The sequence below is a fragment of the Dermacentor silvarum genome, chromosome 8 (assembly GCF_013339745.2).
Source record: "Dermacentor silvarum isolate Dsil-2018 chromosome 8, BIME_Dsil_1.4, whole genome shotgun sequence".
In the NCBI taxonomy this organism is placed as follows: Eukaryota; Metazoa; Arthropoda; class Arachnida; order Ixodida; family Ixodidae; genus Dermacentor; species Dermacentor silvarum.
The window spans coordinates 2,032,629-2,104,717 of NC_051161.1; the positions used below are offsets into that span (position 1 = coordinate 2,032,629).

The window sequence follows — 72,089 nt, forward strand, 5'->3', positions numbered from 1 at the left end:
CCCGTGCAGTGCTCTAGTTTGTACACATGTACATATAACCTGCAGTCTCCATGAGAGGGGGCATCTATTCCTGTGCTAAAACCTAAAAACACTTCGATATCGTTTCCTCAGCATCACACTCGACAAGGTAAACAGCCGTCCTCTTACGGAAGCCACAATTCTTGGTCCCTGGTCCCAGCCGACGTCGGAACGAACTGCTTTAAAAGCACTATTACGCTTTTTAAAAGAAACAGGACTTAGTGAAAAACTATAGAATTGTGCGGACAGATGTGTTTTTTTTTTCTTTTCTTCTTTTTAATCTTGTTTTCTAATCTTTTCTGCCCTTACCCCATCCCCCTGTGCAGAGTAGCCAATCGGACACTTAACCTGGTAAACCTCTCTGTCTTTCACCTCTTATTATTTCGATAGCAATTATATGGACACTCAAAAGCAGATTTCTGCCGTCGGCGTCGCCGTCGCCGTGAGGTTCCGTATGACGTCAATGGAGATTAAATCGTCGCCGCGCGCCGAACGCTGTATGTGCGAGTGAAAGGGCGCGAGGGGGGCGCGCTTTCACGGGGAGTGAACGCACGGCGGAGAACAAACGCGAGTTCTGCGCCGTGCTCCCTTAAGGGCTGCAGAAGTAGGCGTCTCTTTCCAATCACCATATATGTAGAGCAAACGCGCCTTCTTCCGACGCGCGAGAGGCCGTGGAGGAGGGGGGGGGGAGGGGGAGGGAAGGGAGGCGACGTTTAGCTGCGGCACCAAGTGCCTATTTATATCAGAGGCTCCGGCAACAGTCAACAACGCCACACGCATTTTGAGCGAACGCGGGCAAAACGCCGACGGCGTCGACAACAGTTCTGCGTGTTGCCGGTGCTGCTGCATGTCCAAATTTATACAGCTGATAAAGCTACTATCATTACTCCGTATAGCTCTCTACAAATTTGCTATCGCAATTGATGCTTCGCCTTTCAGTTCTTCTTTCTGGGGTTTTACGTGCCAAAACCAGTTCTGATTATGAGGCACGCCGTAGTGGAGGGCTCCGGAATAATTTCGACCACCTGGGGTTCTTTAACGTGCACTACAACGCAAGCACACGGGCGTTTTTGCATTTCGCCTCCATCGAAAATGCGGCCGCCGCGGCCGGGATTCGATCCCGCGATCTCGAGCTCAGCAGCGCAACGCCTTAGCTGACTGAGCTACCCCGGCGGGTCTTCGCCTTTCAGGTGAAACTGCGACAACTTCTTTTCCTTCCTTCCTTCCTTCCTTCCTTCCTTCCTTCCTTCCTTCCTTCCTTCCTTCCTTCCTTCCTTCCTCCCTTCCTTCCTTCCTTCGATATCGTTGCCATCCTTGTTTACGTACGTACCTTGCACAAACAGTAAGCTGTTCGATTCCAGCAATATCCGTCGTTTCGTCAACAAGTAAGGAGAAGCAGCCTGCAGCGTTCACTTTTGCATCTAGGCTTTCTTTGATAATTTCACCACAAATTTCTATAATTTGGTTTTGTTCGTCTGGTTTAAATACGAGGCATTACTGGGGCAACTTTCCAAATGGTTCTTCAGATGTGTATCTCCACAATCAGCTCACATGCGAAGAAGCGCTCTGGAAATAGCTGTATTTTCAGCGGGGGCTTTGCTTAAATCCATAGGACCAGTGTCCCTATCGCCACGGAGAGCAAGACCTTGCCGCCCGCAAAAAAGAACTGTCTCAAATTAAATAGGCCGTTGAGTTCCTTCTGTTTTCTCTTATTTTACTTTGCCGGCGCTGGTCCAGCTTATCGATCACATGTGGGCGCGCTTCCTGAAAATGTTTGGAGAAAATTATCAGATGCCAGCTGACAGTCACGGTGATATTTAATATTTTCGTGTGTGTGGAAGATTGCGAGCGCGTGCTTCCATTTCTGGAACGGCTTGGACACGCGCGTTCAAGTGCGTGCATGTTGGCCCAATTTTATAAAAACATTAAACCCAGAAAGTTCCAGAATTAAAAATCAGAAGCACGCCTTTGGAAATGTCAGCGTACTTTTCGCGTCAAAAGTGTATGAGAACTTTATACCCATCAAGTTTCGGAATTGAAATCCATGCGCTCCGTAGATTCCGGTGCCGCTGCGAGATGCCGCGACGCGCCCGCTCGCTATCGAAAATCCCTTGAAAATTTGTGTTCGGCTGGGGCTCCTTACGTTATGTGACTCCAGGTGCCTGGGCGTTTCCACGAAATCCAGCCCGAGTTCACAATTTTCGCGCCGAAATGTCTTTTCGAGTGTCAAAAAGACATTGTAGAGAAAATCCACAATGATTCCCGGCGCCGGTGGTTGTTTTGGCCGGCGGTGCATGACAGCACGAAAAAATTTCGGGGGGGGGCTGAAGCCCCATCAGCCCCCCCCCTGGCTACGCGCCTGCCCAGTGGGGGATTGGCCATGAATCGGGTGGTTATTTAGGTGTTTTTTGTCAGAAAATGTACGACATGCTTGGGAGTGCGCCGTGAAAGTGAAAGAGATTTAAAATGCGCGTGCCCGACGCGCAGCGTTACATTCCGTGCGACTTTAACAAGCCATATGCAATCCATTAACGTCGCATCCTATAGCCTTTCGCTCCTTTCCCCCTTTGGGTAAATATAAGCAGAAAAATCCTGTGGGGTTATTTTCTTTGATTCCTTTCCGATCGCCGCGTCGACAACGTGTTTGCCGCGCGGCCAGCAAAACTCACCCGTGCCACGGCGCCATGCATGATACGGGTGAGTCTGTCACACGGTGTAAGATATATCTTACACCGTGGTCTGTCACGACAGTCAAAGTTTAGAAAAAATGTCACAGTTTCGCCCTAAGGGCGAAGCAATGAATGCGATATCAACACAGCAATGTCATACGAAGTAAGGTGAGCGGCTTTGGTAGCAATATGAATTGTAGTAAACATGAGCTGATTAAGTAAGTATACCGACATGAAGAGAGACTCGATGACCACGAGAAGGCGCGTGTGACACGGTGGTGTTGATGAGAAGCGCTTCCCGTGGGCAGCGCGTGCGAAGGGACACACCTGTAGCGCGGCACTGCCGATCCAGGCAGCATTGCATGTGTAGCGTGCGTTGGAAAATGTGGCCCGACTGTTACTAACTGTGGTGTGAGCGCGCACAAACAAACATGAATAGATCACACTGAATGACTGCAGACAACGACTGTCAAAACGCTGGCAGCAAGCGCATACGCCGCAGCGGGCGAAGGTACGTGCGGTCTATCGCTTCAACGGAAACTGAGCGGCGAATGCACGGCGCATAAAGGTGAGAGCCGTGTGGAGATAAGAGACGGTGCGGGCGAGAGACGAGCGCGGTTGTTGGCAGTTGGCAAGTGCGCCCCCCCCCCCCCCCCCCCGCTCCCTCTGGCGCTGGCTTCCCGCTTCCTTGCTTGCGCGTGGGAGATTGAGTGCGTTCGCTCTCCGTGATAGCGCGCGGCGCAGATTTTATCTATACGGAACCTCACGGCGACGGCGACGACGACCGCAGAAATCCGGTTCAAGTGTCCATATAATTGCTATCGCAATAAAAAAAAAAGAAAACGGCCGTGCGCACACGTGCGCGCCCGTTCACCGTCCTTATCAGAGCCGTGCCTCCCTTTCTTTCCCTTTGCGTAAACAAGCGGTGAAGCCGGATTTGCGATACCAGCTATCGTCGCCGACATCTCTGGTCGCGCGCGACAGATCTGACCGCACCAGGAGGCGCACTGAAGTTACCAGCGCTTCCATGTAGGCTCCCTAGCCGCGAGTAGAGCTTCCAGGGGCTTTAACCACGAGCGATTCAAAGGGCCGTGCTAATGGCTCGCAAGCGTTCGCTCGCCGGTGCTCATGGTTCTCTTCCCAAGTTCTATCGAGTGTACATAGCGTGTGCACCGCTCGTGGCTCTTTTTGTTACGTTCAAGCCTTGACCAGCGCCTGCAGATACGGTGCAGTTCCTTAGGGTACGTATACGTTTACCTGCTACAACTTGCAACTTGCACGCCACTTTTGTTTTTGCGGGCCCGTGTATCTTTTGTGTGTCCAGGGCAGATATATTTTCAATAGTGTTATGAAGATTTTGTGCAATTAAAATTAATCCGCATAATTACACGTAAAATAAACATCAGGGCTGCAACTTTACAGACTGCTGAGCATCTTTTGAAGTGTGAAGCAGGTCATGAATTGTAATTTTCTTACATTCTTGTCACTCATATGTCGATGTCAAGGTTTGTATGCTGTTATAAATTTGTTTTTGTTTTTTTTATCTTGCTGTAGGGCACATGTTGGAACGGAAATAAAGAGTTCAACGGTGGCTAAGCAGCCATATTTTTCAACAGTTGTGTGCTCATCAATCAAACTTAAGGTAAACATATAGAAGCATGCTAGGCTTGACTGTTTTGTTGACTGTCTCTTTTTATTTTCTATGTAGTTATTTTCCTCTCAGGGAACCACAAGGCCGGCTGGCTTCCATTGTTTTTGTCTAGTCAAGGTAAGTCGCATGGTTGCAAGCCAGACGTTGACTGTTTTGTTGACTGTCTCCTTTTATTTCCTATGCAGCAATTTTACTCTTTCACGGAACCACAGGGCCTGCTGGCTTCCATTGTTTTTGTCTAGTCAAGACTGTCAAGGTAAGTCGCATAGTTGCAAGCCAGAGCCTGAATGTATGTGTGATGAGGAAACAACGACAAACTCGCCGGTTTCCAGTTGGGCCCAGGATCCTTTAATAATGACGCGGCAGACGGGAGCTTGCTACACGAAACACAGACTTTAAACTGACACGCTAACACGATACAGACGATTTACATACACATGTACGTGGGCTATAGTTCGGAAGTTGTCCTTCCATATAAAACACGTGCCTAACACTCGCCCGTATGCATCGTCGTTGCGGTGGAGCGCTGTTGTCGCGCCGCACCTTGTCGCGACGCAGGAGAAAACAGCAGGCCGGTAGAGCACCAGGCCACTGCTGTAGCTGGCCAGTAATGCCTGACCTGCTAGAACGGCAGGCTCGGTCGGCGGACAGGTAGCTCAGCAGGAAGCACCAGGCCGCTGGTGCATAGGAGAGTAGAGCCACGAGCCGGATCTACGACCAGGTCCGCACGGTAGCAGGACACCCGGTCGCCAGTCCTCGGGCTCGCTCAGCAGGCTGGTAGCTCAGGCGTCCCAGCAGGAAGCACTGCACCAGGCCGCTATCACAGCAGGTCGCTGGTGCGCAGGAGAGCCCAGCCACGAACTGGATCCCCGACCAGGTCCGCACGGTAGCAGGATACCCGGTCGCCGGTACCCGAGCCTGGAGCCGCCGTTTTGCGAGCTTGCGTTCGAGGCTGCCGCTCGCTCTCACGCTCTGCGTGCTCTCGTGTCGCTTCTTCGTTCGTGGCACGTGTCGTCATCTTCCATCATCACGAATCCTCTTCTTGTAGCCACAACACAATCATCATTCCAAGCAGGTCTTCTCGCCACCACACGCCACTATCCACATCATCACAGTATGCTTATTCGGTCGCTTTGTGCGTGCACAATCTCTGCATTGTTTCCATACTTTTGGCATTTGACCATTTGTATATGCTGCTACAAATTTGTTGATCGTGCTGTAGGGCATATGTTCTGCAAACAGATGAACAGGGGCTAAACGGTGTTTGCTTCGCACAGTTTCATGCACACCTAATTAATCTTAAGGGAAACCTGTCGGAGCATGCAAGGCTTGACTGTTAAGTGGCTTCTTTTGATTTCTATGCACCTCTTTTGTGTATTGTTATTTCTTATTTGGCACCATGTGGCTGCCATTTCTGTTAGTCTTGGTAAGCCAGAGCTTAACTATAATTGTATTGCTGTTGAAAATGCTTGCTGTTTACTGATAACTGTGGTGTTGATATATAGTTTACGTGCTTTTTGTTCACTTTTTTCTTCACTGTTGTATTACAGAGCAAACTTCTGTGGGCAGCCAGTGGTATCCAAAAGCGAAGGGACCTGGATTGCTGTGGTTACTGCAGCTGCGTCTTATTTTATGTGGTCACCTTTTCTACTGTATTTAAAAATTTTGTAAAATCATTCTGCATGTCCTTTAATTTATTAGACAATAAAGCCGCTTTCTCACGAGGTCAGGTTGTATTTTTTTCTGCGTGTTGTTATGCACATTTTATATATGTTAAAACATTTTATGCAAGTTATTATAAATAATATAATGTAATGCTTCAATTTAATTTTCAGTTCTATATAGTAACATGTGTGCTACGAACCTAGCATACGGATGCATGGTATGCTGAAGTGGCCATTAATTTTGCTTACCACGTCACTGTAGGATGACAATATATAAATGCTGCTTTAAAGATAGCTTTAAAAGCCTGCATATTGTTTCTGAAGCCATTATGCTTTATGACTTAAGAAATACGCAGGCTTTTATAGCTTAATTAAGAGTTTCGCTAGACGTCCCCAGAATTCTGCTATAATTTATAACAGAATTCTCGGAACGTCTAATAAAGTTCTTAACTTGTTCTTGTCAATATGTTTTATAAAAGCCTGCATAATGCTTCCGGAGCCATGATTACAGAATTCTGAGAACGTCTAATACAATTCTTGAAGTTGTTGTTGTCGAGATGTTTATTAGCCAACTTTTAGCGTAACGTTAGCAGGGCTTACTGAAGTACCTGTAGACATCCGCGGCTAGAAAATGTCTTGACCAGGACAGCTATTAGACTTTTGAATTATCCGTTCAAGACATCTTTTAGACATCAAATAGCTTCTTGTGTGTTTCGTGGGTTCCATGAACGAAATGCAACTACGGAGAGTGCATTTTTATGCTGCCAGATTTAGTAGTTACCGAAAACACAGTTTGCCTGTTATGCTAAACAGGCAACAAGTGATGGCCGTAAGCAACAACACCGCTCGTTGAGTACGGCGGGCATCGGCATTTTCGCGTGCCAGTGCTGCTAGGTGGTCGGTCTCGCCGTTTTCGATGTGCCCGGTATGCCTTCTCGTCTCGGTGTGATCACTTCTGATATGTGCATGAGAAATGTTCATATATGCTTCGAACACTTCCTCATTATTTGGTACGAGCGGTGCACCGTTTCTACTGTACTTGAAGCGAACAGCGAGCGGTGGCCGTACGCGTGCCGATGGAAACAAATGCGCCGTTCTTGCGTTGCATAAGTACTCTGGGCGCAGTGTCGCCCCTTCAAAGAGGTATGGCCACTGTGGTCGAGACTCGGCTATAAAAGCGTCTTTTATCATCCTCTTAGCGTACGTTCAGTACAGGTCTAACAGTGGCAAATGCATGAACTCTGCTGATATATACAATACGGCTAACCTCCGCTGAGCGGAATCGACCCCAGCTTAAACTTGATGTGGGCGGCTGGCGAGTGCTCACGTTCGTGCATTTCAACTTCAGAAGCATGTTTGGACTCATATTCGGTACGAATAAATCTGAATAACAGGAATACAGGCGTAGGCGGTGTGTCAATCGTGTTACGGTGCGATGTATTCGTTCAGAGGCACATCGCACGGTGACTGGTTTTGTCGGCGTAGCTGCGCGAAATCCCGTCGTCATATTTCGACGACTTGAGGGTGTAAGTCGCACCAGACTCATTGCCGGCCTCGGCATCCTGTCCAACAAGCGGCCACTCACACAAAACGAAAATTACGACTGACGCACAAACGCATTTCAGGCTCGCTTCTTGCAGCGTGCGTCCCGCGGGGGCCCCGACGAAGTACATATTGTTTCTCGCGGAGCCCGCTAAGGTGGCGCCACAGCGCAATGCAAAAGGCGGATTTCTACGTAGCTTGCTGCGAATAAAGTTCTGAGCATAGCGCAGTCTAATACGCGTCTCGAAGCGCAAGCTGTCACAAGGAAAGAAGACGAGGAAGTGCACTGGCGTTTTAAAGAGCTGGGGCCGTATTCTGTAACGCTTTGGTTTTCGAAGAATTCGGTTTGCGTGCATCGATTGGTCGCCGCCTGGATGACGCCATCGCCTCAGGGCGCGAACGCATTTTTTGATGACGTCACGCACATGTCAATCACGCGGAAACCGAATTTGTCGTCTGCTACAAAACGAAGCCGCGCGCGCTGCTTCGGTCTGATCCGAAGCGCAGTGTGCCGTGTGCAGAGCCTGTGCGTGCCGTGTGCACGGGCGAGATCGCGGCACTCGGAACAAAATGACGGCGTGTGCAGTGCATGTGGCGCCTGTTATCGTGCTTTTAGCGAGCCTCCGTGATGGACAGCGACGACCTCGACAAGACGCCTTTGAGATGACAGACGAGGAATTCAGGAGACAATTCAGATTCTCAAAAGAGACAGCGCTCCGACTGTGCGAGGAACTTGAGTGTTTATTGGGGCCGCAACGCGAAGTTAGCGTACGACGTCCCACCTAGCGGCATAAACGGGTCAACCGAAGTACAACTCACCGCCAGTACAACTCACACACGTTTCATATTGAAAAATATAAACCTCATCAATACCATGAACAAATTATTTTTATTTACCAAGAAGCGCTCGTAAATTGCTATATTTTTGCTCGGTTTGTGACGTTCACTGCCACAAAAAAACCTTCGCACCGATTGGCCTCTGTCCTTCCACTTGTTTTCATTACGTCAACGGACCGCCCCAATGTGACGCCACCGCCAAACCGAATCCTTCGAAAACCGAAGCGTTACAGAATACGGCCCTTGGATGGCTTTGACGCGAGCGTATAGTATATATATGGGCGTGCGGTCTGAACGAGTTAAGAAGATTCAGTCTATGCGTAAGAACCTTCTTCGTTAAACTCCTTTCTGGCACAAAGCGAGTACGGACATTTTTGAAAGCGCGAGCAAGGAAGAAGGAAGCCTCCGGCGCTGGCTTCCTTCCTTGCTTGCGCGTGGGAGATGAGTGCGTTCGCTCTCCGTGACAGCGCGCGTCCCCGCTCGGGCATACGGCGCGCGGCGAAGATTTTATCTATACGGAACCTCACGGCGACGACGACGGCGACGCCGACGGCAGAAATCCGGTGGAAGTGTCCATATAATTGCTATCGCAATAAAACCATCAGCCTTTAGCAATGGCTGGACCTCGGAGAGCGCGCGCGCAACCACGAAATTCGTCGTTCTCGCCTCAAGGGGCCAGTGTCGCCACGTGCCAACTTATTGCTCTCCTCTCAAAAGCGACCGACCCGGTCGCTTCAAGGGCAGCGGGCGAGCACTATAGGCACCGTGCATTGCAGCTTGCGCGCGGTCTATGCGCCACTACAAGCGAAGCTTTGGGACGGCCAGTGTCAAAACCAGCAAAACTGGAGAGACGCTGTATACATTCGCCGTGATACTTTCGATCGCTTATCACGAAAGAAGACTATCCGAGTTGTGAAAATATCAAAGTGCGCATGCTCTGCATATGATAGCACGCGTTCGCAATAGATATGAGCAGCGGGAACAATTGTGAGCTTGATATCGTCAAAGCGCAGGGCATACCTCTCAGACGAGCGACAATAAGGAAGCCGTTGTCGTTTAGAATGCCGCATCATTTTCATCGCCTCTCTAGCGGCCGGCGTTGGCAATACTGGAGCGAAACATGAAATGTCGTAGCGCCATCTGAACAGTGAACGGTGCCCATAGGCAAGAGTGCGAACATGAAAAAAAAAAAAAAAAAAACAACACGCACAGGAATTTACACAATGCTGAAGCGGTTTGTGAGAGTTACTTATCCCTCGCGTGCGTAGAACGGCTTCATCCGTACTACGTGGACGACTTCAGCACGGGGACGGCGCCGGTTCGAACTAGGATCAGAGCTTTGAGGCACCCCCTCGTAGTTCACATCACTGAGGCGGCGTACAACTTCGTAGGGGCCGAAATAGCGGCGCAGCAATTTCTCCGAGAGCCCACGGTGTCGGATAGGTGTCCACACCCACACGTGGTCGCTTGGTGAGTACTGGACGTTCCGTCGGGTCCGGTTGTAGCGGCAGGCGTCGGTATTCTGCAGGGTGCGGATGCGATTCCGAGCAAGCTGGCGAGCTTCCTCTGCTTTCTCGACGAACTTTTCAGTGGTGTCATTCCTTGTGGTTCCGTGGTCTACCGGGAGCATGGCGTCTAAGGGGGTTGTAACGCGACGTCCGTAAACTAGCTCGAATGGTGTAAACTCGGTGGTCTCCTGCACAGCGGTATTGTAAGCAAACGTCACGTATGGCAAAATTTCATCCCATGTTTTGTGTTCCACATCAATGTACATGGATAGCATGTCGGCCAATGTTCTGTTCAGGCGCTCTGTTAAGCCGTTAGTCTGGGGATGATAGGCTGTGGTCCTTCGGTGGTCGGTGTGAGTCAGCGCGTGACGACTTGTTGCAACAACTCCGCTGTAAACGCTGCGCCGTGGTCAGTAATGAGCACAGCGGGTGCACCTAGACGAAGCACGATGTTGTGGAAGAAGAAGCTGGCGACTTCAGCAGCAGTTCCCCGCGGCACAGCTTTTGTCTCCGCATAGCGAGTTAAATAATTGGTTGCCACGATTATCCACTTGTTTTGCAAGGAAGACGTGGGGAACGGTTCAAGAAGGTCCATTCCCACTTGCTGGAACGGCGCCGGAGGCGGATCCAAAGGCTGAAGGAGGCCGGCAGGCTTGACGGGTGGGACTTTACACTTCTGACAGTCACGGAACGTTCGTACATAGCGCTGAACCGACGAAAATAGGTGTGGCCAATAGTATTTCTGCCGTATGTGCGCTAATGTTCTCGCGAAGCCTAAGTGGCTGGCACAGGGATCGTCGTGACACGCTTGTAAAACTTCCTCGCGCAGCGCCGTCGGAACCACGCGAAGAAACGTTTCTTCGCTGTTCTCGAAATTTTTCTTGTACAGGACATCGTTCCGCAGGCAGTACGATGTCAATCCTCGTGAACAACAACGTGCGCTTCCTCGAGATATCGGATGACTGGAAGCAGTTCAGAGTCTGCACGTTGATAGTCAGCCATGCGCACCACGTCGACGACACCATGAAACGGCAAATCTAGCTCCAAGTCGGAGGATGTCAAGGGAATAGGAGAACGTGACAAGCAGTCAGCGTCGCTATGCTTATGGCCCGATCTGTAGACAACAGTTATGTCGTATTCCTGGAGGCGGACGCTCCAACGAGCGAGGCGACCTGACGGGTCTCGTAGATTGACAAGCCAGCAGAGCGAATGGTGGTCACTGATCGCTCGAAATGGCCGGCCGTATAAGTAAGGTCGGAACTTGCTGATTGCCCACACGACTGCTAAACATTCTTTTTCGGTGGTTGAATAATTAGCTTCTGCTTTTGTAAGACTACGGCTCGCGTACGCAATTACACGTTCTGCGCCGTCTTGCCATTGAACCAGAATGGCCCCGAGTCCTACTTTGCTTGCGTCTGTGTGAATTTGAGTTGCCGCGGTGTCATCAAAATGCGCCAGCACTGGAGCGGATTGAAGACGTTTGCGCAATTCGGTGAAGGCCTGCTCTTGGTCTTCCGTCCACGCAAACCGCACATCTTGTCGCGTCAGTCTCGTGAGAGGTTCAGCAATCCTTGAGAAGCCTTCAACGAAACGACGTTAGTAAGTGCAGAGGCCCAGGAACCGCTGAACAGCCTTCTTGTCTTTAGGGCGAGGAAACTCAGCAACGGCAGCGAGCTTTTCTGGGTCTGGTCGTACTCCTTGGGAGCTGACCACGTGGCCTAAAGACTTGAGTTCCTGGAAGCCAAAGTAACATTTTTCAGGCTTGATGGTGAGGTTTGCCTTGCGTGTTGCGGTAAGGACACTTCGTAGCCGGGTGAGAGGTTCATCGAACGTGCTGGAAAACACAACAACGTCGTCTAGGTACACTAGACACGTCTGCTACTTTTGTCCGACGAGTACAGTGTCCATCATTCGTTGAAACGTAGCAGGAGCGGAACAGAGACCGAAAGGCAGGACTTTAAATTCGTATAGCCCGTCGGGAGTCACGAAGGCGGTTTTTCCACGGTCACGCTCATCCACTTGGATTTGCCAGTACCCTGACTCTAGGTCTAACGAAGTAAGGAACTCAGCATGACGCAGACGGTCCAAAGCGTCATCGATCCGTGGCAGGGGGTAAACGTCGCGTTTGGTGACTCGGTTAAGCCGTCTGCAGTCAACGAAGAAGCGGAGTGTGTTGTCTTTCTTTTTTACTAGTACGACAGGCGACGCCCACGGACTTGTCGACGGCAGGATGATGTCATCATTTAGCATTTCTTGAACTTGACGCTTAATCGCCTCCCGCTCCATAGGTGACACGCGGTACGGATGCTGACGAACAGGCAGCGCCGACTCCTCTGTAACTAACCGGTGTTGCGTAATGGAGGTGCGCTGAACTTTAGATTCTGTGGAAAAACAGCCAGAGAAATCTGTCACTAGGCCCAGCAGCTGATCCTATTGTACATCTGCTAAGTCCGCACGTATGTCACGTGTGGACTCGGGTACTCAGGCTGGGGTGAGTTGTTGCATCCGGTGAAGTCACTTGTAACGTGCCGACGTCGGAGAAGTCAGCAATGTCGTTCAGAAAGGCTACAGCTGTACCTTGAGGGACGTGCTGATACTCATGGCTGAAGTTTGTCAACAAAACTTGCGAGCACTTATTCTGTATTCGAACAAGGCCCCGGGAGACGCGGATGTGTCTTTCGAGCAACAGCGGGATATTTGCCTCGGCAATACCCTCATAGTCGTCGAAAGCGTTGCAGGTTACGAGGGTCAATACGCTGCTCCTTGGCGGCACCGTGATGTTCTCGTCGACAATCCTCAAGGCGTTGACATACGTGTCGTCAGTGCTGCTCCCTGCTAAGGCCTGCGCCGTCGAAAACGTTACCAGCGACTTTCGTAAGTCAATCATGGCTCCATTAGCCTGCAGAAAGTCCATTCCCAGAATTAGGTCCCTCGAACAGCTTGGGAGGATAACGAAATCTCCGAGGTACGTAAACCCACGAATGCTAAACTCGCGCTGTGCATCTTCCTACCGGGGTTAGCAGATGGCCTCCAGCAGTGCGAATCTGCGACCCAGTCTATTCGTTAGAAACTTTCTTCGGCTTGCAGGCAAGGTCCATGCTCATAACTTAGGTGTCCGCTCCAGTGTCGATTAACGCTGTTATTTCTTCGTCGTCTACGGTGACGGGAATGTTCGACGTTTCTACCTCTCGTACGGTGTTTGACTGCGTCTGTACGTCTGCGTCGTTCTGTTTTCGTCGTTGTCGTCGTAGTGGAGGATCTTGCACACAGTCGACGTCAGCGGCCTCACCTCCGGAGGTCGCTGAACTCAGTTATCCCGACCCGCCGAGCTAGGCGAGCGGCGTCTCAGAGCGCTGCGAGAGAAGGCTTGGCTTGGTGATGGTGACCTGTAACGAGCAGGAGACGACGAACGGGGCTCGTGCCATCGTTGATCACCATTGCGACGATTCGCGACGCAACTCTCTATTTCCGGAGGCCGCTCACCAGGTCGTGGACGAGGTGCATTCGGCGAGAATCCACAGAGCCCCACATGACGCTAAGGACACATTCTGTAGATGGGCCCGGCTTCGCCACAATGATAACAAAAGGGGCTTGTAGCCTGCGGTGCGCCAGACGTCGCTCTTCCTATTTCTTGCCTCGGCGATGTGCGGTGGACTGCGCGGCCTGAAGCTCACGTCCATTTGTTGAGCGGGGTGTACCATGCTATACGCACTTGAGGGTGGTGGACGGCGTACTGCTTCAGCGTAACTCATTTCAGCACGCGGTCCCTGCTGGCGTGCCTCGTACTGTCCAGGAACATGGACGGCCTGTCGGACCTCGGCGCGCACCATTTCCGCAATGGAAAGTTGTCCCACAGAGGCAGCGGTTGTCTGCATCTTCTGCAGTTCCTCCTTGATGACAGCCCTAATGAGTTCTCGCAAGGCGCCAATGTCGTTGCCGATGGTTACGGCAGAGAACTCCCTCGAAATCACGGCGTCGCGGTTGTATTGCCTGGCCCGCTGTTGAAGGGCCTTTTCCATGGCAGTGGCTTCATCGTGGGACTCTGCAAGTGTCGTCAGCGCATTTCGAATGAGGCCAGCAAAGATTGCCTCTTTGACGCCGCGCATTAGGTGGCGCACCTTCTTTGCTTCAGTAATAGAGGGATCCGCACGTCTGAACAGCAGCCGATTCATGTCTTCTAGGTACGCCGTCACTCGCTCATTCGGGCCTTGAATGCTCGCCTCCATTGCTAACTCCGCCCTCTCCTTCCTGTCCGCCCTGACGAAGGCATTGAGGAACAACTACCGACGAAATTCTTCCCATGACGTCAGTGTCGCCTCGTGGTTCTCAAACCATGTTTTGGCGGAATCTTCAAGAGCGAAGTACACGTAGCGTAGCTTACGCTCGTGGGTCCACTCGTTGAGGTTGGCGACCCGGTCAAAATGGTCAAGCCAGTCGTCGGCGTCCTCTGAAGCACTCCCGTGGAACGGATTTGGCGTCCGGGTCTGATTGACGACCACGCGCGATGCTGCAGTAGCGGCAGGAGGTGGTTGGTTCGTCATTCTACTTCGTTCAGGTAGCAGACCGTGCTGTGGCTGGAGTCCCTGGAGACGTCGGCTGGTACGTACGTGCACAGGAGTAAGCTCGGTCGAACTACTCGCCGGGCTTAGGTCTGGGGTACGCTCCGGAGATCTTAACATCGACCGTACCCAGCACTTCCACCAGAAATGTCACCCAGCTAGTACAGCTAGAATAGTTTACCAGCAACAGATAGGCAAAAAAAAAAACACGTCAGCCTTTAGCAATGGCTGGACCTCGGAGAGCGCGCGCGCAACCACGAACTTTGTCGTGCTCGCCTCAAGGGGCCAGTGTCACCACGTGCCAACTTATTTCGCGTCAATATTAACACTCATAAACCACTGAAATGGGTTTGGACGTGGGTACTAAGTGAAGAAAACACTAAAGGGTAATATTAGAAGCCATAGTCATGAGCATGACTCAACAAAAATGAAAATGACTCAGCGAAAAAAGATTGACACTCAGAAACCACTGAAATGGATTCGGGCGTGGGTACCTAATGAAGAAAACACTAAAGGAAAGTGGTAGAAGTAAGTCATGAGCATGACTCAGCAAAAAGGACAATGACTCAGCGAAAAAGGACTAACACTTAGAAACCACTGAGATGGGTTCGGACGTGGGTACTAAGTAAAGGAAAAGGCTAAAGGGCAATAGTTGAAGTCAGTCATGTTTGTAGTCATAGTTGAATGGTAGAAGAGTTGGTTGACTAGTCATAGTTGAATAGTTAAATCATAGTTGCCATGGTTGAAGTCATAGTTACGTCTTCTAGGCGTTTCTAAAGTAGCCTGCAGGACCTTACAATAAAGTTATCCCATCCATCTAAGGGGACTCCTGAGGACTCATGACGTGAATGTCACGACATGCGTGTCATGTAGGTATCGTTTGCAGCTCGATCGTCATATGCAAATGACATCTAGGACGGAAGAACGTGAACAAGCTGTGCTAGTATCGTAAACTTCGCGCTAGGCCAGGTGCACACCACCCCCGCTGCACACAAACCACGCATTTCGCATTGAACAGCGCGTGGTCGACGCAATCACCGACTTGTAGGATGATCCCTCAAACTCCGTCAAGCCAGTGCACATAGTTACGTAAAGCTGTGGTTCGCTAACTCCATTGCCGAGGCGCTATGCCCCATCAATATTTCGACCGTCAGCACCACCGAATCGTTCAGAAATACGCGTGTTACACGGCTTTCCGCCAAGAAACACTGAACCCACTGCCATTGCGCGGTCGTAGAATATAAAGCCCGGTCGGCGTGGGCAGTGCCTCAAAAGGCCCTCAAAAGCTTGTATACAACGCCTGTGTGAAATGTGAAGCCTGCATAAATGTTGAGAGAGAAGCGGAACGGCGCGATAGAGCATACTTATCAGAGTAAATGATTCAAGGCTGCAAAGCATATGATTAGTTTTTTTGTTTCTTTTTTTTCAGGGGTGGGGCTGCAAAACCAAGTTTTCAAAAGCAGTTATGTCTCGTATGGCTTAGTCTTTCTTCTTTGGCATATTTGCTTCGGTCGCTGAAATGTGCTGGATATCATTGCAGGCTTGGAAAATCACCCTTTGCAAAGCGATGCATCATTGCAATAGTAATGTATCTCGTCGCCATAAGGAGCGGTCGTAATTCCCTACTTTCCTAGAGTAACCAAGTACAGACGCCACAAACAAGCACGGCAGAAATAATGCCAAAATAATTTTTATAAAAAGGCTATATCGTAGCGAGCGTGGTATTTTGCAAAGTTGCTAGGCGAGGTGTACATACCTTGCCTTAATAACGTGAGTTTCAGTATAATAAAGAAACATTTCGCTATTGAGCAATTTTATTAGAACTTTGGAAGCAGTATATATGTTTATATGGCAAATTTGGAGGTAATCACACGTTAATGCACCCATACTTTTTTATGTCTTGAAAATTGCACTAAATTTGAGATAATCGAATGTCAATGCTCAATGCAGGCAATATCAAAACACAGCGTGCCCCGCTGCTACGCCAGACGGGAAAGCTCCGTGATAAAATGTGTGACGAAGTTTGAATTATGGCATGTCGCGGGAAATATTAATACGGCGAGTCGCAGCAGATGCTTACCTCGCTAAACTTGCCGCATCTGTCACGACTGGATGCTATTGCTACGTGGCGCTTTTCCTCACGGTCTGGTTTCCGGCGGTTTCAGCGGTTTAGATATTTCCTGAATTGAGCGCTGCAATTAATTGATGAGTACCTCGAATTCGGGTTTCATTTTCAAGAAACGTGGGGTGCGTTAAAGTGCGTCTCTCTTCAACTTTCCTATATTAGCAACTGTCACCGAGGCTCTAATGAAAAAGTGAACCCCTTTTTCTTAACTATTCTTCCGAAACTCGCCTTATTAGTGGCAAGTATGAATGAATGAATGAATGAATGAATGAATGAATGAATGAATGAATGAATGAATGAATGAATGAATGAATGAATGAATGAACTTTATTTTCTCGTTCAAACGAGGGGAGACTGGGACTACAGGCACAGAGGCCTGACAGAGGTCCCAGCCCCCACAGTTACAACAGCGGTGATAACATACATTTCTTCATTGTATTGAGTAAACAAAACAAAAAAAAGCATTAGCACAAATGGTACCTATATGAACTTTTTATGTCATACATGCATACGTACAGATGTGAAAGAAACCAAATATCAATAACTAGTGAAAGCAATGTCTTCGGCGAGTAATAATGCACTAAGCTCTTTTTTGAACGAGCTTTCACAAGCGCTAAAATTTAACAGTTCTACTACCTTGTTCAATATTTCTGTCGATTGATATAGGAATGTTTGTTTTCCATAATTTGTTCTTGTTTTTGGAATGTGCCTGGTTTTCCGGCGTAGAGGGTAACGAGATATTTCATCATTGTCCGTTTTGGTGAATAATTTTTGTTTATGTACGGTGACCAGAAGCTTCTTATAGTATATTCTGTCTGCTCGAAGAAGGGAGTAGCGCTGAAATAATGGAGCTGTTTCAAGGTCTACGAAACGGCCATGGTGATTGCAGTACATACGAAGGATTAGTTTCTGTAAAAGAATTAATTTGTTGTAGTTTGTTTTTGAAGTTGTACCCCATACCAAGACCCCGTAGCAGAGTTTAGAGTAAAAAAGAGCATTGTATAACTGTTGTTTGAGCCAAAGCGGAATTAGATGTTTTATTCTATTAATGATACCGGCAGATTTAGACAGGTCATTGCAAAACATCCTTATATGTGAACCCCAGCATAAATGTTCATCAAACCATACGCCTAAGAATTTTTGTTCCTGGACATGGTTAATAGCCGTTTCATTGAAATAAATGTTAATCTCATTGGGTATGTTCTTGTTACGAGCTCTGAATAATATGTATGCTGTCTTTGCAGTATTTAATTCCAGACTATTCTCTCTCAGCCAAACTGACAAGCGATTTAGATACGCGTTAACAATATTAGTAAGTTCGGAAGTGTCATTGGATGTAAAAAATACGTTGGTATCATCGGCATACATTGCCAAGCCGGGTGAGTCAGGTATTCGTACAATATCGTTTACATAAATTAAGAACAATAGTGGGCCCAGTTTCGAGTCCTGAGGTACACCCTGCTTTATGGGTAAAATGTCAGAGGCAACAGAATTTATCTGAACAAATTGGTTTCGATTCGTTAAATAACTTCTTATTAAATCATTACCGACGCCACGTACCCCGTAGATTTCTAATTTATGTAAAATTTTATGATCAGTCGAGTCGAAAGCCTTCCAAAAATCTAAAAAAAGACCAAGTGTAACCTTCTGTTTTTCAATGTTCTCAATTATTTTATCTTTGATATCTAGAAGGGCTTGCTCTGCTGACCTATTTTTTGGAAACCATATTGGTACTTAGAGATTACGTTATGTTTCGTCAAGAAAGACCGCAACCTGTCAACCACGACACTTTCAAAAAGTTTTGAAAATATATTTAAGACCGATATTGGCCGGTAATTTGAGACTTGATCTTTCGCACCACCTTTATGGATTGGTGTTATTCGAGCGGTTTTTAGCGCATCAGGAAAAATTCCTGAAGATATTGACAATGTAAGCTAGAACGACACTTATTTCGCCCGAAACATATTTAATCGGCTCCGGCCGAATTCCGTCAGGTCCTGCCGACACTTCATTTTGTCTATCAGATTTTGCATCTCAACACTATCTGTGCGTTGCAGAAAGATGGAGCTTTGCTTCTTTCGCCTCCTCTCGAGGCACGTGAACCAGCTTGTAGAAAATGTTCGTTCATTTGACTTTTGTTCAGCAGTTGTATCTGTGACGTGCAACTTGACTTTCTACTCGTTATTTTATTCACAGCGTTCCATATCCGTTTTGGTTCGTTGCGTATGCCAGAAAACAATTGTTGGCAGTAATCTTGTTTGGCTTTCTTCAGTTTGCTTTGTAGGTGATTCCTGAACTTCTTGAATGCCGCGAACTGTTCTTGATCACGTGTTTTTATAAAAAGGTGGTACATCGCATTTTTCGTTTTTATGTCGTTATATAAACGACGGTTTATCCAAGGTACTTTCTTATTTCTGCTTCGTTCATATCGTAGCGGGAAAGCCGATTCATAAGAGCTTTGTATGTTTGAAAGAAAGATGTTAAAAGAAAGAAAGAAAGAAAAATTGTTTATTATTCGGCGATAACAAGGCGCATGGGTAGAGCGATTGTTGTTAGTGAAATTGGTAAAGGAAAATAGGGGTAAATGGTCACTTATGTCACTTGCAAGAATGCCGGCAAATACTTCATCTTCATTTACGTTTGTAACACAGATGTCAATTAAAGTGGCACTATTCGCTGTAACTCTGGTTGGTAACTTAATATGATTTGTGGAGGCGTGGCAAGCAAGAAGTGATTTCAGTTCCCATGCCCACGTGTCATGTGAGCTCATATCTATATCTCCCATGATTATCACAGGCTCATTGCTAGAACAGTCATGTGATAGCAACATGTCTAAAAAATTGCAAAACTTTTCTTTGTCGCCAGTAGGAGGCCTATATATTACCGATGCCGAGGTCTTTCCTAAATGTGCAGTAAGGCATTCTACGTCTTCGGTAACTACAGAGAATTTTTCCACTAGTGTAAAACGTATCGTTTCATTTATGTACATAGCTACACCACCTCCCCTTTGATTGATTCTAGTTATGTGCTGCGAGCGATACCCTCCAAAGAAAGGTATGTGGTCGTTTGGTGATAACCAAGTTTCGGTAAAACATAAAACATCAAACTTATTTTCTATTGATGACATCAGATTGTCAATTTCGTCTACTTTGTTCCTTATCTATGGTGTTGGGCTGCTAAGCACGAGGTCGCGGGATCGAATCCCGGCCACGGTGGCCGCATTTCGATGGGGGCGAAATGCGAAAACACCCGTGTACTTAGATTTAGGTGCACGTTCAAGAACCCCAGGTGGTCAAAATTTCCGTTGTCCCCCACTACGGCGTGCCTCATAATCAGAACTGGTTTTGGCACGTAAAACCCCATAATTTTTTTTTTACTTTGTTCCTTATACTCCTGGCATTAATATGTATAGTTGAAAAATATTTTAAACCTGTGGCTTCTCTGTTGAGACGAAGGACGTCATAATAAGTCTCACTGATCGATCCAAATCCCATCTTAAAAGAATTTTCGAGGTAATGTAGGTGGGCCTGACGATCTATTCGCCCTCTGACGTCATTTTTTCGAGGTCATTTTAGGAGGCTATGCGGATGACCCTTGAAGTATGCTCGCTTCGCCCACTAACTCCCATGGAAAAACTCGAATTTCGCTGCGCTTATAGCCCGTCTATACATATATAAAGAAATCTGTATAGTTTAAAGAAGACACCCTGGAAAAGGCACTGGAGGCGAAGCACCCACCTGTTCCAATATGGCCGCCACCAAAGTTTATATATTGTCGTCGCTTGCTGCAACGGGCGCTTTATTGGCGCGCGTCCCGCCGCGAGAGAAATCAAGGATCGAGAGAGATGAGCACTTTATACGTTAGTGGAGACCCTCAGTCCAAGGCGGTGCAAACCTTGAACGCAGCGTTGTTCAACTCTTGGGCCGGCAAGGAGGTGTCAGCCGACGGAGTGGAGGGGCAGTTGTCAAAAATGGTTCCCGCCGGGAAGAGCCCGAATCGTGCTTGACCAGCCCCGTGGGCCGGAGCACGAACCGGGCAGGAACCGGCGGTTCGGCCGACCGCCCCGCAGCAGGCATGGGAGGAGGACCGGCGCGCGATCCCCTGCCACGAGAGGAGGTCGGCCGCGCCGCCGTTCCGTAAACTGGAAAAACTGGTCGGCGCCGCCGGTGGAGCAGCCGCTCGGACAAAGAGTGGCCGCCCCTTCGACGCCCGATGTTATCGGCGCGGTTCCCGGAACGAAGACGCGCAGCTGGACCTTCGTCGGTGAAAGCAGGGACGCCACGGAACAGTGAAACCACGGCCAAATGGATGCTTGGCGTGGGGGAATGCGCGTTGACAACGCTCCCTGAAGCTGACTTTGTATGACAGACGGCTTGGGCGAAGGAGTCCCTGCAGTGTCAATTCTCGACGGACGTGTTGGTGCGGAGGGATCGTAATTTCCCCATTGGTTGGATAACAGTTGATCAACGGTGGGAGCAGCGGCACTGCTTAGTGATTGCATCACCAACATGGTAAGGGTCTAACCTGTGAAATTTCCAAAGTGCCCTTGATTCTTTATTTTCTTGTCTGTCGAATTACCTTTCGAGTGTGTTTACGTTGTTTTATTAAGCAAGACATTTTAGTGTTGTGCTTTTTGGTCTTCTTTGAAAATGCTGACCGTTTTTAAACATCCTTCCTTATGAGGAGTGGTTTTTTCACAGTGCTTTTTAACATGCAGAGTGATATATTTCGGGGCTAGCGAACTGGCGTTTCTTCTTACTTTCCCTTCGATTCAGATCGCTAGGTTTCGCATTGTGAAGTCTGGGACACAACCACGCATGTCTTGACCGTCCGACGGGATTTTCTTATAAACAGCAACCGCTTTATTTGATCCGTACATTTTTTTATCAACTATACGTAAACAGAGTGTCCGATGCCGAGGCTACTTGAAAAATGACATTCGTGTGTTACACGTAGCGGTTTCATTGACCTGCACACGATTAACGCGGGTGCATACGGGTCGCTTCTACTGGTTCGGTTTTTTTTTTCTCTTGTTTACATTTATTTTTGTAGACTTAGTATGTTTGTTTGTGGCATGTGTGTGATTATTTAGAGGGAAATGGGTAGTCACCATTTCACTGGTGTGCATTGCAATAGCCGGCGCTAATGTAGGCAACCTTCCCAACTGTGTACAGTTATTAAACAACCACAAATAGTCCCATCTTACGAAACCAGCGTCACAGTCTTGACGACTTGTCTAAGAAAGAAAAGTCTACCTTGTCCTTTTGCCTGTCGAATGACCCTCAAAATGTTCTAAATTTCTTCAAGTTCAAGTTTATTCACATTTTTTTTTTTGCATACATGATAGCATGATTGGTCACTTTTTTACATTAGGTGGTCCCATAGTTATGAAACTGTCAGGGGGACCACTTAATACTTTACATATCAAGTATACATTGCAGCATGACATAAAAGGAATACATAAGCAATAAATATTAACCGAAAAGCTATAGGGGAAATGCAGTAGTACAAAAGGAAAAGCAAACAAATGAAATAAAAACATGATATAAATTTATGACAGTATACAACAATAAGTGTAAGCTGGAAAACATATGCACCTGACAAAATAGCGCAGGCTGGGCCCGTCCGAACATAACCTGTAAGTTCGGTTTCACTACATGTGCTCTTGCAATGTTGCACATTCACAGAGCAGTACGTTTTTTCTAAGAGCAATCCAAAATGACTTGGTCGTCTTGTAGAGGCGCCTATTGACGACAACTCCCAACCTCGCAAAAACGATGCAAATCCTCAGCTTGTTGCTCGCCACTTCCTGAAAGGTCATTTCGCCAAATGCTAAAAGTCAAAAGCCAGGACTCGTGAAAACGAAGTGGTCGCACTCGAACCTGGTGCGACGATGTGCAGTATTCCTTGCTTTCAAATGTCGCGCACAGTTAGAACGGTCGAATCGAAGTTATAACGGGCGTTCATAAAAAGTTTATTTTACTGCGAAAGGACCTATTCAGCTAACCTTCGAATTTAGAAGCTCCACAGAGGGGTTTTTGTTAGTACTACGGTTACGCAAACTATTTCTTTTTTTCATGCTTTTTGCTTCGAAGCCATCTTCTGAATTTAGGGTATTGAGCATATCTGTAGCTCTTTCCTTGCATGCGTGTTCGGTAGCGAGAGTGTAATTTGCAGTTTCGGCCGAGTGGAGCGGGACGGCACCTCGACTGTGCGCGAGGTCCACCATAGAAAAGCCTGGCGTTTACTTGTTGCGCGGCCTCGGTGTTTTACTGCTCGGACGCGCCCACAGTGCGGTGCATCCGGTGCGAGAGACGCTCTCCGGCAGTGCACCCCTTGCCTTTGCAACCAAACGCGTTTTGGAGATATTCAGCCCATGGGCTGCCACAGTCGCTTTCGCTTGTTGCGGCTTCCACAGTCGCCGAAACATACAAAGAAGGCCTCCAATTTCACGGTCCGTGGTCACGTGAGTGAACGCTTCCCGACGGCAGACATTGAAGCGCGGGGCCCAACGAGCGTTTCCTACCCCAGCTGTTCTTGCCAGGGCCGGATGAGATCGGGCACCTTGCGATACTTGTGCGACTACGTTTAGAGCTATACAGGTTTGAGCTTTTCTCAGCTAAATAATGTATCATTTAAGATACGCAACTATTTTTACAGAAATTTCCACGACAAAGCTTACGTTTTTCCGCGTAGCAGTAAATCGGGAATATCGCCAGCCTTTGAAAGACGTTATCTGTATTACGACTCCACGTACTATATTCCATACGGCGTAATAGAACTCAATGTTGTTGTTATTATTATTATTATTATTATTATTATTATTATTATTATTATTATTATTATTATTATTATTATTATTATTATCTTATTCACAGTTAATGCAGGCGAAACGAGACAAGAGAAGCGTTTGATGGGGGGCTAGTTGGTAAGACATTTTGGAAAATTATAACTGCGCGAAAACGAGACACGAGAACGAAGTGGACAGGCTGCGATCGTTCTCGTGTCTCGTTTTCGCGCAGTTATAATTTTCCAGAAACGAGACAAATATTATTTCATATCAGAATGCACACAGAGAGAGGAAAATAGGGAAGGACCAGGCTTGGCAATCGGCATCGAGAGGGGCGCGATGCCTGCCCGCTCTTTAGGAAGGAGGGGATAGAAAAGGAGGAGAAGCAGCGAACATGTTGAGTGTATACGAACCGCGCTCGTGCGATTGCAACCAACTTGTTTATTCAGGTGTCCCGACAGCCCTGTTTACATAGGGGGTAGCAATACAACATCAGAATAATTATGACCTTAATAGAAACAGCTTAACGAAAAAAAAAAAACAACAGATTTGACTTGTGTGAAAGGTAAACACCGTGGTATAAAGGAAGTTTAACGACACAATCAGAATGTTATTCGTAGTTAATTCAAGCGCCACAACAGAAACATTACACAATTCTAAATGCGCATAACTAACAAGCAAAAAAAAAAAAAAACCACTTATATGAATCCCAGAAATGGTAAGTGCAGTATTATATTAGGAAGGTTGAGTGGCACTTTCAAATGTACACGAATGAGAACAGCAGGAAATAAATGAAACGTGATACAATTCTAAGAAACGCATCAACATGAAAACAGCCGTTTTTATTCATTGAGAAGATGCTGCAGAAGTTCCCTTTGAAAAATAACCGCTTCTGTGCAAGTGACAATATATGCTGTTCACGCGTTCCAATCCAATTTATGGATTGCACTAAATGTGAACATTAATAATTAAGCGGTCGAGAAAGTATGGGTCCCGCCTGGATGCAATGGGATGTGCACTGGCGTAATGCGATTGGTTGTCTCGCCGTAATATCAAGAATGGAAGAATGTTAAATGCCGTCCGTTGTTAAGGTCAGAAATGTCGATGCTGCGTTTAACAATTATACGCTCATATAGGGTGAATATGAGGGAAATCTTACCGCCTTATTCTGTACTGAGTCGATTCGGTTCGGCAAAGTAGGAAGCCATGTTATCGAAGCATACTCCAACAAAGACCCGATGAATGATGTGTAAGCGTGTAGCTTCGTTTATGAGTTGACAAGATACAGACGATGTTTGATTAATCTTAATTTATTAAACGACTTCTTTGTCATGTATTTTATGTGTGTATGCCAAGTTAGATCTTCAGGTAAATAGACGCCCGTGTATTTGAAACTTTGCACTCTCTCTATAACTGTGTTCTTTATTGTGTAAGCGTTTAGAGGAGTACTAGTAAGTATAGAAAATGCCGCAAGCTTTTTTTTTTCTACGTTAATCTCCATGATGTATCAGACCTTACATCACTGGATGAGTTGCACTAGGTCAGCTTGTAAGCTAGTGACGTCATCGGGAGTCAATATCTGCCTGTAAATGACGCGGTCCTTCGCAAAAAGTCTCGTCTTAGAACCTGTGTTATTCGTTATATCATTATTAAATGAGGAAAAGTCCTAGAACTGACCCCTGTGGTACTGCTGAGATCACGTACGTGGTTCCAGATGTATGTTGCTTAATGGCAACTCGTTGATATCGATTATTTAATAGTTCGGCAATACAACGGGTTGTGCTATAGAATCTAATTCTAGGTTATCGACTTTGTCGACTAGTCGGTTATGTGCAACGCGGTCAAAAGCTTTTCTAAAATCAATAATTATTGTGTCCGGGTATTTTTGCTCATGAATGTAGTTATGAAGGTCAAACTAGTTGGAACAATTGTGTTTGGCAAGATTGTTTGTGCCTGAAGCCATGCTGGCTGTCTAAAAGTAAGTTATTCGCATTTAAATGAGGGATAATGTGTGAGAAAACAATGTGTTCTAACAGTTTGCTGCAGATGCAGGTTAGTGACAGCGGTCGCATAGGCGCCGACTACGGGGCTCGAGTTCCCTCCGCAATATTCCCGGGGTGGCTAAGCGCCCCCCCCCCCCCCCCCCCCCCGGGAGATCCGTAGCCCCCCCGCCTCTAAAGTGTCATTACCGGAGTTCCGTTATCTACATAATTTGAGGATTCTCTCGCGTTGCCTCCACATTTTCACTTTTTTTGTGGCTGAAAGCTTACGGCACCATTGTTGGCGCGGACGTGCACGGCTTTTGATTTATACTTTCGCTTTATTTCGGCAAATCCTGACAATAGGAGGACAAGCACATTAGAAGCACCAGCGGCGGCTACCTCATCCGTGTTTCCTCACTTTAAAATTTATTTAACATTTCCGCTGAAAACACCACGCACAGACTCAATATATTTAAATATATACAAAGGACAAAGTTTGTTATATATTTTAAAGAGAAGGAGGTAGCCAACTAAATGAATAACCTATACCTAAAGAATGAATATGTCGATGTAGGTTCACCTGACTTCAAATTACTTTGCGTGCTTTTTTACCCTAAAAAAACATGCAGACTTCAGTGACCCCTTCGGCAGAGTCTTCTATCAACGGCGTGTCAAAAGCACATGAGTGATATGTGTCTCAATATTGATTCTCTTTCCAGTAGGCAATGCTAACGACTGGCGACAAAATAAAAGAAAAAAAAGCTCTTCTAATTATTTACAACATTTACGCATTAGGGATGGAAACATCGCCTCTAGCATGCAGAGGCCATAAATACGAGGTGTTTCAGCAAACACTTTCAAAAAATTTTTAAAGGTTGCCTGTGGCAGATAGCACAATTCTAGTTCATGAGCTGGTCTACTCGAAGAGGTGGACATCACTTGCACAAAACATTGAAATGCATAATCGACTAACTTAAAAAATCACCAATGAGGTTTTTAACATATTAACTTATGGCCCGTGTTGCAATTTACGAATTCTAGCCGTGGAATTCACAAGGCGGATGCACTAGGAACTAATTCTCAGGATGGCACCAGATTCGAGATAATTCCCGAACATTGTGGAGAAATGCATTGGCGTTCCAGTTACTTTTGTGCTTACCCGCCGTGGTTGTTTAGTGGCTAGTTGGACTGCTAAGCATGAGGTGGCGGGATTAAATCACGGCCATGGCGGCTGCATTTCGATGGGGCGAAATGCTAGAACGCCCGTATACTTAGATTTAGGTGCACGTTAAAGAACCCCAGGTGGTCTAAATTATTCCATAGTCTTCCACTACGGCGTGCCTCATAATCAGATCTTCGTTGTGGCACGTAAAACCCCATAATTTGTTCTTTTTCATACTTTTCTGCTTTGATGCATAAAACGACGTTTTGTTGAGAAAGTGACTGGCACACCAATGTATTTCTCCGCAAAGTTAGAGAATTAATATCTCGACACTGTTGTCAGCCTGAGGTTTAGTTCAAAGTGGATCCGCACTCCACGGCTAGAATTTGTAAATTGCAACATGGGCCATAAGGTAATTAGCTAAAAATTTAATTGGTTAATTTTGTTAATAAGTAGATTATGCATTTCAATTTTTTGTGCAAGTAATGCCCGCCTCTTCGAGTAGACGACCTCATGAACTAGAATTGTACTATCTGCCACAGGCCACCTTTAAAAATTTTGGAAACTGTTCGCTGAAACACCTTGTATATAGAATTCACTCAGTAACCGAAATGATGCCAAGCCGGATTCACTCAAAATCAGAATAAATAGAAGTCTAGAAGTCATGCGCAGCAGCTCCTTATACTCGGACTCAAAGTGCTAAAAAAATAAAAAAAGAGTGCGGTTGGGCCGGGAAGACGAAGCAGTATTAGTGATAGCGAAGTAGAAGACAATTACACGAAGGAAGCTTCTTACCGCGTAAATCCGTGTAAAGATCGCACCCGTGTAAGGGCCGCACCCATAACTTGACACCCAATATTAAAAAAAAAAACGACATCCAACCGAGAAGCAATCGCGTTCCGTGGGCTGATTCTGATCGCGCTCAACAGCGAATTGTCTCGCGCAGCGTACTTTTGCGCGTCGCTACTGGATGTCGAGAGGAGGCGATCGCGGAGGTTTACGGCGGATTTCATACTCGTAGTTGGAAGAATGAGGTCAAATGGCCCTGTCCCACGACAGGCTCGTCAAAATCGCGACAGAAAAGTGTGGCCCTTACACACGTCTATACGTTAGTTATAGTGGCCATGTAAATTGTAGCAAACATACAAAATAGTAAGCATAGTGGACATAGTAAGCACGGACCATGTAAACCTGTAAATCACTCACTGGATGACCTCAAGCACTCGCATTCACAACGCAAGCATTGTGAAGAACGCCGGCAGCGGAGGCGAACGGTTCGTACAGCCGCGCGATTCACCGCAACTCTGAAAATTAGATTCATCATCATTATCTGCCTATTTTTATGTCCACTACTGACGGCCTCTGTGAGTGATCTGCGATGACCTCTGTCTCTTAACTCTGCAACATAGGGGCGCAGAAAGACAGCCCGGCAAGGAAGACAGCGCGCATGAAGTTAGCAGCCATTCAAAGTACCCACTCATCCCACTCCAAGTACTAAAAAATAAAAAAAGAGTGCAGTTTGGCCGGGAAGGCGAAGCAGTATTAGTGATAGCGAAGTAGAAGACGCCCTTTATCATTTCACCCATCAATGATTACCAACAATTAGATAGGGCACACGCGGGCCCAATAAGCGTCAGCCGCGCACAGTCATTCACAGCTACGGGTGGGCTAGAGGAGAAGACGCGTGCTCTCCTTCCCATTCGCGTTTGATTACCTGACCTACAACTAACCCGAATATTGAGCGCGTAGGAAATAATGCCCATCAAGCCGCCATCCTTTTCGACTATTGTTACGTGCTTTTTCCCGCACCCACAGTGTATTGGTCGCTCACTTATATGACTTTTGGATTTAATGCGGAACAGTACGGCGGCGACAACCGCGACAATTTGCCTGAAATGTCGATATAATTGCTTTCGCCATAAAGCTAGAAATAGACAATTGTTAGCAGAGGGTATATATATATATATATATATATATATATATATATATATATATATATATATGGGTAGGTTTCGGAAAGCTGGTCGGGCCCCCCCCCCCCCCCCCCACGGAAAAATGAAAACTTTCCGCCTATGATCGGTCGATAACTGTTAGGGCTTGTGCCGGATTTGAATATGGAATGACACGTGCGTGCCATTTTCCATTCATCTTGAATGTCTAAGGACTGCTGCAAGATGAGCGCAAGTGATTTTCAGAAGTTCAGGTCTTCCATTAAGTGGCAGCCGCTCAACGGCTACACGCTTATGGTTACCTGTAGACCACAGTGTAAGAAGAGATGAAATAATTCTGTCATCCTGAAAAGGTGTTTCATTAGTATTTATTAAAAGACATCGGCTACCGCGGGGACAGCATTACCGCTTTCGTCGTTTATTGCAGGAACGGCGTGTTCTTCTTTAGGATTAATCACTCATCAAATTTTTGTAGGATTAGATTTTACATGATAGATAACGTTTAAACAAAGAAATTTTCTTTCACCTCATTAATTGCTGTCTCAGCAATGACGTATGCCTCTTTGTATTTTTGCCAATCACTGTCAGCGTTTGTTTTGTTCGCTCTTCGGTATACGCTCTCTTTTTCATAGTTAGACATTTTTGTGACATCTCTCACGGCGCACTTATTCTTGTTTGAATGGCTATTTTAGGCATACTTCTTCTTCTTTCTGCAGCTGCCGGTTTGAGCCCAAACCGGCAGAGCCGGTCTGCACCGTGCGAGTGCAGAGCCGCTCGCACCGTGCGAGCGGCTCTGCACTCCGTGCGAGCGGCTCTGCACTCGCACGGTGCGCTCTCTCGTGTGTTGCAAAGCGTTCGAGAGCGCGTGTTGGTAGTGCATGCTGACGTCACAGGTAAGCACTGAACGTGACTATCGTCTAGGCGAACTATCGCCGAAGTGAATACGGCCCCTGGCCTCCTTGAAGCCCCTGGGTTCAGGGATAGCAGGGGGAAAGTAGACATATGTCCTCAATAGAGATTTATTTCTAGTACCCTCATGGCCCATGACAAGGCACTAGAGTGGGCGACTACAAAGAGGAACACAAGAACAATACGAAATATTATTTGAAATAATATCTAACGCCTGTAGAAAATTTTTGCAGCATGGTTGTTCAGGATTTCTAGGTGAAAGAATTTCTGATTACACAATATCAGAAAAAGTAGGCAGTGCGCAATAACGATTCCAAGGTAAAAAAACAATACTGTACAACCACTGTATTACAAGTATAAAATTATATAGAAACACTCACAACATCTGTAGTACAAACCAATCACAATACAGTTAGGAAGAACAATATGTAAATGTTATTAAGAATAAGAATAACGCATATACGTGCAAAATCAGCATCATTGGCATGCAGGATTACACCGTGAAGGAACAAAACAAAAACAAAAAAAAAACGGCAAAGCTTGCACTAGGCCGCGCAAAGCCCATGACACAGCGAAGCTGGCCGATCGATTGCGTCACAACCTAAGAGATACCTGGCATAACCAAGCTCAACTCAGGCACAGCCAAGGCCGAACCTAGCTGCTACCAAGTTCAACCTAGATGCAACCACGTTCCCAACCTCGACATAGCCAAGTTCAACCTAGCTACTACCAGGAGACGCAATCGATCGGCCAGCTTCGCTGTGTCTCGTGCATGCTTCTGTTCCCCATTACGACGACAGAAGTGAAATTGCACGCTGGAATGGTTAGCGGCCACGCAGCCAGCTGTGGAAGAAGACGACGACGAACGCGTTTCATACCGTTCCCGTACGGTAAACTAAATGTCTTGAAAGAACGTGCGGCGCCATCGGCTGAGGCGCGAGCATGCATGACTTCCAGTGCAATAGAATCCAGCACGCCGTTCGCGATTTGAGTCCGAATTATAATTTTAAGTTAGCAAAATAAAGTATCAAAAACCAGTAAGTGGCGCGGCTTCGCGGTGAAGTCTTCGTACTTGGGACTTGGTATATATGATGTTATTGTGACTTATATGAATCATATTACTATATGATTGCTGGACCGTAGTATACGAGATCGGCTCCTAAGTACAGCATACTTATTGCTTAAAATTGCTGTTGGTATATTATTAGGCTCTCGCGCTTTATTCTATGCGTATTGCGAAGAAAGGTGCACGGAACGAGCGGGGCAACGATTGGAGCGGCGGGCAGCAGAGCGGCTCTTGTGCCGTGAATGGGTGCCAACCCTCTGGCATACCTCTTAGCGTGGCTCAAGAAAAAAGCCGAGCGTGGCAGGCCTATACGCTTGGCTGCGGCGTATGTTTGGACATAATATTGTAAATATAATTCAACGCTTCATAAAACATTAACCGCAGGAACATCGGCTCGATAAGCGAACATCCACACTTGTCATGTGTCAATGCCGGCCGGGTACAATCGCTCATCTATCACGGTTTTCAGCCTATTTCTTGAGCATGACTCATCTGCGGATTGGAAAATTCTGGTAATGTTCCACGGCGTTTTCTCTGTTACCACTGCATCACTCAGACCAGTAAGCTTTCCGTTGCACTAAAGAAAAAGGATATTACAAACATTTCTTGTTCGTCCCTTTAACGTTCGGCAGTGGACATCGCTTTTCATAAAATGTGCAGTTAGACGCGTCACTTCATCTAGCGGAAATGTTTTTTTTTTTTCTGGAATAAAATCTGCAGCCGATATTTGTGTCGCCGGTGGCGGAGGTACGCTGGAGAGCTTCGGGGTCGTCGATTGGCCCGTCGGCGGCGGCCGTCTCACTCCTCCCGCGCTCCAGACGGCTTGGGATGTCGGTTTGCCGCCACGTAGCGCGCCTTAACATTTGCACTGACGGACCTACCCAACGGGAAAACCCGTCCGTCCGTCACGCAAGACGATCGCTTTCAAGAGAGCAGCGGCGACCTTCGTGCTGCCTCTACAGCTCCAACGCGAACTGATCGGCGAGAACACGGCGCTCCATCGAGTCAAGACGGGGGCGGTGCCAGCCGCCGCCGGTTAATCACGGATGGATGAGGCGCTGCCAGCTTATAACGTCATCAGCGCACCTGACTCATCTTGCGCCGCCGTCCGTAGTGTCGCCGTAGCGCTGCCGTTTATACCGGTCGGATCAGTTTCATACAATCACATCGGGAGGTGAGCAAGTGGCACCATTCTTACTCCAGTGGAGTGCGTGGTGCTTTTTAACCGATCCTGACTGTTTTTCTTTTTTCTGTTTGTTATATTTAGGTCTACAAGTTGTGATAATTATTTGGGTAGTTTAGCACAATTAAAGAAAAAGCGCTAACACAGCATCTGTGTACCGATCCTTCTTGTTTTGTAACTTTTTTTGGGTATACAAATTTATTTTGGCTAATATTGCTCCTACTTTTCTTTTCGGGTGGTTATAAATAATACAAGTGTTATTTTACCCAACGTTACTGGAATGTATGCCGTGTATATTTCTTTTACATCTCAACGTCAAGCGTTGTGCTGTATGGTATACCCGGGCGCAATCAGGTCACCATATTTTGGATTTCTGTCGGCGCTCCCAACAACTCGCAGGTTAAATAAAACTGATTTAATTTTAAAGTGGACGAAAAGACAACTTGCCTGAGTTGAGACCACATCTTGTTGGCAGATAATATACGCTGCATTTCAGCACGGCGTCTCTCGCTAGATCTCTGCACACACGTATTTACTAAAATAGGTGCAGTATTTTCAGAGTTGTTGGACAGCCGTCGACGTCTACTGGATGAAGAAAAAGGACGTGTCGAAAATGTAGATTGCTCTGAACGCTGTTTTTGGGCCCAGGTAATTGACGTCGCTACCATCTGTCGCGTAGTGCATAGCCGACGAAAAGAAAGCGAACATGCCGAGACTGTTCAAACACGGCCGGTTGCCATGGTGCCCAGGCATCGTTGGAGCCACAGCGTGCTTCCCACGTGGCTACCGAATATCGACAGGCGCAATGCACGCAGCGCCATTACGGCCAACAATCGAGTTCCGTGCACCGCAGAAAACACTGGTCACGTGATGGCTCGCCCGGAGCCCGCTGGCCAACACGCCAGCACGGCGATGTCCGCGTGCGACAAACATACATTGTGTTTGAGCAGCATTTTATGCACCGACACGAGGCATGCATGCAAGCAAGACAAAGGTGCACAGAACGGGATCTACACGAGTGATTGCATGTCGGAAAAAGCTCGCACTTTGACAGCACACGGCGCATCACTCCGGTCGAATGTGAATCGCCAGATCCGTTCGCGTGCGTCGTGTGACCATCTTACGCGATGCAGGTAATCAACTCGTCCAGCTTTCGACAAAGTTTTACTCTTGCCTTTTGGAATCTCCCCGCGGATGGCATCTGGGACACGGTTGTCAGTAAAAGTACCATCGCGTCGAGCCCAAATACATTGTCAGTCGGGCACGTTAGAAGCCTTTAGAAGCAACAAGTCGGGCGCGCACAACTGAAGCCACCGTCATTCCGAATTGTTAGCTAAGCGTCCAAGCAGCGCAGTAATTCGTTTCTCCTCACTAAAGTCAGACGACTCGCTGTGAACCCAAATAATGCCCCCCAACTGGCCCATGCGGCGACGTAGCGCCCTGACTGTTTTAAACGGTTCGCGATGCAGCGGCGAAAAGATGGCATCGCGGCCGAGTGTGGCAAGGCACGGCGGCAACGCTGTTTGCAAGTATTGATAGACGTGGGCATGCTGGAAGAGCCACCGCAACAATAATGTTCACTTTGGCTGGTCACGGCAAAGCTGTCGGGCTGGTTTCATTTCTACATTCTTGAAAGGCGCAGCAGGCATCCAGAGGCGCGTTTTCGAGCTGGCTTGGTTACGGCGCCGCTGTCCTGATCATCAGGCCTTTCTTTTAAATCTAGCAGAACTGGTACTTGTAACAAAAGTAGTAACGAGGCATATGATACATTCACAACATGTAAAGGATCATCAAAGGTAAACTATCTGTGATTTTCATTACTTCATTAGATATGGCGCACGGTATACTCTCTTGATCTGCTGCTTGTATTAATTTAAAAAGAAATTAGCGGTAGTGGTCGTCCTCATACAAGCTGGCACGACAGATCTATCGAACTACACAATGAAATCTTTATTAGAAAGCGGGTGTCGGTACCCGCCTATCACTCCTGTTATGAGAGAGCGCTTTGTTACAATATATTCGTGGTTATCCCAACCCATGCAGATGACTCGGAAACTCGAAAAGTATGCACCTAACGGTATACGCTTTCTACGAAGGCATTTTTTTTTTCAGAGTCAAAATATAAATCAGGCGACATTGGAACCTGTTTATTTTTAGGCACGAATAACATTGCTTTGGTTTTGGCGCATTATTCTTGAGCTGATTTTCACCCAAACAATACTGCAGACATCGGAGCTCTGCACTTACTTCGTTTTAATGTCGCTTCATGACGGCAATAGTAAAGTTACAACCTCTGCATGGATAACACGCTTTGAACTCGTAGACGTGTTAACCATACATAATATTTATGCAGGTTAAAAAGAAGAGAACCAAGAATACTGCCCTCAGTGACACAAGTTATTTGTTTAAGCGAGGATTTTGAATTGTTTATGCCAACATACTCAAGGCGGCGTTCAACGTGCAACGAAAGAAGTGAAAGTACCGGACCCTGAAAACTATATGTTTCAAATTTCATAAAGAACAGTTTTAAGATGGATTGGTCAAGAACTTGGGAATAATCCTCCAGTATACTATACCTATAGAACAGCTTTCCTGGAGCACCGCAAATGTATTCCTTGAACTTCAGTAACGCCATTTTTTACGGATTTTCTATTCTAAAATCAAATGTAATTCAGTCATTATGATGTGTATTTCACGAAGATTACTTGTTCGATCATGAATGTCTTTTTTTTTTCTTTTTTTCTATACCCTTAGAAGATATGTGTAGTGCCGAAACTGGTGAGTGAATTGAAATACATATTATCCCTTTCTTGTACGCCGCAGAAACTCTAGCTATTTCAATGCAACAGGGGAACACTCGATCCCGACTGTAGGAATACAATAAGATTCTGTAGAAGAACTAGGGTTATTTTGTGCAATGCCAACGTTATTAGCGTATTCAGTAAATCACAACTCTTGCCGTTGTTTTATTTCTTTTTCTTTTTGGATTCATAAACACCGCGAACACTCCAGGACGCGTTACTGGATTCATAAACATTGAGTCCACATTGCTTCTTTTTCTTTCTGGGGTTTTACGTGCCAAAACCAGTTCTGATTATGAGGCACGCCGTATTAGAGGGCTCCGGATTAATTTTGACTATCTGGGGTCCTCTATCGGGCACTACAACGCAAGCGCACGGGTGTTCTTTCTTTTTTTTTTTTTCCGACGGTGGTCCAAAGCAGTCAAGCATCTAGCAACGCTGCACACAAGCGCTTCCATCTTTCGGAGAGGCAAGCTACGCACAAACACCCTTAGCCTCTGACTCGCTTGAAAGGCTGTTTGCGTTGCACCAAGATTTAAAGGCATGCAAATGCCACGTAGCTGGACAGGTAATGTTGTATGCCGTCGCTTGGAGATAATCAGATAATTTTTTGCATTCCGCCTGATGACATAATTCATCTCGATTCAACTTCTCAAATACCATAATTAGATGAAAAGTCTGAATGAGCAAATTGTAGAGCAAGCTGGGTTTGCAGCTTTCTGTTTTTCCGAGTGTGAAAGAAGCACACGCCTCGAGCGGCAATATTGCGTGTATTCGTGGGCTTCTTCCACGTATTGAGAAACAGAAAGCTGCATCGGGAGTTTTCCCAGGTTGCTCTACAATTTGCTCATTCAGACTTCCAGTTACTTTCTTAACAAAACGCCGTTTTGTGCATTGCAGTCAGTCTTAATGTAGCATGGTAACAACTACACGCCTACGTTGCAGAAACGCGCATAGACGCTGCTAAAGGGACACGTCCGCTGGTGGCCGGCTGCATGTAGTGAAAAACATTTTGCCCGTTTCAACTCCGCAGCTTCAGCTATAAGTGTGCACTTGGCCGATGTCTGAGCGCTCTCATTGGTCGCCGCCGCGCGTACAAGCTGCCTTTCAACGTGGATACAGTGAAATGCGCCTTAACAATTACGAATCACTGGCTAGAAATGACGTTTTCTACATTTCAGTGAGGCATAGTAACTTTTACTTTACAACCATTGTTGACTGCGTTTTAAAGCAAAATCCTGCCTCCACACGGTCCAGATTGGCCATTTTCCAAGGTCGGGAGAATTTTCGAGCTGGCTGGCTATACCTCTGTGAAGAAACAAGCCCAAGTATTGGCACAAAGACTACGCCACACATGACGTCACCATGCATCTGCTAGCAAGCGATCTCCACCATGCTGGGAATAAAGTTTACACTGGCGGTTCCGCGAATTCTGACCGATTACCCTCCGCAAGTGAATGTAAACGCAAGCATTTGTGGTTGGATTCAACTTTTTCCGGGACCTGCTCGGGATTTCTTGAGATACATATTTTGCTGGTAGTTGTGGTCACATATCAACGTGTTCATTTGCCTTTACTCAATTTTATCGAGGACCATGCATGGGGAGCGGTAGCTTATATTTTCCCTGCAATAAAAATATTCTTCTCACATTGCAGATTTCTGCGCAATGAATGAACTATAAAAGAAAACGTTCCACGTACTGTCCAGAAGGTGTTCCTGTTGAGCGGATCCTTTTGGTTGCATATTACAGTTAAGAATAGCGGGCAAGGTGTTGTAAGACAGGTTATTAACGAATCGAGAAGCACTTAAAGGAATCGTTCCCAAATTTGGAGCAGTGTTTTTCCTCACTTGATTGCCCATGGCGACATTTTTGGCTACGTTTTAAGCACGTATATACAGTGAAATGGCCACATGTTCTTTTTTTTTTTTTTTTTTTTTTTGCTACTGCTCGAGTGGCTACTATTAACATATTCGACCTGGGCAGGCTGCCTTGCAGCATCACGGCTTCCGCCGCCACAAAGGCCTGTAGTGCTGACCTCCAACGTGGAGCTGCATGGTAGAAGGCGAACACAAATAGCGGATTACTGGCGATAAAAAGGTTCAGTGGCGATTGAGAGGTAAATGCGAGTGAAACGCGTTATCATTGCCTTTGAGGTCCGTGATTTAAACCGCGTTCAGCACGTTGCACACTCACTCTTCGAGGTGGCGGTTGTCTGGCTCTGTATAACACGCGCATATAAGTTGCTTTCCATTTGAATGAGGTACAAGCAAGGCCTTTATAATAATGTGTTATTCAAAGCAGATTCGGCCCTCCGACACATTTGATGGCGACCACGCCGGCCGTCACCGCCGCGCGAAAACCGTAGCGGAACTCCCCTGAAACGCTTCGCTGCAACATGGGATCGAGCGCATTGTGCACCAAGCACTGCACAGTGTTCTCGAGGCCGAGTGTTTCACTCCTCGGCCGCTATACTTGAGAGCAACGCTGCCAGCGTGAGAGCAAGCTAGCAGTGGTGTGACGATCCGCTTGTGATCGGATATGTGGCATAAAATAACGTGCCACCACACCACCTTCACCGGTCAATATCGAGCCGCCGCTCGAAAACATTCCTGGCTGCGCTGCCACTGTAGCCCTGCTTTTTCAGAAGAGAGCGCCCAGTTAACTATACCCAACGTCGTCGCAGGGCAGCATATTTGTGCTACTCATTGAATCATTGCTTGCATTATCGTGCCGCCCAAGAACGGTGCAATTTGTCCGGCGCGTTTAGCGAGAAGCCGCAATGCCGAATCGGGGCAAGAATCGGGCAGAGACGACCTGGTAGTCACACAGGGGGTTGAACAAAGAGAATTTCCTTCTCGCAGGGACCGCCCGAAAGCGACGAGGGGAGCGCCACGGGCTGAGCGGCGTCCTCAGCCAGCCTCCCCCCGGCGGCACGCAGTGAGACCGACCCAGCACCCCGGCGACGCGCCAACCGGTCATTCCAGTGGAGGAGGCCAGCGGTGCTGCTCGCGTGTGAAACCCCTGTGATGTGCCGCCGCGCCGCCGGGTGACTGGCGCCGCGGCGATGCGCTCTGCGCCACCCCCGCTGCAGGCGGCATGAGGGCGGCTTGGCTGCTGGCCCTGCTCTGGTGGCTGCGAGCGGCCGCGCAGCCCAGCGTCGCGGCGCGATACGTGGCGCCCGAGGACTGCCGCTGGGAGCCGCTGGACGCCACCGGGGTGGCGCTCACCTGCGCCGTGCGCACGCTCAGCGGAGGCCCCGAGCCCAGCAACTTCAGCCTCATCCAGCCGGGACACACAGCGCGGCTTACGGTGCGCTGCGACGACCTGCTCTTGCAGAGCGACCTCGCCAACGGCTCGTTCGCCCACCTCAGCGGGCTGCGCTCGCTCAGCATCGAGCGCTGCAAGATCGACCATGTGCCGGCGCTCGCGTTCGCCGGCCTGTCGGAGCTGCACAACCTCAGCCTGCGTACCTACAACACGGAGTGGGGCAAGCTGTCGCTGCGCCTGGCGCCCGACAGCCTGGCGCCCCTGCGGCAGCTCGTCGCGCTGGACCTGAGCCGCAACAACATGGACTACTTGCCGCCATCGATCCTGTGTCCGCTCGTTCAACTGGCGCAGCTCAACCTGACGCGCAACCGTTTCGCGGACGCCACCCGGATGGGGTTCGCCGACGCGCGATGCTCTCCGCTGCTGCACAAGCTGGACGCGGCCTACAACCGGCTGCGCCTGCTGCCCGACAAGGCGTTCGCCTCGCTGCGCCAGTTGCGCGAGCTCAAGCTCGACCGCAACCTCATCGCGCGCGCCGAGCAAGGGGCGCTATTCGGCCTCTCGCGCCTGCATAGCCTGGACCTGGCGCACAATGCGCTGGTCGCCCTGCCACCGCGTTTCCTGCAGCCGGCCGAGATGCTCTCGGAGCTGTACCTGCGCAACAACTCGCTGAGCGCGCTGCCCCCGGGTTTGTTCGCAGGGCTCCACCAGTTGACCGTGCTCGACCTGGCGCACAACCAGCTCAGTTCCGGATGGCTCGGGGCGCCAGACACCCTGGCCGACTTGACGCGGCTCGCTGTGCTCGATCTGTCGCACAATCGGCTCACGAGGCTCGACGACGCCGTGTTTCGATCTCTGCACAATCTGCAAACACTGCAGCTGCAGCACAACCTGGTCGAGTCAATCGCGGATTTGGCGTTCGCGTCGCTTTACAACCTGCATACGCTAGTCCTGAGCCATAACCGCCTGAGGTTTGTGGGAACGCACATGTTCGCCGGACTGTCGTCTCTCGGCGGCCTCTACGTGGACCACAACCGACTCGAGTCTCTGGCACCAGACGCCTTTCACAACGTGTCCAGCCTGCAAGAGATCATCCTCGCCGGAAACAGGCTGTCGTCTGTGCCACGGGTTGTGCAGACGCTGCAGCAGCTGCGCTCCCTCGACGTGGCCGAAAACATGATCGCGGACATCCAGAACGCTTCCTATCAAGGCCTGCATCAGCTATACGGCCTCAACCTGATGGGAAACCACATCGGCAACTTGAGCCAAGGCGCTTTCCACGAGCTGCCGTCCCTGCGGATTCTCAACTTGGCTCGCAATGGAATTCAGTCCATTGAACAAGGCACATTCGATGACGTCCCCGACCTTCACGCTTTGCGCTTGGATTCTAATTTTTTGGACGACGTTAATGGCCTTTTTAGTAACCTGCACGACCTCATCATGCTCAACATCTCGGCCAACCGTGTGCGATGGTTCGACTACGCGCTTATTCCCATCGGACTACAGTGGCTCGACATCCACGACAATCAGGTAGAGGCGTTGGGGAACTACTTTGAGCTGGAGTCCATTTTGAAGCTGAGGACGCTCGACGTGTCGCACAACAGGCTCACCGACCTCGACTCATCGTCTCTGCCGAATGGCATAGAAATTGTTTTCTTGAAGGGCAATCACCTGCGGCGCATTCAGCCCTTCACTTTTCTTGGTAAACAGAACCTCACACGCGTCGACCTGACGGACAACAAGCTGGAGACGTTGGACATGACAATGTTCAGGCTGAGTGAGGTTCCGAGCAGTCGGCCGCTTCCGCAGTTCATGGTGGCCGGGAACCCGTATCTCTGCGATTGCCACATGGAGTGGCTCCAACGCCTGGGCAATCTAGACGATTCGAGGCAGTACCCGCGAGTGATTGACCTGGCGGACGTGGCGTGCCAGCTGAGTTTCAGTCGCAGGAAAGCCACCCTGGCGCTGGTCGCGGCGCACTCGTCCGAGTTCCTGTGCCGCTACCGCAACCACTGCTTCGCGCTCTGCCACTGCTGCGACTTCGACGCTTGCGACTGTGAGATGGTATGCCCAGACAACTGCACCTGTTACTACGACCAGAGCTGGAACACCAACATCGTGGACTGCAGCACCAGGGCGCACGGCGCGGTTCCCAAGCAGCTCCCGATGGACGTCACCGAGCTGTACCTGGACGGCAATGACATACCGACGTTGTCTAGCCATACCTACATCGGTCGAAAGAACATGAAAGTGCTCTATCTCAACAGCAGCAACGTGCAGACCATCAACAACCGAACCTTCAGTGGCCTGCGTACGCTCCGAGTGCTGCGGCTAGACCGCAACCGACTGGTCACGCTGCACGGCTACGAATTCGATGGGCTCGGAGAGCTGAGGGAGCTCTACCTCTCGTACAACCAGCTGACGAGCATCAACAACGCCACCTTCCTTCCGCTCAAATCTCTCGAGGTGCTGCACTTGGACCACAACTACATCCTCGAGATCGCTGTGGCGAACTTGCCGCCGCGGCTGAGCGACGTGCGCCTCTCCGACAACCCGTGGTCGTGCGACTGCCATTTCGTGCAGGAGCTGGCAGACTTCCTGCAGACCCGCGGCGCCGACCTGGTGCGCGACCTGTTGAGCGTCCACTGCGTGCACAACGAGACGGCGGTGCTGCCCCTGTGGGAGCTGAACGCCACGTCGTGCACCAATGCGTCGGAGGCGCAGGTGCGCCAGGTGCGCCACCTGCATGACCTGCTCCCTCTGCTCGTCGTCGTCGGTGTAGTGTTTCTCCTGCTGGTGTGCGTGGTGATCGTAGCCTTGGTGTACCGTCGCCAAATGAGCGTGTGGTTCTACACCAAGTACGGCGTGCGCGTGTTCCAGCGCGCGCCCGCCGAGGAAGAGAAGCTGTTCGACGCCTTCGTCTCGTACAGCAAGAAGGACGAGGCGTTCGTAGCGCAGATCCTGGCGCCCGAGCTCGAGTGCGGCAGCCCGCCGTACCGACTGTGCCTTCACTACCGCGACCTGCCCATGGCCGGCGGCTACCTGACCGACGCCATCAGCGAGGCCGTCGAGAGCAGCCGGCGGACTATTGTGATCCTCTCGGAGCACTTCCTCAAGAGCGAGTGGTGCCGCTACGAGTTCAAGTCGGCCCACCACGAGGTGCTGCACAGCTGCAGCCACCGGCTGGTGGTCATCTTCCTCGGCCGGGTCTCCTTCAAGGAGCTGGACCCGGACATTCGGCTGTGGCTCAAGTCCAGCACCTTCCTGCGCTGGGGCGAGAAGAGGTTCTGGGACAAGCTGCGATATGCCATGCCAGACACGCGGCATCGCAAAGTGGCCGCCGCCGCCTCCTCCGGCAACCGTAGCGACGTAGCCAGCGTGCACATCTGACGCCGTGTACAGTGTGCGAGTGCCAAGGTGTGTGGTGTGGTGTGTGTGTGTGCGCGCGGTGGCTGCCTCGTGGATTACATGTTACAGCCAGGATATGCACGGGCTTGGCCCCCTTCATCTAAGTCAAGTCTCCCCCCAGTTTGCGCTGTGCAGGTAAAAACACCTTCTCTTGCTCTGCTGCCAACGAACTCGTGACTTCCTTTTTTAACCAATCCGTCTAGAAATTGTACCAACTCCTTTAAGCGGTCGCTTGTTGTATACGTGAGAACGTTTTGAAACGAACTGGTGGCCTCTGGGGTGATGTTTCACTGTACATAGAAGTGTAATATAGCCCTTTATGTCCATTTTTTTTATTCGTAATTTATGAATTCCTCTGCGTCGTACTTGCGTTGCTCTCAGTGACTACCAAGAGCCAAAACAACACGCCAGCACTTCGTGGGACGGAGGCATTGGACTGTGATGTACATTCCTATGCAGTTTGCAACATATTGTGGAGGACTGCTTAACTTGCACAGATCTTTTTTTTTTTTTTAAAGAAAAATGGTGTGATTTGAATCTCGCAGAGAAACCTTGTGCCGCCGTTATTTATTTATACTTATTTAAGCGCGATTTGCATTACAGTGTATGTATCGCGAACCCTAGACACTATACAAGTGGTGGTCTCGGTCCTTGGACGCTCCGCTACAAGGAACTTCAGATTTGCTCGAAAAGTAGACGCACTGCTATAGAGATGCCCTTTGAAAGTCTCATGTCATAAAAAAAGTGATTCAACCGTAATTGACGCCTCGAAATTAAAAAAAAAAAGTTCATTGCGAAAGCCCATAGGCAAGTAGATATCTCTAATTGTGAGTGTACAGGAGTGTGTGTAATCCACGTGGTGTCTTAAGGCTTCGATATCAATTTAGTCCCGCTACCTCTTGAAAAAAGTATTCCTACGAATTTTACTCACCAGTGACTTGAATCGCCTAAATTTTTAGCAACTGCCTTCTCATTTTCTTCCTTTGTTTCCGAGAGTTGACAGTCACAAGGCAAGCCTACACGGTAATGTACTAAGTTGTGCTATGGATGTGACGCGAACAGCAAAGAAATCTTTTGGAAGGAACAACTACGGCAATAAAGAAAAGTGTCTCAACACTTGGAAATGTTCAACATTTGTCTCGGCTGCTTCTTACTCGGACCTCGTTTAGTCCTTAAAGACAGGAAACATTACCACTGCTGAAACCTGTAAAAGGAAGCAGCGTGCGGTTCCTCGCGTATCGGCAAGAATATGTATACTACCTTTTCTAAAGTCGTACAGCGACAATTACCTGAATGCGCGCTTTGTCCTGGACGGGAAGAATTCGAATATAGCGTATTTACTCGACAACAGGTCTAACACGAATATAGGTCGACCCCTAATATTGAACTCCCCGACAAATAGAAAAATAATTGGAATATTGATCGCCCATATCTTTTTAGAAAAGGATTGACCATGATACACCTTTGTGCACCGTAAGCTCGGCTACTAAATCTCGCTTATCACAAGCGGCATGCTCGTCGGGTGCTTCGCAGGCACCTCGGCACACCCAACGACGACGTCGTCCTCGGTACTGTCGCTGCATATGCAGCATTCCTCGTTAGAGATGCGAAGTGTGAAAAAAAAAAAAAAAAAAAAAAAACTTTTTTTCCCGTTTTTTTTTGACGCAGTTGGAAAATTTGGCCAAAATTTCCGCGGGGAAAAACGTACAGCAATAAATCTTGGACAACATCCAGCGTTGAAAGCGAAACGTCGCACATGATACCAAACGAGGGCAGTCGCCATCGCAATGCGTCAGCGTGGCTTCGTCATTCGGGTGCCCGTTATTGTTCGACTTTCCCTCGTGTGCAAACTGTGGCGGAAGTCCGCATATGAAGCCGTGTGGAAGCAGATTCGGCAGTGGTACGGCCTATTTCCGACGTGTGGATGCACTTGACGGTCGGGGAGACCTTGACGGTCGGGGAGACCTCTTTATCAATGTTTCCATAGTCGAAGCCACAACGAAATAGCCACAGAAGAGGCATTTCAGTGTTCTTTGTTCTAACTGCTGTAACAATTCTAAGCCGCGCCCGTTCACAGAGAACTGGGGCCGTGTTCTGAAAGGTTCCCCTAGGCGAAATTTCTTTTTTCGCTTTCATGTGTACGCTGATTGGCTGTTTTAGCAAAATTGGATGAGCTGATTGGGTGGTTGAGCCCGACGTCATTCAATTTTGCTCAACCAGCCAATCAGCGCGCACGCCTGAAAGCGAAAAAAGAAATTTAGCCTAGGGGGAACGTTTCAGAATACGGCCCCTGAACGCGTTCGCGGTGATGCTTCTGGCTTGTCTTCGATTTGTTAAACCCTGCATTCGTTTGCGAAAAGGCAGAAAGCATTTCACTTCTGTTATTTACATAATGAGAGTTATGGCTTTTGACATTTCGCAATAAACTATTGACCGTATGCTAAAGAAAATTTGTTCTTTTCCATTTTTTCCAAAATTTCGGAAAAAAACGTGAAAAACAAAACAGTTTTTTTTCCGATTGCTCAAAATTTCCGGAAACTTTGCATCTCTATTCCTCGTGCACAATCTCCAGACAGGCTTTACAGCGGGCGCGACGGAGGAACGAGGTGCTTTGGTTACCTTCGTTCACGATTATATGGCGAGACTCTTTCGTCACGAATATAGGTAGATAACGGGGAAAAAAAAGGAGAAAGTTGACCTGAACGCGATTAAATACGGTACTTCTTTTGTTTAGTTCAAACATATTTGGGATCGCATGCTGATCACCTGCCCGTGTGTTACCTTGTTGCTCACTTCTTGCACTGCGCTTCACGAATCACTGGCGACAAGTAAGAGCTTCCTTTTTGCAACGAATATCTGGCCTTACGTCTAGGTATACAACCACGTCGTATTAATGTACAGATGAGCAGCGCTCTGGAGATAGAAACGAGTACATGAACGCAACCGAATATTCTTGCCGAAAGATGTAATCTCCTTGATGCCATTATAGTGCGATAATCGTGCGAGCATAGAAACCTCGTGGCCCTATGTAGTGTGCGCAAAGGTTAAGCGAGACGAGAAGGGGACCAGATTCAGGGTACCAGGGCTCCTGCCCCATCCTGACATGTATGTATGCGACAAAAACAACTCGATTTTGCGCCGAAAGTTAGCGACTGCGCAATACGTATGTGGCCGCAGTGGTCTGCAGAAGGGCGTAGCGCAAATGGCTTAATAAATCCAACGCTATCTCTACGACACTGACCGATAATTCCGGCTCCATGGTGACCGCCTAAATGTCCGAATGATCGAGAGTCCAAAATATCCAATCCAAGTTCGCCAGAAAGCAAGTCACATTATTCCACGAATGGCTAAAAAAGTGTGCCGTATTCTAGGATGACCATTTTCGTGGATGGGTTCACTTTCGCGGAATTCGCGTCACTAGCGTCAGACGCGTCTACGAGCAGTGGCTGCGGCGGCATTCGTGCCAGGAACGCTAGCGTCCGTCGACGTGTCTGGTGCTAGTCACGCAAAATGTCGCGAAAGTATCCCCGAAAGCGATCATGCTAAAATAAAACCAAAGTTAGTCAACGTGTAGCTGCGCGCAGGTAAGCTTGTCTACGATCTGGTCAATCCGTATCTCTATCATTGCCATGCTGTCGCCACGTGATGTCGCCACAGATAGAGGAAGGTACAGTCGCAATCTTTTTGAGGGTGAACACGGGAGCGCGTGGCTTTCTATATCACCAGCGCCGTCAGACGGCAGCCACAATATCTGCGGGCATGCTCGGGGAGGGTGGGCTCCTTTCGTGCGCATTACGTCATCGTAGCGCGCGTGTGTCGTCTGCTAGCAGTTTTTTCCCCCTCAATAGAAACCATGATTTTGATGCTTTTAATTCAGAACGTTGTGCTTGGCGTTATTGTAATTACTTGAACTTTTCACTTTGTTTAGTTTTCCTTCTGCTGTGGTCTTATCGTACTACGAACAGGCAAGGGAACACAAACATCCCAACTTTTATTTGGTGCAAGTTCAACAAAAGATTGATCCGCTTAGAAGTAGTATTAGTAAGCAGGAATAATTTTCTCTTTGATGATGTTAGTAATTTTGTCATACAACCCTTAGCGGAAACGACTGCTGCCATCCTAGAGGGCAGTGACGCGTACAGCGCTGGAACAAAGTCATGATGCGCTCGAAGGTCCTCCCATTCTTGTCGAACGGCTGCCCACAGCTCGTCCCCAGTCGTCGGGCGGACAGGTTTTCGCACCATGGCTGCTTTGATGTACCCCCATATATTTTCGCAGATGTTCATGTCAGCGCCTTTGGCCGGCCAGGAAAGCACGCTGATTCTGCGATTTTCCATATGTTCCTTGACAACTTTTGCCGTGTGAACCGGCGCCAGGTCATGTTGAAACATAAAGTCGGCATCGGTAAAGACGCTTTGGGCGCAGGGCAGCAACACATCGTCCAAAATTTCTGTGCAGAATCGCTGCGATGTAAGGGCACCTTCTATGCGATGCAGAGGCCGGAGACCATGCCTTGACACCGCGCCCCACACGTTCACGCAGTTTCGGCCACTCGCGGCGACTCCCTGCACATTGGCTGGCTCGTAACTGCATGGAAATCGTATTTTTGACCATCCTTCGCAAAATCAAACGTGCATTAAGAAAAGTTTCTTACCGTGTGCCTCTGGTTCGCCAAACTCGCATCCTTTGGTCTTGGCGAGTTGTAAAAGTCGACTCATCCGAGAAGATCACTCGGCCCCACTCATCTGCCATCCATGAGGCGTGTGCTTCGGCAAATTGGAGACGTGACTTCTTGTTCGAAGCAGTGACGACTGGCTTTTGTGCAGCTACAGAATTTCGCAGTCCAACACTTCGGACACGTTGCCGGTCCGTAGCAAGGGAAGCGTCCCCATCTAGCTGCTCCCGCACTTGCCTCGCGGACTGGAACGGGCTCTCGACGACAGCAGCTACCATAAGCGCGCCTTCATCCTCCGTCGTTTCCTTTGGTCGACGCCTGTGTGGGGCATCACAGAGTCGGCCTTCCTTGCTGAATGCCTGAATAATCCTGTTGACGGTCTTTAGCGGCCTGTGCACGAGAGCACCGATGGAGCGCTGTGAATATCCCTTGGGCGAATATTGTACGATTTTCCACCTCTCTTCTTCGGGAGAGCGGGCCATGCTGAAATTCAGTTGCTGCTCTGACAGATGCGGTAATGTGCAAGAATATATATACGCTCCTCAAAGACGGAAGCCGCTTTTTAAATACGCCCACAAGTGTCATGAGCATGCGTGGTCTGGCTACAGATCAACAATGATCTTGAGAACGCCCACAAAACATTACATATATTTTCAAGTTTATTGATGCATCGTGGGGAGCATAATGAGAAGTTCAACATCGTCACCAATCCCGAACCGTACGGCTACCTTATTGCGGTACGCGCGCAGCAGACGACACGCACTTGCTTGCGTGACGCAATGCGCGCGGCGGGAGAACTTGCGCACGCCGGACACACTGCGCATGAGCAATGCTTCTCGTTGCCGCCGCTGAACCGCGCTGTGAGCTCAGAAGGCCACGTGTTCCCATGTTCACCCCCAAAAAGATTGCGACTGTACAATCAATGCATCCGCTGAATCTTCAACCCCTGGTAAGATAACAGGACCGCGATTTCGCAGCGATGCCTTTTCCAGTGCCACTTTTTTTGCGCTTCGTCAGTGGTAAGAGCGGTGTTCCACCTGGGTTCTCAGTGGTATCAGCCGGCCTATAAAGTCCCTAGATTTCCTGGTCTCTTTTAAAGGGATACGGACACGAAATCTGAAAATTTTACGAAAATGCTGAAAATGAATCCTCAGTGTGTGATTACACCGAAAACAAGTAGTCACTTAGCTCATTTTTGAGCCGATGGCCCTATTTTTGGCGTTTTTGTGAGTGCGCGCCTCGCCGCCCGACCCGCGGGAGTTGGAAGGCGTGCCGTCCCGACACCCTCGTCGGATAGCCAGACGCCGGCCGCGGTCATTCGAAGCGCGCCGATGCCGCCATCGCGAGCATGGATTCGAGTTCTGGTGCTTCTACCAGCGATTAGTACACGTCTGAAGACGAGGACCATTCCAACTTGGCAAGAAATATTACCGCTTACGGTTACGAGCCTTCCGCGTCAAGCGACGAAGAAGAGCAGGCGGCCGTAGAAGTGCCGGTCAGGTTTCGCTCTGCACCAGACACTTGTGCAAGAATTATTTGTCATTTCCTCTGTAAACTTGCTTTTTCAAGAGCGCACGCAGGCGAGGCAGCTGCGGGGTACTTGAGCACTGCGTGGATGACTGTTTATGCCGTCGGCGTGAGAAACTGCTGTGAGGTATCAGTATAGTGCCTAGAATAAGTATATTCTAGGCACTACAGTATCAGTACCTCCGAGACTCTCGCGTCCACTTCGCCAGCCGACCGACAGATGGCAGCACCTGTCTGGCGTTCTGCCCAGTTTTTCTGTTTTTGCCTGTGCAGAACTGTGTGTGTATCTGATTTCGTGAGTCGCGCTCGCTGGCCTTGTATTGTATGACCACGGCCGCTGGATAAAAAAAAAAAAAAAAAAAAAGAAAAAAGAAAGAAAACCACCTTTTTTTTTTTTTTTATTCAGCGGCCGTGGTATTACTATGCTTTGCCAACATTTTTAAAGACATTACTCCCTTCGTGCCCAGCCTGGGGCATCTCGCCCCAGCCTCGCCCTTACACTGCTCAAGAAGGCTGCAATTGAACGAAAACAGCACCGACATCTTTTCGCCTCCTCTTTTCCAACGCGCCGCTGATCATTTCTGGCTTGCGTTTTCGTGAGAAGACCGATGGCACAGCGTCAGGCTTTAGGCGTTGCCTTTTGAGCGGCATGCCGAGGATTTTCAGCACAGCCGGGCTTGTCACATAATCATCGTCGACGAAGTGGCCCACGCAAATGAAGTCATTTTTAGAGGTCTCCAGGCTGTGCGTGATGGCTGATAGGCAGGTAATCAAAGTTTACGCACCTTCTCGTCTCTGGGAAACGTGTGCGACGACGTGTCACGACCGACGATGCTGTTATAACAGCAATGTCTGGGCATTTCCTTGCGCCGCGACGAAAATACCGAGCGACGACCGCGGGAAGGCTCATGTAAGACGCACCGCACCTGCGTGGAGCGCCGACGGGGATAATGTTTCGGACGGACCACGTGCGAAGGTCGCCGAAAGGGGTTAAACGCTTCAAGGGACCGACACCCCCGGAAACACTGCGACGGCTGTGGCCGATCTTGGCCGCGCGCGCGCGGGTGGATGTTATGACGACAAATTTCAGCTTCTACCGGCGGCCGCTTGGAGGTAAGGTGCAACAGAAAATCGAAAAAAAAAAAAAAAAAAAAGATGTTGCTCGTTAATTTTTTTTTTAAAGCAGCTTGTTCTATTCGTCATTTTCAACAGTTCAACTTTTGTTCCGACGCAAAAAACCACCCGCCAACTTTCGTGTCCGTATCCCTTTAAGTAGCGACATGTACTCCGTCGGCCGCCATTATCTTCCTAGATAGCATGCGACCGTCAACGGTGGCTGCTATCTACGCTGCTCGCAGCAGCGTGCAAATGATTGCGGCGGAACAGCGTTAGGAAGAACATGGCTACCGGAATGAGCGCCGCCAATGAGATTCGTCTGTGGTGCTTCAAAGGTTGTCGCTACTTAAAGAAAGCAAAAAAAAGAAAAAAAACATCTAGGGACTTTAAGCCGGCCGTGAGCGGTGGCTGGTAAGGACGGCGTATAGAATCGAGTAGAATGCATCGCTACAAAATCGCGAACCGGACGTCGACCGCGCTACCGTTGCTGAGTGACTGCGGGTTTTTTCATCAACATGAATTGACCTCTTCGGCGCAGACATGGGTGGAGTCGGCGCCGCTTAAACAGCTTGAAGTCGCCGGGACCGTTTCACCACGTGAATGAACAAATGCTGCACCCGCGGAACTCTGGACTCGCTTGCCGTGGTTCGCTAGTTTCGGTTTCCAGGCATGGCCGACCACCTTGCCGCGGCGATTGCAGCGACAAAATATCGCCATTTCAGCACGTAGTCGTGCAGGCGGAGTCCGGATTATTGAACGGCGTGCCTTTAAAGGTGTCTGAAAATTAGGTCGTCATTAAACTTATGGGCCAGTAGAGGTGCCTTGAATAGTCTCAATAATCGAGCTTGTCTGTATAATCTGTCGGCGCCAGTTATGAATCAACCTATTACTGAGTAGAGGCTTCGTCTTTGCGAGGAAAAGCAGACTATTAAAAAGAAAAAGTCGCAGTTTCGCCCGAAAGGCGAAGCATCGATTGCGATAGCAAATTAGTGGATAATATATATATATAGTAGATGTACGCCAAGCTCCGGCTTCCGGTGTTTTGCCCGAATGATGCTTCGGCCGCTCATCATCATTCACTTTGTGGATATGCGGTGTCTACTATGCGGAACAGAAGCGTGCTTGTCCGTCGTCGTAGCACATGCCGATTTGCTGGTACTTGCATTCGGCATATCACCTTTGTATAATGTCGTGGGCCTAATAAACCGTACAGCAGAAAACGCGTCCGTCGGGGCTGGCTCACGAGCAAGTAGGTCTTCTTCGTTCTTTCCTCGACTCTTGCCCTCGACCCACTACCGACAGGTGGCAATATGTACTACCTACAAAAACACTGGAGGACACTTCGCCTTGAAGAGCGGAACGCGATAGCATTCAAAGATCCCTGACTGCAGCTTATGTAACCGTAATGTTTACCGGGAAACGCTGGCTGCAAACGCTACGCACAAAGGCGAGCTTTCTGGTGGAAACGCGGCCTCTTTCCTGGGCCGATCCCGGAGGTAGTGCAGAACCGCACAAAAAAAAATTGCATCATTTTCAGGCTTCTGTTATTGCTTCGCACTTTTAATAATAAAGTCTGAGAAGATTTAAGATAAAAGGCGTACGCTGTCGGTGTTTTATTTCGTGACATTGGTTTGTCGGCTGCCGTTCTCGAAATTCCGAGGAATAATTTTGTCAAGAATGTGAGACGAGGTATGAGCAACTTTAGTGATAGAATGGTGTGGCAATATAACCCGCATGTCATATAGCAAGGCGTGGCATATACATATTCCTAAATATATAGGGAAGTTATCGCTCATTGACGCCTGCTTTTCTGCGACACGGGGCCCGTAACGCTATCGCGTTAATACATCCGCCGATATACGAGTCGACTCGGCAGCCACGCCAAACCCGGGCTAGTAGGCAATGAAAGCATTGCTTTAATTAAAGAAAATTGGCCGCCATCCCGCCCTGCGAGCGTCCAGCGAATCAAACCGACCACACATGGTCGAGCATTGTATTCACGCTGTTCTTCTGGTGTCTTTAATTGCCGTGGTCTACCCATGGCAGTCTTAGAATGAACTCACTGAGTTGCTAGATGGGTCTCCCTTTTATATATGAAAGCGTGGTGATGTCACTAAGTATATATATATATATATATATATATATATATATATGCCTGATTGCGAAACAATATATGCCGTTTGCCTGCTATTGTTAACCTGGCGTTTTTTGTTTACGCCACGAAATTTTCCAACCAACGAGATGTATACAATTTCGCTGTAACAATTATGCGTGGTTTTGCTACCGCAAACACCAGGAAGCCCAGTTAAGTAGTGGCAAACCACACACTGAGTTTCCTGGCGCTCAGGATTTCTTCGCGATGTTCTGCGTAGTATCGCGATGAATTCGACCGGCCAAGTTCACAAGCCTCCGGATCTTCATTTCTTCGCCTACGCGAACTCTCGGCTGCCCTCAATCTAAACTCGGGATGTTCTCTTCTGCGACGCTTGCTTTCAGCTTCGCTAGTCTTTCGGGAGCAACTAGTTCTCTGGTCTGAGCCGCTGCCAGAGGCTGCAGTCACGGACACCAGGCGCGTTCGGCGCGAACGCGGGGTAACGCGATCATCGTCGGTAGAGTGACCTAGAATATTAGGGGAATGTCCAAAGCGCCGGCTCCGGACCCATGGGGTTTTCGCGCTTGCGAAGCGCGCGGGAAGCGAGGGTCGTCTGCTACGCGCTGTAGTTTCTTGCGTTCAGTTCCCACGCAAAGCACTTAAAGTCTATTTAACTTCAACAGTGTGGTGCTGCATGGAGCTTACCCATCTTTGAGCGTTGTCTTTGTGCTTGGGCAGCAAGAGAATGCAAAATCTAACGCGTCAAACTCATCAGCGCGGACTAGCTCCGGTGCTGGAGTTCGGGAACGGTAATGCGGTAACTGTGCGTGCGTAGAAACAAACGCCCTAAATGAGCCCGCGCAGAGAAAGAACGTAAAAAGAAAAAACAGTATTCGCATGGGTACGCGGGCAATAGCACCTTGCTTGCAAGAGTAACGAAAAAAAGTAACTTACTCGCGAAGTGAAATACGCTCGTGCAGTGACCGCTTCGCTCACCACTACGCGCTTTTCACTCACGGTCAGTAGTGGTTTAGAGTCGTATGCATTGATGAACGTTTTAGCCTCGACAACAGAGCGCAGTGGGAAGGTGTCAGGGAAGGAGCAGAGACAGCCCTAACGCTGCAATATTGTTGGCCTATTTCTCTTCAGGGCATAGCGCGGTACACGAACAATTCTTGCTGTACGCTATCTCTTCAATGCAAACTTCGCGCATGATGTACCTTAATCCGTGAGCGAAGCTTGTTTCAAATTCAGACATTCGAAAGAAAAGCCATTTCATCCTATAGATAAACAAACATAAAAAAAGGTGAACAAATATATATTTTTCTACATTGAAATGAATAGATAGATACTACTGGCCTAGCCATTTACTCATTTGTTATGCAAAAGTTATTGCTGCAATAGCCTTGTTTTAATAATACGTGAATCCTCTCTGAAATTACCAACATGTAACTTCTCATGATATCATAGTTATTGCTTAACTTGTGATTGTTTACGTAAACTAACAACCATTCATGACGCGTGACGATGTTTGTGCTTCCATTATATTGAGTGGAAAATCGTCTTGAAAATACTGTCTTTGATGCCTTACAAATATCGCTATTGATTCTACATATCCCTAAGATAGTTTCCTTCAATGAGTAAAACAGGAAAATTTTATGTTCTGGTGATTAGTTGCCCCTTTCATTACGTAACTACAAGTACATAGTTATTTATCAGTAAGTATATTTGCTGTGTACGAACCAGCGAGCATACGCAATAAATATTTCTAAACTTACTTTCATGTTAAAATTCGCTTAGTGTTTGCGCTCTTGCAACACAAGAAGGCGAAAGACGAGTTGCGCATCCGTAAAGCATCACGTTCGTTTTCTGACGTCCGCTCGTAATTATGAAATGAGGCATACGTACACAATGCTGCACTGTTAACGTTTCATTTATTTTGGTTTGTCTTGTTTTTTGCCGCGTATATTTCTCGCGTACCCTTTTCGTGCACGCCGTGGTAGCTTAGTGGCTTTGGTAGGTTGGAATGCTCAGCTCGAGGACGTGGGTTCGATTCCTGGCCTTACATTTCGATGGAGGCGAAATGCATAAAACACCCGAGTACATAGATATTATAGGTGCACGTTAAAGAACCCCAGGCGGTCGAAATTACCGGAGCCCTCCCATACGGCGTCTCTCATATTGTGATTTTTGGATGTAAAACCCCAGAAATTATCATTACTATTATTACCCTTTACCTGTGCTCTCAGTTCTTCATGATATATGAAAAAGTTCGACACGTTCAGATCGAGATTGGCATTCAACACGTTCTTATCGTCACACCCACACCATCAGATGGATTTCTGGCCGAAAAACGCGGGTTTGCACCACACGTGATATTGTTGTCGTTAATCGCGACGTGAATGCAAGTATGTCAAGTTACTAATGCCGTGACCCATCAGTCATCTTAGTCACTAATTTGTGCCTTTCCACACTATACTTTGGAATATATACCAAGTGAACGAGACGCGAGAGTTACGCGGTTTGTATTTCATTTGGTACTACGGCCCCGCCGACGAACACATTCCGCTTCCCAAGAGCCAGTTAAGGATTTCGTCTTAATAAAGAAAGAGCAGAGTGCGGGAGGCAGTCTTGTAAAACAAATCATGAAATAAAAGAAAGGAAATGAAATAAAGGAAACGATAGGATGTACAAGTGTTAGCATGATATCTGCCACGTTCTTCTGGCTATCATCGCCGTCTCCAGCTTATTTTATTCTGCAGCACGTTCACGTTTCTCATTCCACGCATAACTAAATGAAGTAAGCGCGCGGAATGCGTTACTCAAACAGCCGCGTAAGCGCGGACCAAGCGAGCTAGAAGTCAATATAGACAAAATACCCGTATTCACAGCCGGCAAGCGCGTTCTCTACATGTGCGGTGAGTCACTGCGGTATTACCTTGCGGTGACGTGGTAGTTAATATATCCCAAGTTATCGTGATGTTGGCTGATAGCAACCATAATATCAGGCTCGTAGCAGATTCCCGCCGCCTTGGCGCGGCTTCCGCATCCCGGAGAACGGGTCCTAGGGTTCCTCGATGCGTGCGCCCCCCTGCGCCGCCGTGGAGGGTGGAGACAACCGCGTCGTCTGCTACGGCGTCCGCCATTACGATGCCCTCTCCGCAGGCAGCCTATAGCCAGAATAGGCAGCAAGCGGTACTTTGTGCAGCTGCACGTAGAGTTCGTTATGTAAAACGTGTGGTACCTTAACGATATGACGAGAACACAAAGTTTTCGCATCGGCAGCGTGAAGGTCCCCGATTTACGTTCTGTAATCTTTATTTTTAGAGCGGAATGTGCAGCCGGTCTCGCTGGCAGCGGAAGGCTACCATCCAAGCCAGCTGTGTAAACACCTTAAGATAGCGTCTTGTTGGGCTATATATTGGTTAAACGTGCGAAACACACACACACACACACACACACACACACACACACACACACACACACACACACACACACACACACACACACACACACACACACACACACACACACACACACACACACACACACACGAGTCCCATCGCATTTCGTTGTGTCTGTGTTTTCTGCCTTCAACAAAATTGTAAAAAAACATTCGTGTTTTCGAATCAGTCATCAGCTACCCCAACGGACTGCATACTGCAACGCAGGGTATTCTGAATTTTTTTATTTCGTTTACCGTCCTGTAAATGTGCAGATGGGTAAAAATTGTTGAATACATGTCAGATGATTTGGTTCTCTACATATGGCTTTTGTGGCACTAAATCATGACTCTCATGCAGACATTGACTATGAAACCTTGTTGAGCATGTTTTCCGCAGCAATATTGCGTAAACCGGTGATTGTTATAAAGCGGCCGGTCATCGATATCTTTAAAATAAAGCGGCCACACGGCTTCTCAACGTAGAGGAAACAAAATGCATTCAATACATAGCGATTTCTCATGCCGTAGATTGTTTATTTGGTTGAGAACTTTTTCAAGAACAAGCGCTACAACTCACTGCAAATTAACTGCAGCGCATGTCTTGCTTCCACTCCCACTGATTCTCGCGGCTTCGAGCTGGCGCGAAATGCATGTCACGATTTTCATGTTCTTAGAACATGTCACCCATGGTCGTCAGACATTGTTGTCTCGCCATACCAATTTTGGTATATATCAAGTTAGCGAAACGTCCGCAAGAGTACCAAGACCGTGGCACGTAAATCATGCCGCTCATGACATTCATGCTTTGATTTTATCTTATGAGCTGTCATTTATGTTCGTCATGCAGTCATGTTGTGGCCTACCAATTTTCGTATTCATCCCATTAACCAAACGGCCAGGGAAGCACCATGACACGTAAATCATGCCGCTCATGACATGCATGTCATGATTTTCATGTTATGACCTGTCATTTATGTTCGTCATGCAGTCATGTTGTGCCATACTAGTTTTAGCATACATCGCATTAACGAAAGGACTAAGAGAGCACCAAGACCGTCGCACGTAAATCATGCCGCTCATGACATACATGTCATGATTTTCATGTTATGACCTGTCACTTATGTTCGTCATGCAGTCATGTTGTGGCATACCAATTTTCGTATACATCCCATTAACGAAACGGCCAGGAGAGCACAAAGTCATAGGCGGCTAGATAGATAGATAGATAGATAGATAGATAGATAGATAGATAGATAGATAGATAGATAGATAGATAGATGCTCAAAGTCGCCGAAGTGCGCTAAGAAATGCTTGGCATTTAAAAGCGCACAACGTAGGCGCAGAACTTTACGCACTTGCAGCTCATGCACAACAAGCGTTTAAGAACAACGCATTTTGTGCTATCCAGAAACGAACGAGTTAAACACGCACGTTTACATGCCAGATATCAAGACTACAAGACGGACAAACGCTACGGGAAATAGCGTGCGAATGAACTATTGCACACGATGCACTGGTGATTACGATTAAGCCCGATCGGGATCTGATTTCTCAACAATGATTGGGTTCCTTCTGCAGCTTGCGCAAGGGAACTGATCACGATCGAGAAATTCGATCCGGATAAGGCTCGATCGCGATCAAAAGTGCCAGTGTCACACAGCTTTAACTCCCCAAACACAGAAAGGCAATAACGTATACGCTGCACAAACAGGAACGGTCCGTGGGTTGCCACTTGTCGCGCCTGATCTTTACCAGCCACAGGAGTCGCCTCTTCGGATCTTTCGGAACATCTTCCAGCCATTTCGCGAATGGTTTGTGCACTGTGGCACGCAACACCCGGGCATTTTGCCCTAGAAGACGCCGCACACGTGTATCACTCAACCAGCCGCGACGATGCGTGGGGAGCGCAATGGCGGCCGCCACTCGAAAGGCGGCATTCACCCCTTCACAGAATGACTCCACCCTCCACGGCGGCGGAGGGGGGCGCACGCATCGAGGAACCCTTTAAAAAAAAGGGCAGTTCTTGCAGTAAACAGGGAAATTTGGACTCTAGCTAAAGCAATGAATTTTACGGTCATTGACATCAACCGTGAAGTGCACCGAGCAGGCCGCGAAGGCGCTTTTGTGCGTGACGGGATACATTTTAGTGAAAGTGTAGCAACACCGGTCGGAAATCGATTCGCGGCACGAGCTGTAGCTTTTTTAGGCGGGCCCCAGGCAATCAGGAAGCAGGATTAAGTATTGAACATAGCGAAACACCAGTAAAGGGCAGAATTAGGCGACCAGGAGTCAGGAAAAGACGCAGAAAGGATAAGAATAGAGAAGGTAAAATTTGCTACATTAACATGCAGGGTGGTCGTAAGCAGGAAAAATGGCTGGAAATTCAAACGCAACTGAATGATGAAGCGATTAGTGTGTACGCCTTGACCGAAACGCATCTACGAGATTTGGAGCAGCCGCCTGTTATTGACAACTTTGTATGGGAAGGGTGCAACAGAATGACCGGGTCAAGGAAAGGCGGAGGCGTAGGCGTACTAATTAGGCGAGGTCTAAAGTGGCGAAGGGTAAACGAGACATGTAAAGAGCATTTATGGATTAGTGGTACATGGCAAGGTAAAAAGACGTGGCTGGGAGTAGCTTACCTGTGGACAGGAAGTGATAGCAGGGAAAAAAATAAGGAATTGGTCGATTGCATTAGAAGCGATATTAATGAGTTCAGTAACTCGGGCCAGGTGATATTAGTGGGAGATATGAACGCGCACATGGACGATTTAGACGGATATACTGATTACAACGGCTCTCTAGTGCTGGATTTGTGTGATGAACAGAACCTTATAGTAGTTAACAGGGAGAATAAGTGTCATGGACAGGTAACGTGGCAATGCGGAAACAGGCAGTCATGTATCGACTACGCCTTAGTCTCAGAAATGGTCTACGAACAACTGGACCACATGATAATAGACGAAAATGGAAAAAATAGCCTGGGAAGCGATCATAGACGTTTAGCATTAAAGTTTGGGAGAGATACCAGCGCAGAACATGAACCAATAGCCTCAGAGTTTTTAAAAATGAATGACGAGCAAATAACAGAGATCGCAAACAACATAGAGAAGAAAATTGAGGCTTTTCCTACAGCAGTCTGGGATTATAAGGAACTGGTGGAGGTTATGCAGCATGAAATAAGGCGGACACGGCAATACAATTGTTGGATTGGAAAGAGGAAACCACGTAAGTGGTGGAACAAGGAAATTAAACAAGCTATAGAAGAGCGTAAAGAGGCATCTAGGGTTCATCGAGAAGCCAAAAAGTTGGGATTACAAGAAGAAGAGGTGCTCCTTAGATGGAATACATACCGAGAAAAGAAAAGGGTTGCGAGTGAGCTCGTGCAAGAGAAAATTAAATGCGCAAGTGAACGTTGGGTGCATAACATTCACAAAAGAGACAAAGGCGCCCCAAAAAGATTCTGGAACCATATAAAAGCACTCGGAGCTCCAACTAGAAACTCGCAAACGGCTATAAGGGATGAAGACGGTAACATCTATGAAGGCGATGATGCGCTGCGGTACATCACAGACGTTATCAGGCATAACTTCGGTACGAGAAAAAGCGTAGTTCAGACAACAGATCCAGCAACAACAGAGAGGCCTGAGAGATCAAAATTCAGCATAGAAAGCTTTTATTGGAAAAAGGCAGCAGAAAATGTCCCTAACAACACGGCAGCAGGACCCGATGAAATCCCAATACAGCTAATCAAAAACCTCGGTCCAAAAAGCAAGGCACTGCTGACTAATGCCATAGAGCAAGTGATTAGAACAAAGAATATTCCCGTTGGATGGCGTGAAAGCAAGATGAATCTTATCTACAAAGGCAAAGGAGATAAGGATAAGACGAGCTCGTACAGGCCAGTTACAGTAACGTCGGTGATATATAGAATGGCAATGCAAGCCATAAAATTAGAACTGTCGAAGTGGGTGGAGGAAAACGGTGTATTGGGGGAACTACAGAATGGGTTCAGGCCAGGCAGACGCTTAGAGGACAATATGTTTGTACTAACTCAGTGCATAGAGATTTCAGTAGCTCAGAAAAGACCTTTATGGATAGCATTTCTAGATATTAAAGGAGCTTATGACAACGTAGACAGGGAATTGTTGTGGGATATTCTTCAATACGAAGGCATAGATGACGATTTCGTGGAGCTGCTGAGGGAGATATATCGAGACAACCAAGTACAAGTGGCATGGGAAGGCCGAAAAGGAAATGAAATGGTGGGAATTCACCAAGGATTGAAGCAAGGATGCCCTCTGTCACCATTGTTGTTCACGCTTTACGTCAAGGGCATAGAAAGACGACTGGAAAACAGCGAATTAGGTTTTGATTTATCCTACATGCGTAATGGACAAATGGTGCAACAGAAGATCCCTGGACTGATGTACGCAGACGACATTGTGCTACTAGCGGACAATAAAAAAGATTTACAGATACTTGCGAATATCTGTGGGAACGCAGCGACAAATCTAGGCCTTAAGTTTAGCACAGAGAAATCAGGGATTATGATCTTTAATGAGCACACGAGTAACTTCGTGGTGTCAATTCAACAGCAAGTAATACCCATAGTGAAGCAATATAAGTACCTCGGCGTACACATAAACGAAGGAAAGAATTACTCAAGCAACCACCAAGATAATCTGAAAATAACGGGGAAGCGGAATGCAGCAATAATGAAACACAGAGCACTATGGGGCCACAATAAGTATGAGGTGGTGCGTGGAGTCTGGAAAGGAGTAATGGTGCCAGCGCTAACATTCGCAAATGCCATTATATGCTTAAAATCGGATATATTGGCGGGTTTGGAAGTTAACCAAAGATCAGTAGGCCGGTTGGCTTTGGGAGCACACGGTAATACGACAAATGAGGCAGTGCATGGAGACATGGGTTGGGCCTCTTTTGAAGTCAGAGAAGCACAAAGCAAAATTAGTTTTGAAGAAAGGCTCAGGAACATGGATGAAAATAAATGGGCGGCTAAAGTGCACAAGTATCTCTACATGAAAAGCGTGGACACAGAATGGAGGAAGAGGTCAAGGAAGTTGGCAACCAAGTACAGGATAATCGAAACTGTAAATAGACAACCAGGGGTCATCAGAAAGAAAGTGAGAGAAATAGAGACCGTGAATTGGATGCAAAGAATGGAAACGAAAAGGACAATGGAGATTTACAAGAATGAGAAGAAAGAAATTAGAAGGGAAAATCTGTACGATAACACAAAGGGCAGTGCCTTGCTATTTGAGGCTCGAGCCGGTTGCCTAAGGACGAAAATATATCGGAACAAATATTCGGAATTAGATGAGACATGTGTATGCTGCAGTAGAGATCCAGAGACCACTCAGCACATCCTAATGGAATGCGACGGGATCCACCCAGCGAGAACCGTAGGTAACGTGCAACTCCCAGAAGCGCTTGGGTTTAAAGTGGAGGGAAACATAAACAGATCAGCCGTAGAGATCAGCAAGAGACGATTGGAGTACTGGTGGAAAAAAAGTAGGGAAAAGATGGATGCGACCTGATCTCTTAAAATCATAGGCAGCGGTACAAGGTAAATTTTTGAAAAAGAAAAATAATGATAGGTATACAAAAATGCAAGATAAAGAACATGTATAGTATACCTGATTAAATCAAGCAGGCTAGGTGACTATTTGTCGCCGCCCCGTTTCAAAGGGGATGCCAATAAATCATCATCATCATCACCTAACGGGTCCGGTACAGCAGCGCCGCGGCGCGGGAGTTGACGAGAAAAGGTCCTCGCTCGTCCCATGCAATAGACGAGAAAACGATCGCCTGAAGGCGCTGCTGCGCCTCCTGACAGCGCCCCCAATGTGGAAATTTCAAGCAGCGCGGTCGCTCCGCGGTGCAGTCAGTATGGGTGTTCTGTGGTGCAGTCTCCGCTTTGTTTACATTGTTTCGCCCGCGCTTTCCTGCGCTGCTCGTGCTTACGGCGCTTCGTTTTCGACGGCGGCAGATCGCCTGCTTGCTGAACAGCGATGCAAAGACTGCAGTGCGATTTCAAGACGGTTGCCGACGCCAACTGTTTTTTTTTCGTGGCGGCAACCTCAAGAAAGGGGAGCGTCTGCTTCCACACGTGTGTGGTGTTGAAAAATAGTGGGCGTTGATGTGACAGTGAAAGCCAAGTGCGTGTCGGATGTGTGTATACGACATCGCGTTAGAGGTACACACTGAGTTCAGTCATTTAGTCACTTTTATTTCTTTATGGTGCAGTCACAAAGCGGTCATGCATGCTTGCAGAAATGTGCAGAGACGGTGACGATTGCGGTTGGTTTCGTTGGTCGCTGGGCGCGCACACACGGCTGCTCTCAATTTGCCTCCCAAGGAGTGGCATCAGCACTGTCGGAACAGAAATAACACATGCATTAGGCACCAATAAGCCAATAAAATTAACGATGTAAGTACTACATATGTGCATAATGCCTTATATCATGCTGTATAAATATTTAATGTATATCATGCCTTATTCAATGCGAGAGTCATGGCAACTCATTGCATTATTGAGCAAGGTATCTTTTCACTGGTCATGGGAAATCACTCGTACAAACTGCTCCACGAAATGAACCCAGGTCACGGTAACCAGCGATTACCTTGGGACCAGCAGCACGAGCGCAAGAATTAGCGATACATGCCTCACCAAAGCAAACTAGTTTCTCGTCGGGCGAATGCCCCGCCGCAGCAAAAGTAAGCTCACACCGATGGCCGGCTACTACACGAAACGAAGATTCTTGGCGGGAAGAGTGAAGCAGGAAGAATGTGCAAGGTGGCAATTACTTTAAAACATGCTTGGATATTGTGAACCCAGAAAGCATGGCCAAGCAACAAACATAACGCGCGCGTCTCGGGCAGCTGCTTTGCGATCTGCCGCTTACCGACGCATGCGATGACCGCAGCTTGCATTAAATACGGATTGCCACCACACAAAAGACAATTAACGTGCGGCCCTATTTGTTGCCTGTAAAACTAGGAATTTAAGTTGTAGCGTTTGGAAAAACGATCTAATTATCTTCAGCCAGTCTTTGCCGATCGCGAGTGAACGAACAGTACAATCAATTAAATTCGTAGGTTTTACGTGCCAAAAGCACAATATCATTATGAGGCACGCTGTAATGGAATAAATTTGACCACCGGGGGTTCTTTAACGTGCACAAAAATCAAAGTACATGGCAAGAACTGTATTCTTGCATTTCGCCCCCATGGAAATGCGGCCGCCGTGGCCGGGAATCGAGCTCGCGTCGTCGAGCTTGGCGGCGCTACACGTATGCATTTACCGCTAAGCTAACACGGCGGATTTCACTGTACGATTCAACTACGCGACACGTCTAAACAAACGGCCATGTGCTAAATACAGGCACAACATTACTATTGCGCTTTTATCGAGCTGCCGTGATATTGCACGCGAATGCGAAAGTATGTGACTTACTTGACTCGGCGCACCGCAGTTATCCACGCTTGTCGTCTGTCCTTCTCGTACCACCTCTCCGGAATTCTGTAGAACTTCACGGGTGGCTTTCGACTTTTCGAGGCTTTTGTGGCAATCAACAACACAGCAGTATTGCGTGCCACCTTTCCTGGTTGATGAGGTCGCGCTCGCCGTCACAAAAACAACGCACGCGGTCGCTCGCGCCGTAGAGAACACGGACGTGCGCTGGCCCGGCGGCGACCTTCGACACTTCCATCTTTCCGCCAGGGGAGTGGGCGGCGCTGGTGCCGCGCGGGCAAACTTTAGGTTGCCTCGTCTACACTCTCCAATATTCTAGGTCACTCTAGCGTCGGTAGCAGTTCTACGCGTCCCACTACCACATGCCTCACTCCTCCTCTCCACCTCGCATCCGCTATGCTGCAATTTTTATACTCTCCTTTCACTCTCCCCCGGCGAAGCTATCGAACAGCTGGCATGGGGCATGGCGTTTTGTGTTTACGCCACGAAATTTTCCGACCAACAAGAGGTATACAGCTTCACTGTAAAATAAAAATGCTGGCTCTCCCGTAATCGAGAGTAGATGTAAGCATAAATGGCTGCCGGCAAAGCAGATTGGTTGGAGATGATACTAGCCACAATCGTAAAATGGGCATAGTGCATGTTCGCAAGGGCACACCCCACCGCACAACACAACCATCCGCAGCGCGCCGGACGTTGCCGGCCTGGTCGCGTGTTTCTATTTGCGCCCCAGCCCAGTGCTTGACCGCTGGCGCCGCCATGCGCCGCTCGCGCGTATCGTGTTTCTAGATACTTTCTTTCGCCTAAGGCGCTCGAACGCAATCATATGGTTCGCATGAATGCGTCCTCTGGAAGCGTGGCTGTATGGCCTAGATAAAAGCAATAAAGGAAGGCAAAAAAAAGGGTGTATGGTCTAGTGGCAATAAAGAAAAAAAAGTATGGTCTAGTGGTTACGACGCTCGCTTTGAGACTGGGAGTACGCGGGTTCGAATCTCGCCTTGGCTAGAAACTTTTTCTCTTGGTATCACCATTATCTTTTTTTCCCTCTGTGTTTAGCGGTGCGGTCGGTTGAGCCCCGGTGCCGCGGCGGAAGCCGTGGTGCCGGGCGCCGACGCGAAGCGGCGGTCGTTGGGGTGTTGCGGAGCGCAGCGTAGCAACACCCTAAATAAAAATTACTGCTCCAGTCAGGTAGACTGCTCCCTCCCTGATAGTGAGATTATATTTGGATCATCGACACAGTGATGCGTTTATTTAGGAATACCATCGATCCCTTAACAGCAGCCACAGTTGTGCCTAGTCACCACGTGTAATGGCGGCGGCTAGAAACATGGTACGCGCGAGCGGCACATGGCGGCGCCAGTGGTCGAGCGCAAATAGAAACACGCTGCGAAGCGCCATCTCTCGAAGGAGGCGGCGCAAAACCGCTGGCGTTGAAAGGAGCACAGGCAACCCTGCCTCCGCGCCAAAAAATGCCAATAAAGTGTATGGTGCCCTGCATCCGCCGTTATTGGAAATAAAACGTCGCTATTGGAAATTACAAATACACAAATAAAGCTTCAGTGGAAGAACTCAGAAGCAATACTTTTTTTCTAACTTGTTGGGGCAGTCACTGGCGTATAAAATGCGGTCCTGTACAAAGCGTTGGGGGCCATAGACCGCATTTTCTTAACTTTTAGCTGGTTGCCCGGATGATCTCGTTTTGTTGTCGCAACGATGCCCGGATGTTCTCGTTTGAGTGCCGGGATAACGGCTGTGGCTTTTGCCTCAAGGTCACTTGAAGGTCGCCGACAACGGGAACTAAGAGCATTTCATGGTTTATAAAAATAGCGCAGTCGGCGGTTCCAAACGGGCATGGCACGACAATTTCTGAAGAGGCAGAATTTAGACCACCGTCTGGGGATAACTATACGTGTCACTGTGGTCAAATTTGCTGAAAATGTGGAATACATTATAGCCAATGCGCATGTGAAATTAAAAGCGTGTGCATTAATTACTAACTTTATAAAAATTGCTTCATCAAGCGCTTGATGGTATTATCAGATGTTTCCCAATTTCCCGAGAGACCACCTCGTACATATTTGCTAAATACGGTTATGTGTAATGTGTGGCAAAACCTTAACGTTTCTGGGATAATGAGAAGCTCTGCAAACATTTGATTACCACGTTTACTGGACGTGACGTCCGCGGCGTTCATGGTGAACAGAACGAGACCCCGTGTTTATATTTGATGAAAATAAGGGGCAGCTATAGTACGTGTGCGAAAATGGGTTCGCCATTATCGCCGAGCTGCATGCGCGATTTAAGACGTGTGGATAAATTACAGCCGTTGGAAGAAATTCTTTTATCAAGTTCTCGAAAGCGGTATATATGGCCGTTATCCTCAAGCGCCCAGACACTTGTCTAGAACGTGCTACTGGCGGAGCCGCATACCGGTGCTGCCCGAGATGCGCGTCCAGCCGTTGTCGCCGTCGCCAGTGGCTCGCGGGTTCGTCAAAATGGGGCTGACGTGTCGGGAATGTTCAACGTTTTTGGCTTATTGTGATCCTTTAAAACAGTTAGTGAAATTCAGGGATTAAAGGAGGCACCCGCGGTGTCCTCGGTGAAATAAACATGTCACCTTGTCTCATTTCATTTGTGGAAATAAGGCCATGGGTGATGCGTAGGCAATGTTCAAACTGTGTGGTTCACTTACTGCGCAGAATTAGGCGGGCTTTCCTGAAAGAACTGCAACGCCACCGATATATCTTATTTGGTGAAAATGGGGGAATATTATAATTAATTAGCATGCCAAGTTGAAAGTGTGTTGGTGAAATAGGGTTCTTGTTGAAAATTTCCCAAGCTCGAAAGCAATAATGCTTGAAAGCATTATATGCGGCAGCGTTCTCAACGTGTGAGTCACGTGGGGACAGCGTCTTAAAGTGTGGTTTAATTACAGGCAATGAAAAATATTGCTCAAAAGAAACAGCTTTTTTTTTTTTTTTTTTGATTGTGGGCTGCGCAAGTCTGCTGCATTTTCATCGTTAACGCGGAAAAAGGTGGACGTAATCCGTTTTCCGAAATCGTAATCGGGTGCAATGTGACATCCTGGCAATGAAGCGCGTACTTGGGCAAGTAATTCTTCAGGAAAATGTTTATCAGACGAGAACAGCGTCGATTTAAAGCTGGATTTAGACGCGCTAAGCCCAAAAGCACGAGAAGTGATTTCCAAGTTGTCTGTGAAAACGGCCGTGCTTAAATGTATACTTGAATGAAATTCAAGGTTACTCTCGTGCAAAGCGACTTGAAAGATATATAAATTTACACGCACTGTACTTGGCAATGCTTCCAGTGGCCGTCATATACTCAGTGTCTGCACGCTGTACGTTAACGTTCTGTGGACTATTAAAAAGAAAGTGGCTCGTAACTACTTGAGATGAGCAGTCACCGGCGGCGATAGAAACTTGTGAAGGACATATATGGGGCACGCAAAATGCGTATATGACATACCGGCAAGCCTTCACGGGAAGAAAGCAGACACTGCAGGAGAATGCTTGTGATAACATTTCTTGCTCATAAATCATTCACTGCACAGAACTGAACTTTGGGCGTTTAGTTCCAATCAATAGAAGTGACTCCAGATCTCGAAAAAAACATTTATGACTATCTTGATTTCTGACCCACGGAGGAAGATTATTTAGGAGTAGAAACTCCCGTCAGCGCGGGCGCTCGCGTGCGACCAGATAACGTCACATTAGTATGCGCCGACGGGGGCGCATGCAGTGGCGGCGCCTTGCGGCGCGTCATGCAAGCAGCAGCAACAAAGAAAAAAGAGCAGAAGCCCGGTGGTGCTGCTCGGGCGCGTTCTCTTCGGCGGCGTCCGTGTCTCCCGCTCAAAGCAGACGGCACGGGCGTTCGCTTCAGCGTGCACGCCTTAACGTTTTATTGCGATAGCAATTATATGGACACTTGAACTGGATTTCTGCCGTCGCCGTCGTCGTCGCCGTCGCCGTGAGGTTCCCTATAGATAAAATCTTCGCCGCGCGCCGTATGCCCGAGAGGAAGCGTGCGGGGACGCCCGCTATCACGGAGAGCGAACGCACTCAATCTCCCACGCGCAAGCAAGGAAGCAGGAAGCCAGCGCCGGAGGGAGCAAGGGGGGGGGGGGGCGCACTTCTCTGCCAACAACCGCGCTCGTCGCTCGCTCGCACCGTCTCTTATCTCCACACGGCATTCGCCGCTCAGTTTCCGTTGAAGCGATAGACCGCACGTACCTTCGCCCGCTGCGGCGTATGCTTGCTGCCAGCGTTTTGACAGTCGTTGTCTGCTGTCATTCAGTGTGATCTCTTCGTGTTTGTGCGCGCTCACACCACGCTTGTTCATTCAGTTCGTAATAGTCGGGCCACATTTTCCAACGCACGCTACACACGCAATGCTGCCCGGATCGGCAGTGCAGCGCTACAGGTGTGTCCCTTCGCACGCGCTGCCCACGGGAAGCGCTTCTCATCAACACCACCGTTTCACACGCGCCTTCTCGTGGTCGTCGAGTCTCTCTTCATGTCGGTCTACTTACGCCGCAGCACACCTGCTTACTTAATCAGCTCATGTTTACTACAATTCATAGTGCTACCAAAGCCGCTCACCTTACTTCGTATGACATTGCTGTGTTGCTATCGCATTCATTGCTTAGCCCTTAGGGCGAAACTGTGACATTTTTTTTGTGGGCTTATAAGTGAAACAGCAACTGTTCTTGTCGGTGTCTGTTCGAGGGCCGTAATACTTACAGCACTCATACGTGCAGTGTACCCTTGTTCGGAATTTGCTAGCCTAAGATGGGACGCAGGTGGGACGCGTGAGTGCCCTCAGTAGAACTTGTGGAGGCGCGCGGCCGAACGGGAGCAACGTGCGCGGCCGCGAACGGGAGTAACACACGTGAGCGGTTGCCCTGGCAACCAAGACGGCAATAATTTCTTTCTCGGCCGCCAGGTGCCACCAGCGGCTCCGCGGGCTTGTGACATTTTCTGGTCGCCGCTACTGGCGGAGTTTCCACTGCTAAAGGTTTCTTGCTCCGTGTTCTGGCTTAACCAGTAGCTGCGGCCGGTGAGCTCTACAGGAACATTGCGAGTAGTGCGTGGCGATGGTCTGTCCGGCTAGCACAGCGTTCCTTGCTTGTTTGAAATCGATAGAGGCTTGTCGTTACCTGGTATGCAGCGCTGCACATATCGTATCGCTGGATTCGGAAGTCTGTGGCAATATCTCGGTTGCACATCCTATTCACTTCGATGGAGGTGCGTCTTTGTAAACTCGATTATTTCGCACCATTGCATCGCCTAAAATTAAGCGCTTTGACGCACTCGTGCGATTCTGTACGTCTACAAGTGCTTCAAGGAGCGAGCTATATCGCAAACTAAAAAAATGAGCGTTTTTGCATTCCGCTCTCATTGGAGTGCAGCTGCCGGCGGCGTCCAACGCAACGTCACAGCAACTACCGCGGCGGGTGGTTTTTACTTGCTCCTGTCGCACCTTATTAGCGTTTTGCGACGCGGAGATTCGTCATACCTCACCGACGATTCTCGCCTTTTTCTGCTTGAACGCATTCGAGTGGTCTGAGCCGGCATCGCTGCTTTTATGGCTTTCTTTTTTTAAATCGCAGCTTATTCATCGTTCCCGCCGTATGAGAAGCAGGCGGCCGTCACTCTAGTTATCGATTTTGTTTCAGCCGTATTGCACATATCCGTGGGCGTGTTCCCCCGTCGAAGGGCAGTGCAGGAATGTGTACGCCGAGTGCGCACTGTCTGACGCTGCTGACGGGCGCTTTCTGGCAGCCGCTGCTCTACACAAGGAGATGCGAGGCGGCCACATCTGGGCAGCCCCCTCTCCCGTCGGCGCAAACCGGAAGGCGAACACGTGCGCTCGAGGGGTGCATGCTCCCCGCGGTAACCGGTTTCTGGCCGAGGGGGTCCCCAGCCCTGTAATCCAGCGTTGTTCGCGCCTTGGCGAAATGCGTGCAGCACCACGGAAGTACAACTCTCAAGGGAGCGCAGCACCAGAGGATCTTCTGAGAGGCGCTTTTTTGAGCAGCCTGTGCTGCGCCTAACACGCGCGGCTGTCGGAGCCGTGAAAGAGAGCAGCCGGCGCGATTCTTGTGCGCCGCCTGCAGCTTCGCTTTATGACACGTCGCACCCACGGAGCCGCCGAAACCGGTGTGGGGAGAACGCCCGGCGCGACTGTCAGCGAATGGGTTCGGCCGTGCTTAGCGAGCGGCCCTGCGGACGCTTTGCTCGCCACTTGGTGGCACAGGTTTTGTGCACGGTCTCACTGGTGCATCACCAGAGTGGCTTAGCGCTCTAAACAGATTGCCTGAAGCTCATTCTCACCTATGTGCGTTTCGAAATGCGCTTACGAAGAAAGGACGACATGGACGCGCACTGAAAACTTGCTGTCTTAGCTTTGCGGTTCAGAAGGTGTTCACGAAGAAAGGTACGCACGACAGTGCTGCAGAAAGCTGGCACAAGGGCACCACGAACGCGAAATGGGCGAACGTTGATACTGGAACGTCAACTGTTGAGGTTATTAACACCAGTGCCATGAGAGCAATTACGGCCCTCCCTCGTCTGACACCAAGAGCACGCACAGACACCATTTGTGAGCTTAACAGATGCCACATAGCGACAGTCGCTATGTTTCTACGGAGACAGCGCCATGACTAACTATGTCCCCCATGGACATCGCCAACCAATAACTATCGACAAAGCCCCGCTGGTGGGTTCAACCGATTGCAACGACTGAAACCACCACGGGATGCTGTGGGGTATACGTGGTGGTTAACTGAAACTGAGGAGGACAAATACCCTCCTCAAGTCCTACACAGCCTGAGATCCAAGTCACTCGCAGCCATGCAACGGACTTTTCAGACACCTTATTATTTGAGCTGCTTGATAGACGATGTGATAGAAACCCTTGTCAACTTACCTAACGTCAACGAAGCCCACATCTATGCTGAGAGCCTCGGCGCAGTTAAGTATCTCGAACAAGTAACGAAAACGTTGTGCATTTGTTAGCAGATACACAAAATTGACAATTATACACGTGTGAACATTCTGGCCACTGGGTGCAGGCACAGACCGCATTGCTCACTCTTTCTGCGCGCACTCCTCCTCTGCCTCTGTTTGCACGAAAATGCATCCTCGGGCGTGACACGCGTGTCTTCCCTGCAATCGTTCTCGGAAGTCTCTCCCTCTCTCCAAGAGACTTGGTGCCGGGAGCTCGGGGCCAAACACACGGACATTGTCCAGTAGTGCTCCGCTTCTGGAGCGGATGACCGCCATCTACTTTGGACGTGCCCTGGGACCATTAGCGAAACTGTACTTCAAGGTGTGCAACTGAACACTGATCAAGCTGATGACCATATAAGTAAAGATGGATTATGGACAACCCATTTTATAAGTCGTTATTGCTGTACCTCTATGAAACGGACTTGCGTGCTGCATTGTTATGTTATGCCGCGTGGTAACCCAGGTGGGAACACCAAAGCATGGTTTATTGCACGAAATCTATTGATGCGTTAGCAATAATTCGGAGTGTCAAAGTAGAAAAAAGTGTATGTGTGGGAAGCAGGCCACACGGTAGAAAAAAAAGAGGAGAGCTTAAAGAGGGTGCATGTGTGTGTGCCTAATGCGGTAATGATAACACTCTAATGATAATTGCCTGAGGTAGCTCAAACAAAAATGAATAAATACTGTAGTGGCAAAAATATCCCCCTCCGTGGCGGCGCACGTATATGCCCACGCAGGCCATTGCTGCCGAACTCTGCGAACAACAAGCGGAAGCACACAGACGAAACCTGCCTTTGGATCTATTCGATTGGGAATTTACGAAGTGACGTCATCGAACGCCTGTCATCACTTCCATTCTCGGTCGAATGCGCTTGCTGCCGGCCCAAGTATGCAATATATTATGTGCGGCTCCATTCCCTGCATGTCATGTTGACCGCTAATCAAGGACGAAGACAGAGAAAGAAAAACATGAGACGACGACACGGGCAGTAACTTGCAGCTGATTTGTTCACGGCAGCGCGTAGCAATGTAGACAAATATGACATGCGCAGAACGCAGCAACAAGTCTACTCATGCATCGGCCTAGCGGCGCAACACCTTATCAAAGAAACCTATATCCAATTGAAACAGGTATCGCTAATTTCTTATATGATATGCCTCCATCAGTTCGCGTGCCGTCTGGTCCCCAGAATGTCCTTCTGATGTGGCTTACAGGGACTGCAGTCCTCGCAGTGCGCAGGCATGTCCGTCTTTCTTGTTCCCTGGCTCGATCATTCAGGCACCGTCTGGCGTATTTGTTGCACGTTTCATTTACAACTCGTACATTGGCATAATTCTTGCCTTGCCTTCTTTTAGGTTGCGAGGGCAGAGCAGCGGCATGTGTCGTCGCCCTTGATTAGCGGTCAACACGACGTGCAGTGAACAGCAACTAGGCTAAACTCAAGTTCTTGTGAACCATTCACTGAGCATCTGTTGAATTGATGGTAAACGCGAATTTTCTCTCGTTAGGCTTGCTTCGCCGGTGGTATTGCGAACAGTTCAGCGCGCGATGTTTATAAAAAAGTGGCCTGCATAACGAAGGATTTTAGAGGTCCCAAGCAAAGGCGTTAGACTGTATGTAGATTAGCGAACGTTGTTTAACTGCGCGAACAACAGAGACAACAAGGACGGTCCTTTCTGTCTCTGTGGTCCGTTTGTTCGCGCAGTTAAACAATGTTCGCTAATATTGTTACGGGGAGATTATATATACAATGGATATATTTACAATGTAAGGCGCACAACGCTACAGCAATGGTTCAGGAGAGCGCGTGCACCAGAGAGCCACGCCGTCGTCGTCGTCCAAGCACCGACCACAGGATCGCCGCTCGTGACATTACCCGCCGGCGGCAGAAGCACCGTCCCGGTGCAATTAGGGCCCCGGCCGAGAGTGGTACTGTTTAAGGCGCGAAACATGGGCTATGTCACTCGCGATTGTTGCAGAGGCTGACTTTTGGATTTAGCGGAGCGATTTCATAGGTCACATTAGTGACTTTGCGTACGACGCGGTAAGGGCCAGCATAACGGGAGAGGAGTTTTTCGCATAGGCCAACGCGACGTGACGGGAACCACAGCAAGACGAGCGATCCTGGAGGGAAGTTCATCTCCCGGTGTCGGCGGTCGTAGAGACATTTTTGATTGATCTGTGAAGCCGACAAGCGATCGCGGGCAACCTGGCGGGCGATGTCAGCACGGGCAAGAGCATCACAAGCATAGGCAGAGGATGTGTCTGCGTGAGGCATTGTGTCCATAGGCAATGGAGGGTCGTAGCCAAACAGTCGATAAAAAGGTGAGCAGCCAGCTGTGTCGTGACGAGAAGAGTGGTAGGCGAAGGTCACAAAAGGCAAGTGAATGTCCCAGTCTCGGTGGTCCTCAGACACGTACATAGCAAGCATATCTGTGAGAGTACGGTTGAGGCGTTCAGTAAGGCCGTTTGTCTGTGGATGGTACGCAGTGGTGAACTTGTGATTGGTCGAGCAAGAACGAAGAATATCGTCGACTACTTTAGACAGGAAGCAGCGGCCGCGGTCCGTGATTAACTGACGAGGAGCACCGTGGCGCAGGATGACGTCGTGAAGAATGAAATCGGCTACATCGGTAGCACAGCTGGTGGGAAGTGCTCGTGTAACAGCGTACCGCGTTGCGTAGTCAGTAGCGACTGCAACGGGGATCGATACCCCGCACCTCCACCAAAGATGTCACGGGGAGATTGTACAGGGTGTTTCAGCGAACACTTGCAAAAATTATTAAAGGTTGCCTGTGGCAGATAGCAGAATTCTAGTACATGAGCTGGTCTACTCGAAGAGGCGGACATTCCTTGCACAAGAAATTGAAATGCATAATCGAATAATTAACAAAAATTCACTAATTAGGTTTTTAAATAATTACCTGATGGCCCATGTTGCAATTTAAAAATTGTAACAGTAGAGTTCGCAAGGTGGATCCACTTGGAACGAATTCTCGGGATGACACCAGTTTCGAAATATTAATTCCCGAACTTTGCGGAGAAATGCATTGGCGTTCCAGTTACTTTTGTGCTTCAATGCATATAGCGACGTTTTGTTAAGAAAGTAATTGGAACGCCAATGCATTTCTCCGCAAAGTTCGGTAATTTTTCGGTAATTAATTCCAAGTGGATCCGCCTTGCGAACTCTACTGCTACAATTTATAAATTGCAATATGGGCGATCCGGTAATTAGTTAATAACTTAATTAGTGATTTTTTGTTAATTAGTCGATTATTGCAATTTTGTGTGCGAGTTATGTCCGCCTCTTCGAATAGACCAGCTCATTGACTAGAATTGGGCTATCTGCCACAGGCAACCTTTAAAATATTTTGAGTGTTCGCTGAAACACCCTGTATATACAATGGATATATTTACAATGTAAGGCGCACAACGCTACAGCAATGGTTCAGGAGAGCGCGTGCACCAGAAAGCCACGCCGTCGTCGTCGTCCACAGGATCGCCGCTCTTGACAATATGTTTCAACTCGCCCAACAACAGGTTCTGAACTACTCTACGTAGATTTCATTTCACGTCTGACAGCAGCGATCTTGTTTAATGAAATGCGTATGCC

General features: G+C 48.3%; 1 protein-coding gene across 1 annotated transcript; it reads left to right on the plus strand.

Moving 5' to 3' along the window:
* The first annotated feature begins 20,739 nt into the window (after positions 1-20,739).
* Positions 20,740-42,222, plus strand: LOC119460518 (toll-like receptor Tollo). The gene is made up of 2 exons (XM_037721438.2): positions 20,740-21,084; positions 37,278-42,222. The coding sequence occupies exon 2, from the start codon at positions 37,513-37,515 to the stop codon at positions 41,071-41,073; it is 3,561 nt and encodes a 1,186-aa protein (XP_037577366.1). The 5' UTR covers positions 20,740-21,084; positions 37,278-37,512; the 3' UTR covers positions 41,074-42,222.
* The last annotated feature ends 29,867 nt before the right edge of the window (positions 42,223-72,089 follow it).

Coding starts and splice junctions, on each gene's coding strand:
- LOC119460518 (XM_037721438.2), top strand. CDS start 37,513: ATGAGGGCGGCTTGGCTGCTGGCCCTGCTCTGGTGGCTGCGAGCGGCC.